Source organism: Eumetopias jubatus, unplaced genomic scaffold (genome assembly GCF_037043125.1).
Source record: "Eumetopias jubatus isolate StellerSeaLion01/CBP00866 unplaced genomic scaffold, mEumJub1_p1.0 scaffold_7, whole genome shotgun sequence".
In the NCBI taxonomy this organism is placed as follows: domain Eukaryota; kingdom Metazoa; phylum Chordata; class Mammalia; order Carnivora; family Otariidae; genus Eumetopias; species Eumetopias jubatus.
In genome coordinates this window covers 113050992-113111939 of record NW_028274813.1, presented here as the reverse complement: position 1 = coordinate 113111939, position 60948 = coordinate 113050992, and the positions used below count along the sequence as shown (strand labels likewise).

Sequence of the window (60948 nt, the reverse complement as noted above, 5' to 3'; positions counted from 1 at the left end):
CGCAGAGGGGTGCTGGCAAGACTGCAGGAGATTACCTGTGCTAAATGAGAAAACACTGAGAAAGCGCATTGAGAAACAGAAAGCACACAGTTACCTTCCAATTGTGTCCGCTGGGGGCAGTATTCATCAGCTCAAGCTGGAGGCCCTTACTCCCGGATTGGACCACGGTTGTGCCTCCCCACCCAGGGTTCAGTGAGCTCAGGTGGAACGCCTGCACATGCTTTTATTTTATTTTAATTTTTAAAAAGATTTTATTTATTTATTTGAGAGACAGAACACGAGCAGGGGGAGGGGCAGAGAGAGAGAGGGAGAAGCCGACTCCCCTGCTGAGCAGGGAGCCCAATGTAGGGCTCAGACTCGGCGCTCGATCCTGAGACTCTGGGATCATGATCTGAGCTGAAGGCAGACGCTTAACTGACTGAGCCACCAAGGCACCTCTGTGGGGTGCTTTTAGAAGAGGATGCTGGGGAGGGAGGCGGGCCACACTTAGGGTGCCATATGAGGGGGTTCTCAGAAGCTCCTACCCCTCCACAGTTTCATGGACTCTGCAGCTGCTAAAGTGACCTATCTGTAGCCTCAAGAGTGACTCTAATTCTGTTCCTTTTGATTCTTAACTCCATTGCTAACCTCCATCACCAAATGTGCCCCTAAATTTTATATAGCCCCAAATCCTAACCTGAGGCTTTACCCCAACTTCTAACCCCACCCCATCCTTACCCCAATTCTAACCTGGGCCCTGACTTTAGCTGTAACCCTCATCCTAATTCCAATGGGAGGTAACCCAGGATTTCCCCAAATTAAGTCACAAATTTTGCTATACCTGTGTGCCTCCTGAGCTTGTGGTTACCTAATATTTGTCCTTAAATTAGACCTTTAAGTAATTCCACTTTAGCATCATTCTGAGCAACTATATTCCAGAAATCACTGTTTTGATATGCTGGTTATATTTTTTTCTAATAGATGTTAAAATAAACACAACACGGTTGACGTTTTTGAACTTCTCCACGCACTATCTACCTGAAGCTACCTCCCATACCACCCGCAGGGTGCCGGGCACTTACGAAAAGACTGAGCGCTTTGGGAGCCTAAGCCCCACGCCCCTCCACTCCCCACCTACTGGAGCTGCGCCTTATCGCAGGGCCAGGCGGGGCTGCAGCGCCCCCTGCTGGCTGAGTCTGAGAGCCGCTCCAGCTCGGCTGAGTCTGAGAGCAGCTCCAGCAACCTCCCCTGTAGGCACAGGGGTTGGGGACACGTGGGCTGTGGGGTGGACACAAGCCTGAGGTCAGAGGATCCAGGAAGAGGGGCTGGACCTGCTGGGAGCTGTAGGGTGCAGGGTAAACTCTGAGAGAGGGAGAATTGCCAGGGTAGGCCCTAGGTGTCCGAGCGAGTCTGAGTAGGAATAAGGATGAAGTGGGGCAGGTGGGGACTGGAGGAGGAGGGATGGGGGAGGGGGCCGGGTTCCTGGGGGTGTGAGCCCTTGGGCCTCAGAAGGAGGCACCAGAGCAGGTAGGGCTGGCCACGGCTGAGCTGTGTCACTGGAAGGCTGTTCCCTGCTTCAGGTACGTGGGGCTGAAATCCCCCATTTGGGTGTGTTGGGGACACAGAGCCACCCACTTCTCAGCCACTCCAAGGTCGACTCCCCTGCTCTCCTCCCTGACTGCCTTGGACCCCCACAATTGTCTGCTCTGCTCTTGTTTTTTCTTTCTTTTTTTTTTTTTAAGATTTTATTTATTTATTTGACAGAGAGACACAGAGAGAGCAGGAACACGAGCAGGGGGAGTGGGAGAGGGAGAAGCAGGCTTCCCGCTGAGCAGGGAGCCCGATGCGGGACTCGATCCCAGGACCCTGGGATCATGACCTGAGCAGAAGGCAGACGCTTAACGACTGAGCCACCCAGGCGCCCCCTCTTGTTTTTTCTTCCCTGAAGCCAAGCTCATGTATATTTTTTGCTAAGAGCTAAGATCTATTAAATTCTTGTAACTCATGAAGCAATGAAACTGTCGTCTTGGTTGTCTGTAAAAGAAGATCTTAATGTTTGTGTGGTTCTTCATATATTAAAAACCTATTTCCACATTCTCTCATTGGTTCATGCAGGAGCCTGTGAGGGAAAAATGATTGATATGATCCCATTTGACAGAGCCAGAGCCTATGCATCAGTGAGCTTGACACACCAGACCAGTCAGAGGCTGTGGTGAGGATTGAAACTCAGTGTCCTGAGGGGCGCCTGGGTGGCTCAGTCGTTAAGCGTCTGCCTTCGGCTCAGGTCATGATCCCAGGGTCCTGGGATCGAGCCCCGCGTCGGGCTCCCTCCTCCGTAGGAAGCCTGCTTCTCCCTCTCCCACTCCCCCTGTTCCCTCTCTCGCTGTGTCTCTCTGTCTCTGTCAAATAAATAAATAAAATCTTTAAAAAAAAAAGAAAAAAGAAACTCAGTGTCCTGACTTCAAGCCCAGCAAGTTCATGGTTAGCTGACATGGGTGACTCTGAGATAGGATTCAAACATGAGGCACAGGGGACCTATTTGGAGTTGCTCTTAGAGACTAAAACTCCAGGACTGGAATTTGGGCATCTGGGGCAGGTAGGTGGGGTTAAGGGTGGTGGCACTGATCCAATGACATCACCGGGCTGCTCACCCAGGCTTGGGGAAGGCCAGTCCCCCCACACTGCCTGTGCTGTGGGAATCCCTGCACGTACTAACGTGGATTCCACTGGTGAAACCCCGGACAGCGGCACGTTAATTACACATTTCTAATGTCCTGGGCTCCCCTCCCCATTGTTGGGGGTTTTGCCACCTGTGACTCTGGGACACACACAGGGGTGCAAGATTACCCAGCAGAGAAAAGAGATGAGGTTCGGACACCCGTCTCTGGCTCCAGACGCCCCCTAGGGGGTAATTCGTGAAACTGGTGCTTCTTTCCCTCCATGTGCCTCTCCTTTGGGGAGATGATCCCTGACAGGCCCACCCTAGGTCTCCCCCTTTGGAATGGGGGAGCTCACATCTGTGAGGCCCTCAGCACTGAACAACAAGGGGCTCTCAGCTTTGCTGAGTCCCCAGAGGATGTGATGAAGGGCAGCTCTTCCATGTCTGGGAACGTAGCCTCTTCCCGAGGTAAGAGGCTGCTCAGTGGCTGCTGAGGCTGGCTGAGCAGTGCTGGATCGGTGCATCAGACTTTGAACATTCACATCTTTATTAGAGGCTGCATAAATGGAGAGAGGGCAGAACAGCCCTTTGTTGTAAAACCTGTGGTCAAGCACTCTGCAGGTAGCAAGCACGGTGGGGCTGGAAGCCAGTGGGCGCCGCCCGGGTCAGGGTGAGGCTGAGGGACGACGCTACGAACGGTGGCCCAGGTACTGCCTTGCAGTTGCCGAGATGGTTATCACAGCTAGGCTGCGGCCCCATCAGCCTGTTCCCACAGGAGCTTCTAAGTCAACACTTGCTTTGAACTTGAATCCCATTTTAAATGCATCAGAGTGCACTGGTCGACCAGCACTCCCACTGTGGTAGCCAGTTCCCATGCAATCCCTCAGTGCATCTGCAGGGCACCTGCTGGATGGAGGCTGAGGTGTGGGCACGCAGACCTCAACCCTGTGAAAGCTCGGGCAATGGAGGCTGGAGGCCTGGGCTGTGTCCCTGTGGCAGGAACCAAGGAAGAAGGAAGGAAGAGGAGCAGGGCGGGGACAGTGGTTCTGCTGGTCAGAGGGAAGGCCCTGACCTGCCTCTGTTCTGCCGCTGACCTCTGGTGTGACCACAAGGCTGGGGGCCTCAGCTTGGGGCTGAGAGCTAGGGTTTAAGTTGCAAACCGCCCTGCCCACTGCCTCGGTGGCTTCGGTCCATGTCTAAAATCCCAGAATGGCAGAGCTGGATGGGAGCCCATTTAGCGGGTGGGGATGCCGGAGTTCAGGAAGGGGTCTTTTCCTAGGTCACCCTCCATGTGCCCAGTAGGGCCCAGGACTTACTCTGCTACTCCACCCTGCTGCGCTTTTGGGGAGCAGTCTATCAGAGTACTGGTTCTGAGTCTTAGCGGGTATCAGATTCATCTGAAGGACGTGCTAAACCAGTTTGCTGGGCCCACCTCAGAGATGCTGATTCCAGAGGTCTGGGGTAGAGGCTCCCGGCGGATGCCAATGCTGCAGGCCCCTGGTGTATGTGGTACGCAGCGCTGGATTAGAGGACATTCCTCAGTGGGGCTGAGGTGAGCAGCGCAGAGAGAGCAAAAGCCATGCTGAGAGGCTGGTGGCCTGAGGGCTGAAGAGCGAAGCCTAAGGGGAGGTGTCCATACAGCCAGAGGAAAGAAGCAAGCTTGGAAGGGTCTGACTTTGGAAGGAGGGACAGACATGAAGCAGTAGCTTCTGTCTCTGCAGATATGAGGCTCTTTGGGGATGAAAATGCATTTTTGTCCCCAGAGCAGTGAAAGAGAGCTGGCTTTCAGACAGGCAGATGGTGGGAGAACCCAAACTCATGACAGCGGCTTGGTTTGAAAGGCACTTTGTGTACCCGTGGGGTGTTGCGGGCAGGGTCTCTGGGGGCTGTCAGCAGGTCCCCTATAGGGGGCAGTGGCTGGAGGTCAGGGAGGGGCTGCAGTGACACTCACGGAAGTGGCAGGTTGGGTGGCTGGGGACCACTCAGCCCAGAGGCTGGGCCTTCTTTACCCCGTGGTTTTGGCTCCTGGAGGAGAGGGGCCCAGGGCTCGAGGGAACCAACCCATGGGTGCTCCCAAGGCCTGAAAGGGGATCTGGTGGCCCCTGGGGAGTTAGGACTTGGACTTGCTTGGACTCGGAACCTTCTCTGTGGGGTTTTTAGAGAACGGGAATTTGGTCCCAGAGAACAGATTCTGGACCAAATGACAACGGGGTGCTGGGGGCCAGGACCTGGGAATGCAGTGATGGGCAGTGGGTTGGGGGGGTGCTGGCTCAGGGACCCCCTCCCTATCCCCAGAGATTCCAAGCCAGTCCGGGCTTCCTCTCAGCTCTGCTGGCACACCCTCTCTGCCAAGCTATGGCCAGCAACAGGGTTGGCGATGCCTTCTGCCCGGGCAGAGACGGGCTCCTCCGACAGGCCTCTGAAGTAGGTGCTCAGAGCCTGCAAGTGGCCAACGCGCTGGGCAGGGGGTGACGAGGTGGGGGGCAGGCTCAGGTAGCGGCTGTACTTCCGCAGCCCCTGCTGCGGGTCGTGGCGGTGTGCGGCCAGCAGCTCAGCGAAGCTCACGTTGTGGAGGGCCAGCAGGCGGGCCTGGGCGCGGGGCAGGACGGCCGCCCGCACCAGTGGCTGCAGGGACGCGAAGCAGTGCAGGCTGCTGAAGGAGTAGACGTGCTGAGCTAGTGGGGGGCCTGGGGAGACCTCGAGGAGCCGGCACAGGTCTCGCATGGCCAGCACGGCGGCCAGGGCGCTGCGTTCGCTCATGTTTCTTGCCAGGTAGGTCTTGGCCAGGCTCTTGAGCTTGAAGCTGCTGGCCCCGGGCACCCGCTCCCGGATGAGGGGCAGCATGGCCAGGAAGCCAGAGATGGCCTCCTGAAACTCCCACAGCCTGTTCATGTCTTCCAGGGCCCGGAAGAAGTTGGGGAGGCCAGGTCCCCACAGCTTATAGCAGGCCAGGATGGGGCGGCGCATGGAGCCCAGAAAACCAAGGAAGTGCTGCAGCCCCACCTCCAGGGAGACGGCCTTGGAGTACATGCTGAAGAAGGCCTCGGGCTGGATGAGCACGCGGAACTCACTCTCCCGGTTCACGGCCGCCAGCTGGCTAATCTTCTGGGCTGGGCAGGAGAGAAGGGCAGGGTGAGGCCCCGGGGGCATGGGGGGGCGGCACAGGGCGGGAGCAGCGGGACCTCTGGGGTTACTGTCCCACCACACAGAGACCCCACCTTGGGGCCTGCCAGCAGGAACCACACATCAGCCTCCGAACGTAGCTCTACCCTGGCTCTCGTGGGGTCAGGGGGCAGAAGGCGAAGGCTGGCTGCTCTCCAAACACCCACCACTCACCTGTTGGGAGTCCAGCTCCACCCCACCCCCCTGACCCTGCCACCTGCCCCAGACTTTGCCAGTTTAGAGCCAGGTCCCTCCTGCCTGCCTTCTGTTAGCCTCACCCACCTGCACTCGGGGGCCCTCTTTGTCTCCCCTGCATCCTCTGCTCCCTTCCCCAGCCTCCAATCCCATCGGTCACTGAGCCAAGACTCTTGGCCGGTCAGAGCCCTGGGACACACAGTCTACCTGCCCAATCTACTCCATTCAGAACGTGGCTCAGAGCTGCCCTGTGAGGTCTGCAAATGACTTCCCTGTCCTAGGCCCACAGCACCACTTCTGCCTGGCTGGGCTGGCCCCGTGCTGGGGCTGTGCCACAGGGCAGGCTGGGCCCTCCGGGTTCAGTGAAGGGCACTGCAGGTAAGCACCATGGTGAGCTGAGGGGCTTCTGGGAGAAGGGGTCATCTTTCTCCATGATCTTGGCTGTCAGCCTCCCTGTGCGGCCCACCTGCGGAATGGGCTCTGTACTCAGAATGCTACAGCCAGGGCTTAAGGCCTTGCTTGCATTGCTGGCCTCATCGTGGTGACTTTCCACATCGTGTTGTTTCTGTTTAGAAGTGTGTCGCCAGGGCTCTCTAAGAGAAGCACTGGTCAGAGATGAGCTCATGGAGGCACCTGCCTCATGCTTTCAGGCGCTGGTCGAGGCAGAAGTCTTTATTCTATCAGCCAAGTGGGACAGCTGGAGTCCCAGGGGGGATGCAGCACTCTGTCTGCTCTCTGGCTGTGGCATTGGCCAGAGCTCTGGGCTCTCCCGGGCCCAGAACATAGCTCTGCCTGCACTTATTTCGGGGACTCAGAGACTAAGCTAGAAAGGGGTGGGGGTGGCCACTGGAGAACCCACTTTCACTGTCAATCTTGAGGTCAAAGAAAACCAGGGGCCTGTCTTCTGCTTGGGGGTCGGCGAGGCTCTCATCCAGGACCCTGAGGGAGCTGGGGCCCTCCAGCTGGAGGTCACTGGACTCGCTGCTGCTGTCATCCAGCTCTCGGGAGGACTGCAACACAGAAAAACCAACAGGTCAGGGGGCCGGAGGGCGAGGGTGCATGGTGGCAATGCGAGCATGTGCCCGTGAGCGTGTGTGTGTGTGTGTGGGTGGGTGTGTGCATGGTGTGAGTGTGGGGACATGAGCAAGCTGGTATGTTTGGGGGCATCTGCATGCACATGAGGGAGAGCAGGGTTTTGGGAAGGGGAAGGTGTGTGTCTGAGTGTGTGCATGAGGATGTGTGCACATGAATTGATGTGTGTGTACGTGAGAGCCACGTGTGAACCACGCGGTAGTGAGGAGTGAGGCTGAGATCATGCAGGCGTGTGTGTGTGTGTGTGTGTGTGTGTGTGAAAGCACAAGTATGGGAATGAATGCAGATGTCAAATGTGTGCATCGGGTGTGAATTTGTGAACCGGTGCTGACAACTGTGTGGGAACATGAGCATATGTGAGTGAGTGTGCACCTGGGTGCATGGTGCTGGGCAGGGAAGCTCAGGGAAGGGGCTGTTGCTGGAGGGGTCTGCTGCTCCCTTCTCTCTCAACAGACTCAGAAGAAACACCCTGGACTTGGGGCAGGAGGAAGGAGGCTCATCCCAAAGCTCAGAAGTTTCTCCGGAAGCGGCCAGGAGCCTGGCTCTTCTTGTCTCCATGGCCAGCTTGGGCCCCACTGTCCTACACAGAGGGGGAGGGGAGGGCCACTCAGCCTCAGGAATGCCACGTCAACGTGGACACACAGAACCCAGAAGCGAGAGCCATGGAAAGAGAAGTCTCAGGGCCCGGAGGCCCTTTGTCATTTAGCATCCAGAAGCCGGCTGCTCAGAGAAGCCTCAGGCCCAGGGATCCTCTAACCTGGGCACCCAAGGCCCCGTTATCTCCAGCACCCAGGCAAAAACAGTTTGAAAGGCCTCAGGGGTGGGGGAAGGGCTGCAACTCTGTGAGGCTCCCAAACGGCTGCAGCTGGAGGGCGGTAGAGCCTCTCCCTAAAGTGAATTGCTCAGCATCCACCAGGTGCCACGCCCAGAAGGTGTCTTTGGTGGCCTGCTTAGAGCTTCCCGGGGATGCCACCTGCGGATGTTAGCCAGAGACCAGGAGGAAAGGACATGGCTAATGCCACAGGGCCACGTGTCACAGGGCTGGGAGTTCTGCTGGGACAGAGTCCACGGCAGACCTGGGGTCCTTCATATTTCCGGACTGCCTCTAGCAGAGTGATGATGCTGGCCTCCCCCGGGGCTATCTGAAGCCTCCAAGAACAAATGCTGGCTTCTGGCTAATGTCCCTGGCTCGGGAGGGAACGAGCACGGGTTTAGGCCCTCTTACTCTCCAGGTGAAACATTTTAACAAAACTTCAGCCAAGAGCGAAGTCATTACTAAGCACAGGTACAATGTGCTGGATTTTCCTAGGAGTGCCTGATTCTTACTCTTCTTGCTTTTTTCATAGCCCTACCCCAGGCTCACCAACTTCCTTCCAGTCACTGATAGAAAAGACATTCACTATGAATCCACCTAGAGCTGGTCTTGCTTACAGAAGCCTGGGAGTGAGGGGATTCTACACATAAGGCCCTAATTAAAGTCTTGGTCAAGCGCCTGGCGTATCCGTATCCTGGACTTGGCCACGCCTCAAAGGTTTATTCTGCATGCCTTGCTCTGAGTCTCTGTCCCGCGGTCCCAGCTCCCTTTCCTCCCTGTAAGGAGCCCTCTACAGGTGTCCTCCTCCAAGTTGTTGGCTGGTGGACCAGAGACGCCACCTCCCTCCCTCGAGGGAAAAAATCCAGGTGTTTTTTTTATCTTCAGCCTTCCAGACCTTGCTCTTGCACTTGGGCTGGTGGAAAGAGCTGGACTCCTCTTGCTGTGTCCTCTCCAGAGCCGAGCTGACCCTTTTCCCGAGTCCTCTGCCACCCGCTGACATGGCACACGGAGCATTCTCTTCTTCCTTCCTTTTTGCTCCCAACGTAATTGCAAAAACCTGTGCAGTGGCCCTGAGTGCCTCCACATGTCTCCTTCCTTCTGGAATGTCTTCTCAGGCCTTAGAGCCCTGGTCACCTCTTCCGATAGCCTCTTCCCAGATTTGAGCTCCCTGGAGAGCAGCAGAGCTGCGTCTTTTGGCTGGCTCCATCTTCATACCAGGGTCATTTATGATGGCCATCAGAATCTCATTTTTAGGGCCTCCCACTGTCCTGGGGTCATTTTCTTTTTTATAAGTGGTGCAATGTCTTTCATCCAGCTCCCTTAAAGAAAGGATCCCCCCTTCCGCCGGGCTGGTCAATGTCGGGAGGGCTGGAACTTCCAGCCCGGACTCTTCTTCCTTTCAGGTTCCTCCTCACCCTTGGGGACTCCTGTCAAGTGCAGCCAGCGCATGGGGATGATCTCGCTAGAACACCTTCCACTGAACTCCAGCCGGCCCATCCACTTAAGCGCCCTCCCTGCCTTAAATCCCAGCAACACGGCCAGGAAATACCAGCGTGCTTACGAAAGATTTTTCTAAAGACCCAGGTTTAACAAAAGGGCAATCTGCGCAAGAGGCTCTGGGGCAGGATGTCCTCCTGCCCCCTCCCCGCTCACGATTGGAGCACCACTGCTGGGCTTCCGTCCGCAGTCAGGGGAACTGAGTGTGTAGGTGGGGAGCGTAGAGGGATAGGCGCAGAGACCCGGACCCAAGCCAGGAAAGGGCCTTTTGTTGGAAAAGGCTTGAGATCTGCTGGGAAGGGAAAAGGAATGGCGGAATGGGAACCGGCGTGGTGAAGATGAGAGTCCGAGTGCACGGCCCGGAAAAGCGAGAAGTGGGAAGTTCCAAGGCACTAGGGAGTGGGCATGATGGGAGCTGAAGAGGACCTGAAGATGTGCTGCTGGGAGTTGGGAGTCAAACCCCCTTTAATATTCTTTGAAATGCAAGTAAATACTAGGCTTTATTTCTTTATTGTACTTGGTTAATGGACTGTTTCTTTGACTGCAGAACTGTGGTCAGACTGAGCCCCGGGGAGCCCACGAGGTTTTCAGGAAACACAAGGAACTAAGAGACACATGTGGCCCGGCTCGTGAGCTACAGTTCACTCGTCTCCAGCACAGATCAACTTAGCAGGGCAACTGCATTGTGAATCCACACAGCAGGCCTCCCAGTAGCACCAAGCACACCCACAGGAAGCAGCCAGGCTGACATTTTAATCACCTTCCACAAGTCTAGGAGGTTTCTCTGGGAAGATCCAGTGTCCCCCTCTCCCCTGCTTGATCCTTTCCCAGCATGTACTGGTCACCTCTGTTGAAGGCTGATACATACACGAATCACAGACAGGCAACTGAACCTCCCAATTCAGTGGTTCTCCCCTTTTTGGCTGTGCAGTAGCGGCCTCAAAAACTCCAGATATTCGGATTGCACCCCAGACCAGTTCAATTACAATCTCTGGGGGTGGGACCCAGGAATCTGTCATTGGAAACAACCCCCCACCTCCCCCCAAAGATTCCAGTGTGCAGCCAGGGTTGAGAACTACTGTGCTACTGATTCACTCCACGCTTGGTCAGCTGCCACTCAGACAGGAGCCAGACTCTTTGATATTTAGCATCTGGTCACCTGAAGTTGTCTACACAGTACCCACAATTCATTCTTATCAAAAATCCCCAAGTTCCTGAGGAACCCTCTCAGCACCCAAGCTTCAACGACAGCTGCGATCAGTTTGGCAAGACACATGCATTGCTTTTTTTTTGCAGACACAAAACCCCAGCTCTGGCAAAGTCTGGAAGCCCCGAAACACCTCCCATGTATCTGTGAACCGGGCCATCCTGTCCGCTAGCCTGCGGCCCCTGCTGCCTTCCGCCCACTGCTCCGGCCCCCTCTGCAGGCTGCTGCCCCTCGGGGACCATGGCTCCCACCCTCTCAGACGAGCACCGGCTTCTTTTCCCGATACCCACACACGAGCGGCACGGCCCCTCCCGTGGATCGGCTGTCCCCCCCCACAGGCCTCCCTTCAACTGCTGGCCACCACCGCCACTTCGGCCATGGACCACCCTCTCCTGCTTCCACGTGGCCCTGCTCCTGCCGGACACTGGGGCCAGCCACCTGTCCAAGGGTAGGTGAGAGCATTCTATTTTTTTCTGCCTCGGACCCTAACATGGGGCTCACAGCAGAGGCACTGCTGACCTGCCTCGTGTTTAGTCGCCCACCGTCAGGCCTGGCCTGACCCCTCCAACCGCCTCTGCCAGCTCACAGATCGCTCTTCCTGAGCAAGCAGCCTCTTCCTGAGCCTCGCCCTCCCGGCCAGGCCTGCACCAGAGCCCACAGGCGTGTCTCGCTAGATTCCAGCAACTGACACAGCTGCAGCCTGGGGATGGGGGTCCCTACGCAACCCGGTACACTTGGGAAATGTGCTCTTTTTGTAGGCCGACTTTCACACGTGTCAGGTGGGATGAAGGCCATGGAGGCGGAATTCAGGGGTATGCAGGAGCCTGTGGCACCTTGCCAAGGATGCCCTGCTCCCCAGCGAATTCGCTGCAGGTACTCTAGGAGCGCCACGGGTCTGGAAGGGGGCACAGGAGGTGGGTGAGAAGTGCACGAAGGGGTCCTCATTGGTTTTCTTTGTAAATATATGTTTTTTAAAGTTTGGGACTCATAATGCTTAATTTAAAAAACGTGCTGTCCAAAGAATTCCAACACAAAAGCAGTGGTCCTCCAGCTCTCCCCCACCCCAGAGCCGGTGGTGTCTGAAGGTGAGTGGCTGCTTCTAATTGTTTTAACTCTTCACCACCTAAAATGAGCTTCTCCCACCTTCCTTGAGTAACCTCAGACATCACCTCGTGCCTCCCTGCTGACGCTGCGGCCAGACTGACACCTGCCCCCCAAGACTGCTGGTTTTGATGCCTGCACCCAACTCTCACCAAGTCTGGCGAGACCAGTGGCGTTGCCATCCTTTCTCAGAGTCTCCTTCCCAGGCTTCTACCTCTGCCCCAGGTCAGTTCTGTTTTAGCAGTGTTCTGGGATGGAAAGAAGTGCCCAGGGTTCAGAGGAATGTAGACTGTGGAAAGGTTAAGACTGAAAACCTGACCGGCGCTGAGGAACGACTGAGAGGGGCCTCTGCTCGCGAAGCCGGGCAGATGGGGTGACATACCGAGCAGACAGCAGAGGAGTCTGAGGGATCTATGGGGCACCTGAGCACGGACTTTGGAGGGCCACAGGCTATCTATCCCGGTCTGGCCGCGGGAGTGAGCACCCGGCATCAGCAGCCTGCGGGCACTAACTGAAGCCACGGGCATGGCTGAGGCCACAGGAAGGACACACTAGGAAGAGAAGAGGGGCTGCAGCTGGAAGAACAACATGGAAAAGAACAGAGGCCTGAGAGGAAGGAGGATGAGGAGTAGCAGCTGGGGCTACAGGAACCGGGGTGGGAAGGGCAGGGTTCTTTGAAGTACCTGAGAGCTTGAGGAGCAGGAAGCTGTGGCCAGAGTCCCTGTGGGCCAGTTCTCGGTATGGTGAGGTGCAGGGTAGGGGGCCATGGGGCTGGGGGCTGCCGTGGAATGGGGTGAAGACCCCGGAGAGGTCAGGGTGCTGGGTGTTGAAATCACCCAGAAAGAAGGCTGGCCCTGGCTCAGGAGAGTCCCCCTGGGAGGCAAGGGCTGGAGCCTTCCCTATGTGGGGGGGAGGCAGGAGGAGGTGTGAAATGATCTGGGGAAAGTGGGGTTCCCCTCAAGACCTGGAACCTCAAGGCACAGGGGACCTTACCAGATGGTGGGACCGACACAGTCCAGGAGGCACAGAAGGCCGTGACCCACCTCCCACAGGGTGTGGGAGAAGAGGGGACGTGGTAACCCCACCAGAGAACCCCGTTTCTGCGCAGGGGGGACACGAAGCCACCTGCAAGAGAAGAGCTAAGTCCAGCAGGGAAGGTGATGGTCATGGAAGAAGGGTTTGCAAGGGCAATCTTTCAACAAATATTTATTGAGCAGCCGTATCTGCCAGGTCCTGGGATCGACACAGTCCCTGCCCTCGTGGGCTTAGGTCCTGGCAGAGGCCTAGTGGAAAGCCTTGGGGTGTTGGGATGGGGCAGTGGGAGGTGTAAAGGGCGACAGATGCTTCCTAGTTTTGAGCAAAGAGGCCCGGGGATGTGAGGAGCGGTGGCCCGAATCTCAGTCATGCCCTTTCCAGGAAGAGGGCTGACGTCCCCCTGCTGAGTCCATGTAGCCATTCCTTCCTGGGTCTGCTCCCTGACCACAATGCACTGAATGCCTACGGTGCGCAGGGCCTTGGGCGCAAGGGCCGGGTCAGGCCCAGCAGCGGGGTGGAGCACGGGCCGAGTGAGTGGCCACACGGTTCCAGGAGGATGGTGGCCAGCAGCTATAGAGGAGGGAGGTGCTCAGGGCTCTGAGGCCTGTCTGAGGGGGGCCGGGCTGGTGGGGGAGACGTTCTGGAGGGCAAAGGAGTGGGAACACAATTGGAGAGACCTCCAGCGAGACCCATGTCAGAATCCCTGGGGGAGATTCTTGCCCTAAGAGTCTGGGGTGCTCTGCCTCCCTCCATCCCCCCTGCTGAGAGAGGTGTCAAGCTGGGCAGCCACAGAGGAGAGAGGAAGGGCAAAAAAGTTGTTGAGCCACTGGGCTACGTTGGGGGAGCCCCGGAGGGAGCAGCCAAGGGAGCGCACTGCTCCCCGACCCCGGCGGTGGTGGCGTTGGCCTATGGCCCTCTGGAGGTGGCAGGGACCCCCCTGGGCATCGGCGGGATGGCCGGGAGGCTCCGTGGTGGCAGGGGTGGTGGCCTGGACCTTGGGGGGAGGATAAGTCCACGTGGGTTTACAATACACTTTGAGGGGCAAGCGGAAGACGCGATGAAGATGGGCGGTTCTTTGTGCTCTCCGTGGCAGGAAGCTGGTCCCGCGGCGGCGGCAGATGGCAGCGTCCTCCTGGTGACTGGCAGACTGGCTGGGAGACTCGGCCTCAGGGACTGCAGCTTGCTCAGTGCGATGGTGGGAAGCCCAAGCCGGGGGGCGGCATGTGCCAGGGGGCAGACGGGAGGCCCGGTAGAGGCGGTAAGCTCCTCGTGCTCTTGGCAGGGGGTAGGCTGGCGAGGAGTGTGGTGCAGCGGTCTCCGTGGGCTCCATGCACTTTCCAATACAGAACCTCAGACTGAGGGCTGGAAGGGACCTCAGGGGCCACCCAGTCCAACCTTTCACTCTGTTCAGATCCCCTTTGCCCCAGCCTCCATTAACCAACCTCCAGGGACGGGAGGGTCGCAACCCACAAAGTTCCATTGGGGGACAGCTTTCATGTTCTTTCTTAGGGAGTGAGAACTTGCCTATTTGGGCCCCGTATGGTGCTGCCCACGCCCTTGCGGCCCTGCACTGACCCTCACTGGCTGCGGGTAACCGGGGTACGGGCTCTTGTCCACCCTCCTCGTTGAGGACTTAGAGTTAGAGAACATGTAAGGAAGCTCCAGACAAAGGCATTAGCTAGTCCAGAAACGAGACAGGGCTCTGGAAGGAAGCACTCTAGCAGCATTTCAGAGCACGTATGGTTACTGAAGGCTCCTGCCCTGGTACGGAGGGAGGGCTGGGGTGGTCCAGGACCGCAGTTGGCATTTGGAGGCTGTCCTCAGGACAGCTCACAACTCACTGCCTCGCTGGAAAATTCCCCAGGCGCAGGGCAAGTCTGAGAGTCACCTGCTGTGGCTGTGTCCCCTGGGACCTGGAATGGGGGGAGGCAGGAGGCCAGGGCCGAAGTTCTGGACCACTCACCGAGTTTTCAGCATCTGAGTCTTCTGAGCTGCTGATCACCACGACGCGTTCCTCTGAAACGGGGCAGAGGGGACAGCATTAGGCCCTGCCGGGTGGCCCAGTGCATAAGGCCCAGGTGTGCTCCGTGGGAATCCCTGTGGGCGAGTGGATGGGGTGGGCCATGTGTGCCCTGCGGGGGGGGGGGGATGGGGACATCCACCGAGTGTGCCGGTGTGATCTATTTATTTATTCAAAAGGGCTTTCTATCACTGCCCACTGCGCCCTGTATGTGAATACTTAACTCAGCTAGCAGCCCTGAATTCGGAATCTGCTCCCTGTACAGGCAGCTTGGCAAACAGCCCCTGGTTTGGAACATTTTGTGATCCTAAAGAAGCACGTTAGTTTGTTCCAATCCTCAGCCTCATGAGCTGAGGTGTTCGAATTAAAAGGTACTTTACTTGGTTAATCAAAATCTTTTGATTACCAATAGCATTGTGAGCAAGGAATGTCGGTCAGGGCTCAGTGTGCAAGCAGGATCAGGGCTCAGTCTGGGACCTAGAATGAAAACAAAGGGGGCCTCTGGGTGAAGCAGATCTTGGAAGAACTGTCTCGTCCATTCCAGAATTCTATTAGTTGACCGCAACTCATGTCCAAGGACTCCCTGTCTGGCGGTGTCCGTAAGAGATATGTAGGACAAATGAGGTACTTGATGCGGGTGACCTCTGCAGACAAACTTGGCAAGTGAGAGGTGTGGACTTCCCCCAAGGTCTCTCTAGGCACATGCTAGCTACCCGCCAACACACACTCCCTGGGGAGACCCACCTTGGGCAGCGGCACAGTGCTGGGTACCCTAAGGGGCAAGGAGCTATGGAACCATGGGCTTTAGCCCCTCATGCTCCTCACACTGGAATCCCAGCAAATCACCTGGTAAACTGTATCCATTCTCACCCCCCAGGCAAACCGTGCGCTTTCCTTGCCCCATTTGGGGGCAGCTGAGAGCTTGAGACACACAGGGGATGCTGTTGGCATTGGGCTCCCTGGGAGGGGTGAGGATGCAGAAGGGTCCCACCCAGCGCCTGGAGGACAGCATGCAGGCTGCAGCCTCTGCTGCCCACCCACCTCCCTACCTGCCTCCCCAGGGTTGCCGGCTGTGTGGTTGCTGTTGGGCAGAAAGACCTCGCCTCCCAAGATGGGGCTTTCAGGGCTGGAGGGCCCATCCAGGTGGGGTGGCGAGACTGCCTTGGAGGTGCTGGGCCTGGGTTGTTCGGGGGAGCTCCGGGCCAACCGTGTCTCCCTCTCCTCCTCAGACTCCATCTTGATGGCCTTCCTGGGGCACTCAGTCTGGCAGGACTTCCTCTTCTGGGGCAGGACTGTGTTGCAGACCTCCTATGCAGTGGAGAGTCACAGGGCCAGGTTAGCAGCCTTCAGCGGTGCTGGGGGGGGTGGGGTGGGCAGAGACGCAGACCCGGGTGGCAGGGGCCTGGGGCCCTCCCCATTTGCTCTCCTGCCATGCAGATCATGTCTCTCTCCACAGAGGACATCCCCTGAGCCACCACGCACACGGGCTGTCTGTTGACCACCGCCTCTGCTGGCTTCTGCCTGCCTGGAGTGGCTCGTGCTTACAGGGGAGCTTCCTGGCAGAGCAGCCAGGAGCGAGGGAGAGAACAGAGTGGGTGCTGATTAAGGCCTGGATTCTCACCCCACCCCTGCTCTGCCTGCCTAGTGGGATCTGGGCCTCCAGGGACGGAGGTGGGGGGTGGGGAGAGCCTTACCTCTCTGCAGGAGGAGTCTTTGATGGAGTAGGCATGAACTGGCACTGGGTGTACCCCGGGCACTGGCTGGACCAAAGTCACAGTATGGGTCTCAGCCAGCCCCGGGGCCTGTGCCTGAGCCCTCTGCGTCTCCTCTGGCTGTGAAGTCCAGAAACAAGAGAGACGGAAATGAGCAGGTGGCAAGCCCAGGGCTAAGAACACAGGCCTGGGGTCGGCCCAATCCCCAGGGCCCACTGGGGACCAGGAGTCCTCCTCACACCCTCCATGGCTTCACCTCCTCCTGACCCTGAGGTGCTGGCAACCAGGGTCACTTCAATTCCTGTGCATCCTAACAGGGCCAGAAGGGAACTTCTGGGATCATACGGACCAACCATGCCTCAAGCCTTGCTCAACAAGAGCTCTAGGAATAGTGCTTGCTCCCGATGCATCCTAGAGGAGCAAAGTTAGAATGGCGAGGAGATCCTTCCAGGGAACTTCCCTGTGACCTGCACTCTGCCCCTGGGCTTTAACTCCACTTGGGTCAGAACGGCAATTACACACCTTGGACCCATCACTGAAAACTCCTCAGGCCTCAGTCCCGCTCTGTAAAATGGGACTACAGGCAACGTCTGTCTCACGGGAATAGGCGGATGAACTCTGCTGCGCTTGGAAGAGCAGTTGACACTTAGCACCACTGATGACGCGGATGGTAAAGACTGTTTTTATGACTCCGCTGTGCCGGGCACAGTGCGAAGTGCTTCCTACACCCATCCCGAAAGGAAGGAGGTAGGGGCAGCTCCTCAAAAAGTTAAACACAGAATTTCCATCTGACCCAACAATGAGACTCCTAGGCAGAGGCCCGAAGGACTGAAAACAGATGTTCAAATGGAAACCTGCACACGAATATTTATGGCAGCCCAAAGGTGGAAACAACCCAGATGTCTATCAACCACTGAGCGGATAAACAAAATGTGGGACAGCCATTCAGCGGAGCATTATTCAGCCATAAAAAGGAACGAAGTTCTGCACGTGCAGCTTGGATGAACCTTGCACGCTACACGAAATGAAAAGAAGCCAGCCACAAAAGAAGACAAGTTGTATGGGTCCGTTTATATGAACTAACTGCAAGAGTTGACTGCACAGGGACAGAAAGCAGACGGGACGCTGGGGTGGGGGTAGGGGAAACGGGGAGCAGCCACAACGTCTCCTTTCGGGATAATGGGAATATTTTGGAACTAGGCGCGTGGGGTGGCTGTACAAGATTGTGAGCGTACTAAATGTCACTGAACTGTACCCTCTAAGATGGTTCAAATGGGGAATTTTCCTATATGAATTTTACCTCAATAAAAAAAAATTATAAAGAAATAGGGACCATCCTGTGATTATTGCCAATCTATAGAGAAGGGTCAGAGGCACGAGAGGTGAAGTGACTGATTTCCCAAGGTCCTGGACCAGGGTTTGAATCTAGTGTTTCTGAAATGTAATTTCCCTTTTCTTTAGTCACTGTCTCCCTCACACCCCTCCACACTACCTTTCTCTACGGTGCTGCATCTGCTGGACAGTTTGCTGAAAATAAGTGACAAGTGACCTGGGAGGTGGCCCTCGGAGAGAGGAGGCCCAGACTCTGGGGCTCGGCTCCAGGGGCCCTGGCCTGCTGTTCCTGCCTCCAACTCTGTGTGTGCCCAGTAGACGACCATGAGCAGGGGCCTGCAGTGGTCTGTGTAGTGAAAGAAAGAGAACCGCACATGGCTGGAGGGGGTGCTTCCCCGAGCAGAGCTGCACTGGTAAAACCAGGCGCTGGGCCATGAGATTAGGAGGCCAGGGATATGCTTCTCTCATAGGGACAAGCTCCTATGTGGTAGAGGAGGGGTCAGGCCCACCCTCACAAGGGAACCGGGGCTGGGGGCAGGCAGGGGAAACCCAGCACGACCACGAGCCCCCACCCCCCACCCTGGTGCTGAGACAGGAACCTCCTGGGGCTGGGCTCTTCTTAGTATCGAGTACTTTGATGTGGGAGGTGGAATTCCACATCATTTGCTATAATGGACTGACTTCCTCTCCCCCCACTTCCCTCCTGGGTTTTTTTTTTCTCAACATCTTTACAGAAAGGAAGGGGAATTGTCTCTCTGGATCAGAGCAGTGTTATCTGGGGAAAGGGGGGAGAAACAGATGATCTCCTGGGCCTCTAGGAAAGTATACAATCTCCGCTGAGTGCTCTAGACCACTGGTTTTCAAACTGTAGTCTGTGACCCATTAGCGGATCATGAAAGCAAATCAGTGGGTCATGACTAGCATTTTTTAATATTAAGCAGAATACTACAGAACAGAAAGCATCAGAGTATGTCCCATTTAACATGTGTAACTTATCCTGTGAAACTTCCATTTCAGCTACAGTTACGCATGTGCATGTGGATATGCTGTAAACTGGATATAAAATAGTATTTCTTTACAGTGGGTAGTGGTCAAAAATTGAAACCACCTCACACCCATTAGGACGGCTATTATTGAAAACGGTGTGGGTGAGAATGTAAAGAAACTGGAGCCTGCTGTTGGGGGGAACGTAGAATGGTGTAGCCAACTATGGGAAATTGCATACTGACTTCTCAAAACGTTAAAAATAGAATTACCATATGATCCAGCAATTCCACTGCTAGGTAAATTTTACGTTATGTGTATTTTATCACCATGAAAATTTTTTTTTAACAAGCTGAAAATGTCCTTTTGTGTCTGGATCTACAAATCACTGGTAGGTGAAAGACCCTCTTTCCACGTGGGCTATGAACTCCCCACAGATGGGCCTGGGTCCCTCTCTCTGCATCTGTCCCCCCCATGACACCCTCACTCCCAGGTTAATGAAGCAGGGGACACACAGGAGGGGTCTCTAAAGACAAAAAACGGTTGTTTTATAACTTTAAAATGTTTTATTTTTTTCATTAAAGTATTTTCACGTCACTACAAAAAGGGCTCAGAAGAAACAAAAAGAAAACGCCTCTAAGCTAGGCAGTTCTAGTCAAGCCTACTGCTATTCCTCTTATCGCCTCTGTGTGGGAACGTGACTGCAATGAAAGTAAACCAACCATTTCAAGAGGGATCAAGTGTTGGTGCTGCGAGCCCAGCTCCTGCCTCCTAAGGCAGGGGCATGGACCCAAGGGTGGTCTTTCTCTGGGCAGAGCTATAGCTGATGGACCTGGCTTTCTCCTGGGACAGCCTAACCATGCCTGCCTCCCAGCCTCGCTGGGGCTGCTCCACTGGTCCCCTGAGCTCACAGTGTGAAACCTATTCCCCTCCCCTAGCTCCACTGGCCCACCTCTCCCCTCCTCCAGCCTACTACCAAAGTGGAAGCAAGAGGCTTTGCAAAAAAGAACATTCTTCTCTGATGCTCCAAGTTCAAACCGCTTCATAGCGGATAGGATGGTGAGAGGTCATGTAAAGACCAAGACCCAGCAAAATGCTGTCAATTAAGCAGTGACTGGCACCTGGAAGACAGCTGAGCTCCAAGCTCCAAGCTCCGTGCATCCCGGAGCACTTTACACAATTATTCAGAGGATTTCTATGAGGACATTATTCATCCTTGCATTGTAATATACCAAAACAACCTAAATATGCATTGGCAGGGAATTGGCTAAATTAAGCATGCTACATCCATTCAACAGGCCACTGTGCAGATGCAAAAAGGCAACAGGAAGCTCCCTACCTACCGATAGTGTAAGAATTCCAGAGGATTCCAGAATACCTCCTTGGGTGAAAAAGCCTGGGCACAATACTCTGAATATATGGTATTATGCTACCTTTGTACAAAAAAAGAATGGAAAAACCAATTACCTGTAATCATATTTGCTTGTAATGACAAAGAAATTCTGGAAGGATGTGTAAGAAATAAATAAAGATAGGTATGTGGGCATAAGAGGTGGAAAGATAGGGAGCAGGTGGGAGTGAGACATTATGTATCTCTTTCTTTCTTTTGTTAAATCCAGATTATTTGTGCGCAGGATCGGGGCAGCAAGGTGCCACATGTAGGGTATTACGTGACAATACAGGCTATGCGCAATTACAGTCTTTTTTACACTGTATAAGAAATCATTGCGATGCTGACTAATGGGAGAGTTTAAATGAGGAATGCGGTAGGGAGAGATGGTAGGTCAGTGTCCTCCCCACCTCAAAACAGTGGTTCTCAACTGAGCTACAAATTATCATCGCCTGGGGATCAGAAAAAAATTTTTTTAGGTACAATTTATATACAGTGAAATGTAGAAACTGTAAGTGTACAAATCAATGACGTTTTAAAAATTGAGAGTATAGTTGACATACTTATCACTTTCTCTCTTTTTACTTCTGACCATGTGATTGTGTTACTAATCCAAAAAACAAAATACTTTTGTTTTACTTTTTACTTTACTATTCCTTTTTTACTTGTCAAGCTATATATATGGGAATGCAGTACCCAAAGCAGTTAGGAGTTGGCTTCTAGTCCTACCCCTAGCTTGCCGTGTCATGTGGCTCTGAGTTAAGTCACCCTCTCTTTGGGCCTTAACTTCAGTCTGTGCAAAAGAGGGGGTTAGACTCCATGCTCTCTCCTAGCTCTAAAACTCTCTGAGCCTAAATCCTGCCTCCTCCAGGAAGCCTGTCCAGATTGCCTCTGTCTACTGCAATCTTTCTCTCCCAAAGGCCACATATGGCAAAGCTAGGCAGGCTCACCGCCTGACCGCTACCACCAGAAGACCTGCTTTCCTTGGAGGGTTGATGGGTCCAGGGCCCACATCCTTGACTGGCAAGCACATGCAAACCTGGATGACCACAACGCCTGGTCCAAGGAGGAACTCAGGAAGCTTAGCCCGAAGCAGAGGAACCATGCATGCAAGTACCCAAGAGGGCAAGCCAAAGCAGGGCCACTGCATTTTCCCCCTGGCCAGCAATCTAAGTCAAAGCAGTCCAGAGCCAGGAGTGGCTGTCTCAAGAATGAGTGAGCTTCCTGTTCGTGGAGGTGTGTGTGTGGACAGCCCCAGGTCAATGGTGCTGCAGAGGGAATGCCATCGTTGGAGGGCGTATGGACACCTCCCAATCCTGAGAAACTATGGTTCTTGCATCTATGCTGGTCCTGAAATCACACCCATGAAACCCAAGCTGCTGGGACTGAGGTCTGACTCCTGGCCCCATTCTCCTCTCCAAGAACTGCGTTTGGGGGAAGAGGAGGGGAAGGCCCCTATGGTGATTCCAGGAAAAGGCTCACATGTCTGGGATGGGGTACGGGGTAAGGGAGAGGTCATCTACCAGGGCCACCCACCGGTGACCACCTTCTTCACCTCCTGTCCACCCCTTCCCGAACCCATCAAGTGCATTTAGGAGCCCAGAACCAGCCAGTTTGCCGGCCCTTCCTTTACTCCCTCCCACGGAAAGCTCCAGTCCAGCCACTTGCTATCCCCCTCAGGCACTCTCCCTCTTCTACTGTCTGCAGACATAGGGACATTGAGACTCAGTTTCCTTCCCGCCACAGGGGAACCTGTCTGACCTGCTGGACCCTACCGCCTCCCCTTCACACCTGAACCCATCTCACCGGGTCAATGTCAAAACAATCCTTAGGAGTGCTGGTAGCCTCTGGGCTGGCTCGCCTGGATACAGCTGCATCTGGAGAACAAAGAAAAGGTCACAGGCAGGTCAGGGACATTGCCGGTGAGAGGCATCTTGGATGGGACAGTGACAGAGGAAATGTCCCTGCCGCTTTTCCTAGACTCAGGCTTCAGGGTCTCTCACAACACCGGGGTAGCTCCATGGAGGAGCTGTCATTTGGAAGGAGAGCACCCTGACTGCAGTGAGCATGAACCCAGCCAGAGAGGAGAGTGCAAACCCCAGGGGCACCCTCTGTCCATCTCCTGGCCACCACCAAGGCAAAGTGCAACCAATCCTAAGGTTGTCATTGCTTGCTGACTTCTCTGCATACAGTGAGAGCTTCATGATACTCCTATGACCCGCAGCCTGATTTCTATTACATCTAACCTAAATCTCTCATGCTTCAGAATAAAAGAGCTCCTTGCCGGGCCACTGCCCAATTACGATACCGAAGACAAGCTGTTTAAACTCTGTGGGGTCATTTCCTGTATACGGAGTAACATTCACTGCCTAGGTGGAGAAGGCACAAATCCATATCCACTCCAGGATTATACTTTTACAAGCCCAAGTCCCTCAGCTCCGAGGGCAGGAGTGAGTGAGGAGCCCCCATCACTGGCCCTTGCCCAGATACCTTCAGATTCTGTTGCCAAAAACCCCTTTCTCAGTAAGGGCAACCTCACACTAGTTTATCTATCTCGAGCTCAGATTTCAGCCTAGAGGTTTTGTCAAAGAGCTTTTATTTTATTTATTTTTAGATTTTTAAAAATTTTTATTTATTTGACAGAGAGAAAAACAGTGAGAGAGGGAACACAAGCAGGGGGAGTGGGAGAGGGAGAAGCAGGCTTCCCGCGGAGCAGGGAGCCCAATGCGGGGCTCGATCCCAGGACCCTGGGATCATGACCTGAGCTGAAGGCAGACGCTTCACAAAGAGCCACTCAGGCGCCCTTGTCAAAGAGCTTTTAAAGCTTCCTCACCCCGGAGGCCCTTTTGGGCAGCCCTCCCCCCAGTGTCTCTTGAAAGCCCCCCCCCGCTGACGTCCCCAGCTCACACAGAGCTGCTACGACTCCTGCATTTGGACTGCAGAGCCGAGTGCTATCTCGTTCCCCAGCTATGTGATGTGCTCCCATCTGTGTCCCGGTCAGACTGGCCAACTCTGGAGGTCAGGAACTAGTCTGCTGTCTCCTTCCCAAGTGCCCAATACCAGGCAGGGCCTACAAAGGTGGGCAGCTGGTCCAGATGACAGGCCATGCTGGAAGCAAAGTATCTCCTCCACTGAGCCAGAGTGTGGTTTTGGGTAACCATCCAAACACCCCAGGGGGTTTCCTCAGCCCCCTTCTGCTCTAACCTCAGGTTCAGTTGACTTCTCTGGTGCTAGACACAGGGCTTAAGCGAACTTCCCGGAGTGGTTACCCTCTGAGGCTAAAATGATACTGGGTCTGGTTCTCCGCTTTGTATTTATTAACTTCTCCAAGGGTCACAAGATCACAGCTAATCCAAAGGGTCTTCTTGCAAATTAGTACAACATGACCCCTCTGGGAGGCTGCAGACCCACGTCAGGGCCTACTCTCCTCCTTACAACCTGCACTCTAGAATCTACAATGTGGGCAAAAAAACCCGTTTCCTTTCCTGTCACATGTAAATGACCTTTTTCTGTCCATCTTGCTTGTGCAACAGCAAAGCACAAGCCCTCAAATGGTAAAGGGGTTGGTCACGAGCGTCGCTCGGGTGCTTACCTGCCCCCTGAGTGATGCAGGAGACCAGTTCCTGCAGGCGCACTTTGAATTCGTCGAAGCTGTCGGTGCGCACGGTGGTGTTTAAGTTCTGGGGCTCCTCCTGGCGCAGGCGGCTGAGCGCCTCACGCAGAAAGCCGTGCAGGTCCAGCACCTCCTGGTCAGAGGCGTAGCGCTTCATCCTCTGTACCAGCGAACCTCCCAGGCGGATGCGCTGCAGCACAGCTTCCAGGCGGCCCAGCTGGCCGGCGATCTCTTCATAGGTGCGCTGGTACTGCGCGTTCACCCCCTCCAGCAGCACTTGCTCCTGGGCCAGCACGTGCGCCACCAGCTGGCGCACGCGCGTGTGGATCAGCTCCTCGGCGTCTGCGCGCATGCTGCCCAGCTGGCTGACGGCTGAGCGCATGCACGCCTGCGCCGCCCCGAAGGCGCGGTCCTGCTCCTGCAGCGCCTGCGCCATGGCGTCCAGCTCTTCCTGCCGCTGCTGGATCTCGGTGCTGATGTCGCACTTGAGCTCGCTGTGGCCGCTATCCAGGAGCGCGCACGAGCAGCACAGTGGTTTGGAGCAGCCTCGGCAGTAGATGCTGCGGATACACAAGGCCGGCCTGGTTTAGCGCTCTCCTGCTCCGCCTCACCACTCCCCCCACCCCCGCTTTAAACTTTGCTAATTAAACTCCTCTTCAAAAATTACAAAACTTTGAATCATGGTATGTTTCTAGGTTCGTGCTCTTCCCAATTCAGTTTGTGGTTTGTGTGTGTTTAAGATTTTATTTATTTATTTGAGAGCGAGCGAGCACAAGCAGGGGGACCGGCAGAGGGAGAGGGAGAAGCAGGCTCCTGGCTGAGCAAGGGAGCCCCATGGGGAGCTCGATCCCAGGACTCTGGGATTATGACCTGAGCTGAAAGCAGACTTAACCGACTGAGCCACCCAGTCGCCCCTCAAGTTTGTGGTTATGGTGCTAGTCTCCAAACTACCAATAAAACATTAGAACATAAAAAAGTCACTAAAGTAACAACAGCTAGCCTTCTCTGTGAAACAATGTACAGATACACAAAAAGTTAATCACCTCTTCACACCACTTCTGAATTTCTTTTCCCTTCCTCCGAGGCAACCGGATGAGCATCTGGGTGCATCCTTCCACAACTCTGTCTGCTCAAACCACTTTACACAAATAGCCAGACTCTGCAGCTGCTTGCAGGATTTTAAGGACTTGATACATTTCATCCCATGTAATGCTCCGTAGAGTTTCCATGGGGAGAATTATTGTTATCCTCATTTCACAGACGAAAAAACCCAGACATTCAATGGTTAAATAATTGGCTCAAGTATCTACAACAATTTTGGTGAGTTGATGTTTTTTTCTTCAAAACAAAACAAAACAAGATCATGCTATGAATGAGATCATGAGTAATGACTCTGTAACTTCCTCCTCTAACTTAACTTTTGTTCAGGACATTCCTGGAGGTCTAATAAGTATAGATCTAATGTATTCTCTTTAATAGCTCCTTTAAATTTCATATGTACCACAACGGATCCAGTCATTCTCCTGTTAATGGACACTCCAGTGATTTCCTATTTATTTTTTTATTTTTAAAGATTTTACTTATTTATTTGAGAGAGAGTAAGCAAGCACAAGCAGGGTGAGAGGCAGAGGGAGCAGCAGACTCCCCACTGAGCAGGGGGGCCGATGTGGGGCTCGATCCCAGGACTCCGGGGAATCATGACCTGAGGCCAAGGCAGACACTTAACCGACTGAGCCACCCAAACACCCCAGTGATTTCCTATTTGTACATTTTCTTTTCTTTTTGCCAATATGGACGATGCTTTATGTGGCTTAACACATGGATGCTTTTGTTTCTATGAAATAGGTTACAAATAATAGGAATGTTAAAGAGTGTGCGTATTTTTATTTATTTAATATATTTTAGCTAGCAGACACTTCCATAGCATTTTCTATGTGTCAGACACTATTATAAGCATTTGAGAAATATCAACCCTTTTAATCCTCCTAACGCTCCAACAGAGTAGGAATTCTTATATCCCCATTTTAAGGATGAGGACACTGAACAAGAGGTACAGTAACTTGTCCAAGGTCACACAATTAGTAAGTGATAGAGTCCAGAGGCAAACTATAGTAGGCAGAATAATGTACTAGTTCCCAGAACCTGAGTATGTTATGTTATATGATGATAAGGACTTAGTACATGTGATTAAGTTAAGGATCTGGGACGGGAAGATTATCCTGGATTATCTGGGTGGGGTCCTTATAAGGAAAGAGGGGGAGGCAGGCAGGTGTGAGCAGGAAGATGTGATCATGGAAGCAGAGGTCCCGTGATGCTATCTTGCTGACTTTGAAGATGGAAGGGGGCCATGAGCCAAGGAGTGCAGGCAGCATCTAGAAGCTGGAAAAGGCAAAACAGATTCTCCTCAAGAGCCTCCAGAAAGAATGTGGCCCTACTGACACCTCGATTTTATCTCTGTGAGACCCATTTCAGACTTCTGACCTCCAGAGGTATGTAATAATACATTTATAAAGGGTTAAGCTCCTACATTTGTGGTAATTCGTTACAGCAGCAATAGGAAACTAATAGAAAACCCCAGACAGTCTGGCTCAAGTCCTTGGTCTGAAACACTGCAATGCCCCCTCTTTAAACGCTCCCAGGAAAAGACTGTTAGTTACTTCCCCAGAAAGTCTGCCGTGATTTATTCTCATTAGCAGCAATAGTCAGCCCACCTGAGGCCAGGAGAAAGGATCTTAGCTGGAGCCCCTTTGGCCTCAGTTACTGAGATCAGCTTGTCCTGGAACAGCCAGTGGAGACCCTGCCAGGCAACCTGACTCCAAAACTGTGGCATCAGGCACCAGTCCTCAGCTTTGCCGGCTCTCAGCCTCCCCAAATCACCCAAGAAGGCAAGGCCTCAGAGCTTGAACCTCTTGATCAAACAAAGGAGACTTATTCCAGGCCAGGAGAGGTTTCCTGGAGAGTCCAGAGTGTGAGGGAAGCATGGAGGCTGCCACTGGGTCAAGAGCATTCAGCTCCTCCAGCCTGGGGAAATGTGATGTAAGTGACAAGAGACCCATCACCACGAGGCAGGGCTGGGGACTGAGGTAAGTGGCAGCTGAAGCAGAGAAAAGAGCCGGGCAAACGTGGATCTGACCTTGGCTCTGTGCCCTTGGCAAGTCACTTAACCTCTTTGCACCTCAGTTTTCTTATCTGTATAACAGGTATAATCCCCAACTCATATGGGAGTGCTATAGAGGATCAAATGAGAGAAGTCCTACATAATATGAAAAGAACCAATAACTCTGCAGAGGGCAGCTTGGCAACATCCGTCAAAATCACAAACGCGTTTATCCTCTGACCCAGCAATCCCTCTTCTGCGGAGCTATTCTGCAGCTCTATCTCTAACTTACAAAATAACATCTGTACAAGGCAACACAGTATATAAGAGCAAAGAAGAGAAACAAGGCTAGGCAATGAGTTTCATAAATTAGGATGTACTCCATACAGTGGAGTGCTATGCAGCTGTAAGAAATCGAGGAAGCTCTTTAAATGGAAAAATCTCCATGGCAAAATGAGGATAATAATAGGAGCAATAAAAATATTAAATGAGTTAATACATATAAAAGGTTAGACTAGTGACTAGCATATAATGAGTGTTCAATATTTGTATTATTATAATGTATACTTTAAATAAAAAAAATTGGGGCACCTGGGTGGCTCATTTGGTTAAGTCTGCCTTTGGCTCAGGTCATGATTTCAGGGTCCTGGGATCAAGGCCCGAATTGGGCTCCCTGCTCAGCGGGAAGCCTGCTTCTCCCTCTCTCTCTCTGCCCCTCCCCCTGTTCATGCTCTCTCTCTCTCTGTCTCTCAAATAAATAAATAATCTTTTAAAAATAAATAAATAAAATCAATAGGATGCCACCTATTGTGTAAGAATGAAGAAAAGTAAAAATATATTCACATTTGGTTGTATTTGAATAAAAACGTCTTAGAAGGACACACAAGTTAATAAAAGTGGTATGGACGGGGCAGGGCAGAGGTGGAGTGAGACATTTCACTGTAAGCCTTTTAAATTGCTTTCATGTTTGGGGTGCCTGGCTGGCTCGGCCAGTTGAGCGTGTGACTCTTGATCTCAGGATTGTGAGTTTGAGCCCATATCGGGGGTAGAGATTACATTAAAATATTTTTTTGTTTTAATGAAATCTTTTGATTGCTTTCATGTTTTGAAGCTTGTGAATGTATTACCTATTTTCTAAATGAAAGAACAGAATACTAATAAATGTGGGGAACTATATGGCATGTACAAATAAAGGGAGAACCAAATAAAACCTCCTGTCACTTTCCCTGCTTTGGACCCTTGGGAGGGGCTGAGTCTGAAGTTAGTCTCCCTTCCTTAGAAAGAGTGTTCCAAGCCTGGGGGTGGGGGTACACTAGGGTAGTCTGGCTGGAGGGAGAGCAAGACCTTTTGGGTTGACCACAGTCTCTGCTGGGCCCTATTCCTAAGCCCTTTCTGCCCTAAATGGGGTCTCCCTAGGGAAAGTGGCCACTGCTCCCCCACTGGCTGGAAGCAGACAATGGGCAGCATCTCTGTGAGGTGGTTGGTCTGCATCAGAGCCCCAGCCTTCTGATAAAACTGAGGTGCAGACCATAAATTGGAGTGACCCATCAAGGGGCTGCCACCCGGGACCAGGACCGAGCTCCCTGGCCTAGGATTCCTTCACTCTCACTCAAGGAACACTCACTGAGAACCAACTGAGGGCTTGGCACTCTGTGGGAGGCAAGGTGAAGTGGGCATGTGCCCACAAGGAGCTCCATGACAAAAACCCGAACTTAACACAGACATAGAGAAGAATAGCTCTAAAGCAAAATGACAGTTATTTGCTCCTGGACTACTCAAAAGAATGAGCTAAACTAGCATAGAATTAATAAGAAGTTGCTCCAGAAGGTGGCTGGAATACACCAGAATTAAGAGTAGAAAATTGCTTAATTCTATCCCAGCAATTCAAAGAAAGAGAAATATGGAAAAAAATTTCCATGCTCTCATTCACAAACAGCAATTTTCAAATGATTAAAAAAAAAAAACAACACCTCTGATATAATTCTAGCAAAAAATATACATATGGAAAAAAGACAAAACTCCAGAGAGAGAAAGTCTAAAAAACAGAAAAATGTACCAAGGTCCCAACTGGAGAGGCTAGAAATTCTGATTATCAATTCTTCTCAAGTTAATATAAAGATTTAAGGCAATTTCAATCAAATTACAGATGAGATTTTGAAACTTCACCAACTGATTCTAAATTTCACAGGATGGAAAAGTTAAGAAATTTGGGGGAAATCAGCGTTAAGAAGGGGCATTCTCTCTGCCAGATAACATAAGATAGAACTACCATTTAAAAAGAGTATGTGTGGGGTGCCTGGGTGGCTCAGTTGGTTAAGCGTCCGACTTCGTTTCGGCTCAGGTCATGATCTCAGGGTTGTGAGATCGAGCCCCATGGCGGGCTCTGCGCTAGGCGTGGAGCCCACTTAAGATTCTTTCTCTCCCTCTGCTCCTCCCCCCAAACCACGAGCTCTTTCTCTCTCTCTCAAATAAATAAGTAAATCTTAAAAAAAAAAAAAAAAGAGTATGTGTGGTGCTAGTCTCAGAGTAAAGAGAAAGATCAGAGAACAGACCTGAGAGATGCCAACAGGCCTTGGCATCTATAAGAATGTGACAGTTTATGGAATAAAGAAAGCATCCCACACTAATGGACATTAAACATTCCATTCAACAACTGGAATGGAGGAAACCGGCTACCAAGGGGCAAAAAGCAAGTTAGAGTTTGCTTCACACATCACAGTACAACACATTTCTGATGGGTCACAAAGTTAAGTATGAACCATGGCACCATAAAGATATGATAGTTGACTATTTACTTATGATGGTAAAGACCTTATAACCACTGAAGAAATGGCAGAAATCATACAATCGACAGACAGGACTACCTAAAATTCAAAACTACATATCTTCTGGAAAGACATTCACAGCTTCCTATCATGAGAAAAGCAAGTTATGGGGCGCCTGGGTGGCTCAGTTGGTTAAGCGACTGCCTTCGGCTCAGGTCATGGTCCTGGAGTCCCAGGATCGAGTCCCACATCGGGCTCCCTGCTCAGCGGGGAGTCTGCTTCTCCCTCTGACCCTCTTTCCTCTCGTGCTCTCTATCTCTCATTCTCTCTCTCTCAAATAAATAAATAAAATCTTTAAAAAAAAAAAGAAAAGCAAGTTATGGAATGCTACGCGCTGTTCATTTTGTTTTAGATGATTATAGAGATCGCAAGAAGAGGAAACAGTCTATATTGATGGGAGTTAGTAACTTCTTTCTCTTTCTCCCTCCCTACTTTTTCATCCATTTAGATCTTCCAAAAATTTCCATAATTACTTCGAAGTGAAGGAGACTGGACTCTAAATAGGAGGTGATGGAGACCTCAGAAAAACATTCCATCTGGGAATTACAAAGCTCTTCCTCTTCTTCCCTGAGATGGATTGTTTCGCTTATCCGTTTATGACTGTTCAGTGAATTGACTATGTTGTTGATATTTTAATAAAAGCATCAACATGTTTCCTGGGTTCTCGGTCTCCCCATCCGAAAGCTGCCTATGTCTAAATTGCTGTGCCAGAGGCCATGTGACAGCAGGAAGGGTATGGGTTCTGGAAGTGGACAGCCTTGGGCCTGAATCTGAGCCCTTCTGTTCCCAGCAACAAGGCCTTGAGTAAATGACTTTCTCTTTGTAGAGTCTGAACTTCCCCATCTATAAAATGGGGATAGATAAGGATGCCTCTCATAGACTGTTGCAAGGACAAAGATGGGCTGGTGTATGTGAGGTCACCTGCACGGTGCCAGGTCCACACTGGACATTCTGGAACCATGAAAGAAGGGGAGGCATTAACTACCCATGTACACATGGCAGGAACAGCCCTTCTATTGGTGCATGAACCTCTCAACCCCAAACAGTGAGGAAACATCACACTGAGGCCCACTGTGGTCAGGCCACCCCAGTGCAGCCACACCTCCCGCCAAGACCAGAGTGGCATGCCACTTCTGTGGTTCTAGGAAACAGGGGAGCTCGGAACTGCAGGAAGCAAAAATCCTGTGAAAATGGGACCTGTGGAGGAGAGCTGGCCCCAGAGCAGGACTCCAGGGCAGGGCCCGGCTTTGCTGAATGGCAACTGAAAAACTCCCTCCTCTACCACCCTCCCTCCACTAGAGTGGCGGGGAGCTTTCACTTTGGTGGAGTAGGAAAAGGAGCAGCCTCCTTTGGAGACTCAAATGATTAGCTAGAGGGCAAGTAAAGAGACCCATCAGTCATTCACACAGGAGTATGAATGCATTTAATCAGGCTGGTTTCCTGCGCTCTGCTGGGGAACAGAGCTGAGGAAAGATTTCTGAAGCCCGGAGAGGAGCTGAGTAATTGCGGAGCCTGGGATACTGAGAGTGAAAGCCTTATTCCTGATGACCTCCCCTCCTCCAACCATTCATGGGATGAGAAGGTGGTGGCAGAGACAGGAGAACCTGAGGGCTCGGAGAGGAAGGTCCTAGAAAAGCAGCAGCAAGAGAAGGTGAGAGGAGAAAGCCTTGTCTGTTTCACACTAGCGTCTTATGCAGATCCCACACCCAAGAATGACGAAGAGGAAGTCTGTGCTTTTCCTTCCCTACTTGTTTCTAGGCAGTCCCTGCTCCCAAGTCAGACGGCTGGCGTAGCCACGGTGGACAGTGTTCTGAGAGGCCACATCACTGCCCTACTTATGGCAGCGAACAGCACTACCATTGAAAGGCCACTCAAGCCAGAGACCAAGGGGACTGCCCCCCCCACTTCAACAGCTCATCATTAATTCTTGTTGATTCCTTTCATTTACTTAAAAAAAAAGATAATTAAACACCAACAATAGGCAGGCATGGCACTAGGATATAAAGGCGCTAGCTGTAAAGGTCGAATCCCGGTTCCTAAATTTGTCCCATCAGTTGCCATTGCTACCACCTTTGTTCTTGCCTCAGTCTCAACTTACCTCCTTTGCGCTGTCCCCTAAGGCCTCCCTGCCTCTGGTCGCTCCAATCAACCCTTCCCAGTGCCACCAACATGGTATTTCTAAAATGTGATGATCATCAAACACTGAGATGACCACAGTGATGCCCCTCACAAGTACAGTCAAAACAGTATCAAGTGCAAGACACTTTTAAAGCATCACATGAGTTATATGTTAATAAAGGAGATTTAATTGTTGGAACACTGTTAAGATAACTTGGGGGAATTCACTGAGTTTTATAACAATGCAGTACAATTATACAGTATTGAATACTAGTGAACATTGATGAAACAGGAATTTATGTGCCAGGAAATGTTGCAAGACAAAGGTTTATCACATAGACAAGTACAGTGATCGTCAAACTATTTAAATCTGATCTAATCTGGGGTGCCTGGGTGGCTTAGTCAGTTGGGCATCCAATGCTTGGTTTCGGCTCAGATCATGGTCTCAAGGTAGTGAGATCTAGCCCTGCCATTGGGCTCAGCCTCTTCCTCTGCCCCCCTCCCCGCATGCACACACTCTCTCACGAGTGCTCACTCTCTCACAAATAAATAAATACATACTTATATCCGATCTAATTTCAGTAAAGGAGATGGAAAGCTACAACAATTGATTAATTAAAGCCATGAGTGAGAGAAACGTTATCTGATGATTACGTTAACAATAACTTAACACTGTATTAGTTAGGTGGCATATGGTATAACAAGGCAGCTCTTCTACTTAGCCATACCAATCCTGAAATACTTTTCCAACTCCAACAGCTTTGGGAGAACAAATCCAAATTGTAAAAGATGCCAAAGCAGGAATTTGTTCAAAGACTAAAGTTAATCATTAAATGTTAATAGAATCTGGTAAAATAGAAAACAGGCAGTAACTCCTTATGTGCAGCAAACAATTTTGATAGTCTCAAGTACTTTTATCACAATGTGTACAAAATGATTTTATGTAACTCTGAACGTATACTTGGGTTCTGATCCTCATTACTCATTCAATGATCATTAAATAAATCAGTTCCCCCCAAATTATAGTAATACTGTTAAGATTATTAATTGGAAAAACCTGGAAATAACAGACTAAAAATTGTAATACTAATGGTGATAGAGGAAAATGAGGAGGAAAAGGAAGAGGCAAAAAGAGTAAGAAAATTTCACTGAAATAAAAACACTTTTATTATTATTATTATTTTGTTTTCTAAGATTTTATTTATTAATTTGAGAGAGAGAGAGAGGGAGAGAGAGAGAGTGATGCACGAGCAGGGAGAGGAGCAGAGGGAAAGGGAAGGGGGAAAGAATCCCAAGCAGACTCCATGCTGATTCGGAGCCTGACGTGGGGCTTGATCTCTCCACCCTGAGATCATGACCTGAACTGAAATGAAGAGTCAGATGCTTAACCGACTGAGCCACCCAGGCCCTCTGAAATAAACAGAATTTTTAGATTGAAGAAGCCTGCCAGGTTCCAGAATAATTTGATACAAAATGCTCAACACCAAGACAGTTTGGTTAAATTAATAAACTTCAAGAATGAAAATGTCTTTAGGTATCAAGACAGAAAAAGCAAATAAATTTGGTCTCAGGCCTCTCCTCATGAACATTTGATGCTGGAAGACAATGCAGCAGTCTAGAAAATTCTACAGGCAACATTGTGACCCAGGTATATTATACCGAGCGAAGGTATCATTCAAGTAGAACAGCAACTGATAGACATTTTCAATACCAAGAGGCTCTAGGAATTTAGACTGCTTAGTGACAACATCCATCCAATTAAGAGCTGAATCAAAACAAAGAATTTGCAAGAAAGAATGCCAAAGTACAAGGGCCAGGGCCATGCATGAGAGCCATCTTAACATAGAACCGACATAGGTAGATGGGAGTGGGCCATCCTGATCTTCTTCAGCAGAGACTCCATTACTACTGTCTAAAATGGAAGGGTTTCATTAAAAACAAATATAATGACTCTAACCTTTTAATGTATTAGCAATAGTTTTTGTTTTGTTTTGTTTTGTTTTTTGTTTTTGCTTACTCTTAGATATTTTAGGAAACATTTTAGGATGAAGAAATATTTCTTTCAAGTTTAGTTAGTCCAATTTTACATCAGTATCTTTTGCTTTTGTTAAAGTCAAGGGAAATTAAATTTATTATTGCTTAAATAGCATGGTTCCTTTCACTAATCCACTTCTGAGGGAAAAAACACTCTTGAGTTCTAAACAAGCAACTTGCAGAATCCTTTTTTGCACTTCAGCCTGGTTGTGAGTTGAGTCCTGCCTGAATGTAGAGGCCACAGCAGTGCCAGGAAATGTACACATAGTTTGCGGTCAGGAACCTGTGCACCCATTTGGGCCTTGGCTCGGACAAGATCCCCTATTTGGGTTAGCTCCCATCAATGCACTGGCCTCTTGCCTCATTTCTCCAGTGGGAACGGTTCTCTGTTCCTCAATAATCTTTCAAGAAGGTATGAGAATTAAGATGACAATCCAGGAAAAACAGCTCAAAAGACAGGAAAGTACTGTTATATTAACAATATTTGTATTAACTCCAACCAGAAGAACCCATTCTCTGTCCACATAGGGAAAGGGAAAGTTTTCTGTTGGAAAGGGACTGCCCAGGTGCCAAGGGGTTGGGGAGCTTCACTTGAGGCTGGCTTCAAACCTGTCCCCTGCACAGACAGGTGGCTGACCCAATCAGAAACACACTCAGACTAGGCTTAGAGTTCGGGAAGAGATTCTTGCTCCTTCCCGCTGGATTTGAGGATGACGGTGCATACAAGGGCCTTTGGAGCTGCTGTAATCATCTGGCAAGCAATAGGGAGAAAGCCTTCTGTGAATGGAGCTGACCTGGAGGAAAGCCACGTCCCAAGAAATACAGAGAAAATAGGGCCTGGTGCCACAGTTTGAATAACTAATCAAGTAGGGTCAGAAGCCAGCCACAACCTTATTCACTTCTTTTTTTTTTTTAATTTTTTTTATTATTATGTTATATTAATCACCATACATTACATCATTAGTTTTTGATGTAGTGTTCCATTCACTTCTTACAGAAGCCAGTCATTCATTTTTGCTTAAGCCACGAGATACAAATCTGTTACTGATTTACACATTTGTTTCAGTTGTAACTCATACAGACGACACTCCTCGACACTCCTCAATGTACAGCTCTCATGGCCCTTTAGCCACGCATTCAACCAAATCTACCTTGGAGCTCCACACCCCACCCCCCCCCACCTGCCACCAGGAAATTAAAAGCAGTTGCTCTTGGCGATGAAAACAAGTCCCCTGGGTGAGTTCATAGCAAAGTAGAAATGGATTATTTGACTGTGCCCTAACTCTGGCAGTAGCCTTCCTCCCGTCCATGTGGTGCTCCTGGGCCAGCTCTCAATCCCAGTAAGATCATCAATCCCCAGGGAGAGGTAATTTACTGGTAACTTCCACAGAGGGCACCGGGAAGGCCCCAGTAAGGCCGGGACGAGGAGGCCAGCCAGACACCTGCAGTGCAAACTTTCAGGAGGCACTTGCTTGGTTCATAAGCTCAGGGGGGCTCCTTAGGGTTGGTACCTGTGGTATGTGGCCTTCCTCCCCTGAGCCCTGACCCTCAGTGGCCCCATCAGGATGTCTTTTCCATTCTCTTCTCAGTTAGCAGCCCTTCCTTGCTACCAGCTCCGCCACTGCATGCTGTCTGCCTCTGCCCTGAACCTCCCCCTGGGCTGTCCAGCCTGCTTCTCCCTGACCTCTTGTGAATCACGCCAACTTCCGGTCTTGGGAACTCTAGCCCCAGGTTATGATCTCATCACACCTTTCAAACTGGATTAATAGGTCTTTTGTTTTTTTCCACTCAACTAATTCAAATGCTTTCTGGCTACAAAGCTTTGATGGCCCTGGACTAATTTCCTTACCCCATCCCAGGCAGAATCCACCTTGAGCACAGAGCTCTATGTAGGGCTCAAGCCCAAAACCCCAAGATCACAACCTGAGCCAAAACCAAGAGTTAGACGCTCAACCAACTGAGCCACCCAGAAGCCCCTCTGTGTATGATTTTTAGGCAATATGGTCAGGTTTTTGAAGCCATCCACATCGCCAAGCTTTGGGATCTGACACCCAGATATGGGTCTCAGCGCCACCTGCTGTCCTAGACCCATAATACTCTTGGGTGGAAGGCACTCCCCAGCACTCCCAAATAGGCTGGCAGCCACCTTGACCTCCAGGTCAGGCAGGCCCTGGGAGTGTGAGATTTGGGCCTTTTCCTCAGCCTTCCATCTCTGTATTCTTGCAGGCCTCACCCCCACCTGGACCATAGCCTCCGTCTCGTAATGGGGCTCCCTTTTCTCTGGTGCAGATTCTTTGCTTCAGTCTCTGCTGGGTACATATACCCAAGAGTATGGTGGTCAATCTCCTCAAATTCTTTGTGGAATGGGGTGAAATGTAAATAAGCATGCAGCCAAACAAACATACTGGCCTCCGGTCTCCCAAATTTACCCACTTCACAGAACCACAGTGCAGAGAGAGAATCTGATCCTCCCACCCTCCGCCTTAACACCCACCAGTGGCTTCCAACAGAGCCCCTCCTTGGGTCCCCGTCAAAGTTATGTTCCATAGGCCATTCACTGGTAAAACAAGGACTGCATGAAAAAGAAGCAAGCTGAGAACGTTTGTTCTCAGAATGATAGGATAGAGTCCTAACTCCAAGCAACCCCCCCCCCCACCGTGTCTTACTCCAGCTCCCCCTTTCGGCCCCTGCCTTCAGCCATCTCTTTACTTGCAATTCCTGAAATGCAGCAGACTAGTGCTTCTGCCTTTGTAGCTGCTGCCTGGCCCACCCCACCCCGCCCCTGATGCCATTTCTCCTTTCTTACACATCAGGCTAAATGTGACACCCTCTTGGAAGCTGCCTTCCCCAGCCAATGCCTTTTCTAAGACGACTCGCTTTTGCACCTGCGCTCCTCCTGCCCTTAACAAGTGACAGAGCACAGACAGCGGGTCAGCCCTGTGCCGAGCGGGGACAGAGGTAGAGGACGGTGTGAAACTACCCAAGCTCAGCGTGAGCAGGTTTCCTGTTGGCACTTTACAGCCTTGACGGTTAGTTGCAGATCTGGTTCTTCTACCAGACAGTGACCTCACAGAGCACCAGGCCTGTATCTGTTCCTAGTTATCCCCTAGTGCCTAGTGGACAGCCTGCCACATAGGAGGAAGTAGGCTGGAAAAACGTACTCCATGGAAGTGGCGATCAATGCCAGTGGCCCCAAGGCAGACACCGCCAGGCTGAGTTCTAAGTCTAAAGCCACCTCTGGTGCTGCTCCCCAGCCGAGTCCTAAATCAGCCCAGCGTCAAAGGATGGAGTGGTTTATTACTGCATCATGACCTGAAGAAAGCTGTGGGTTATTTATGGCACTGAAGTTTTGTGCAGAAAATAGAAGTTGAGGGTGTCCAGTAACCACTGGCAAACTGAAACAATGTGAATTGTGAGTGTCTGTGTATGATTTAAAAAAAAAATGTGTTTTATTTTTTTACTTAGTGAGAGAGAGAGTGTGCAAGCGTGGGTGGGGGGGGGTGGGAGGTGGGGGAGGGGCAGAGGGAAAAGGAGAGCGAGAATGCCAGGTAGAATTCACCTTGAGCACAGAGCCCTATGTGGGCCTCAAGCCCACGATCCCAAGATCATGACCTGAGCCAAAACCAAGAGTCGGATGCTCAACCAACTGAGCCACCCAGAAGCCCCTCTGTGCATGAGTTTTAGGCAATATGGTCAGGTTTTTGAAGCCATTCACAATGCTCAAGGGACTGGAATCCTGCCCTCTTGGCTGGACCAGCCTTGCCCATCGTACCTAGAGAGAAACCCACCCCAACCCCTACATCAAACCACTTGTAAGCTACTAACATCTTGTTTAGAAATAAGAAAGGGGACATCATTATAGGTATAAAGGGGATTTTTAAGAACTCAGGATGAACTGGAAAATTTTCCAGAAAATCTGACTCAAGACCCATAACAGACCAATACCAGGGAGAAAATCTACTCTTCAAAAAAAGTATCAGTTTCAGATAGTTTTTCAAGAAACTTCTATAAACCCGAACTACATGTGTTCTTTAGCTGTTCTAGAGGAGAGCAAAGAAATTATAGGAATAGGAATTTAACGTTGACTCAGTATTTAATATGTACCAGGCACTGTGCTAAGCAATTTGTGTTTGTGTGTGTGTGTGTGTGTGTGTGTGTATATATACCATGTTCAAAAAAGCTTACAAATTCATGGAAAGATATTAGTATAAAATGGGTCAAAAACCTTGAAAGAAATCATATGTATTCATAAAAATCAATCACATTTATAAATATAGACAATAGCCTAGATAAAACCGGGTTGAATGGACTCTAGTTATGAATTAAAATAATAGTATATCAGGACCAAATAGGGTTTTTCCTCCTGGGAATTCAAAAAATGGCTCAACATAAAGAAACACTGCTATATAATTCATCACACTGAAAGGTAAAAGGACACCTTCACAGAATCCCAAAGAACACCCATTCCTGAGTTAAAAATAAAACAAAATAGCAGCCACAAAAAAACTCTTATGCTAGAAGTGGGAGGCAACTTTCTGAATGTGATTTTGTAGTTACCTAAGGAAGCCAATAATAAACAGCAGAGTAAATAAGAAAAACTCTCATGAAAGCTAGGAATAAGATAAAATTGTCTTCTTTTCTTTTCTTTTTTTTAAAGTTGCCTTTTCTAACCACTTTCTCTCACTCTTCAATATTGTTCTGACGGTCCTAGCTAACAAAACAAAGCTACAAGGAGGTAATATGTGTAAATCCTGGAGAGAAAAAAAGTCTTTATTATTTGCAGATGACATGATTTGTTTACCTAGAAAATCCAAAAGAATCAATTGGAAAAACTTACAAGAATAAAAGAGCTCAATCAGATGGCTGATACAATAAATTAGGAGGATTAGAGGATGTTAATGATAACCAGCTAGAAACGGTAATGGAAAAGGTTTTACTCACAGGGTCATTAAATATTATAAATTTAACTATAATTAAAAAGTTCAAGAGGTATGTCCATAAAACTATAAAACTCAAAAGATATAATCAGAGATGAGGTCAACTCTCCCCACATTTTATATATTTTCAATCAAAATTCCAATGAATATGTAAGTTCTGAAATTGCATCAACTCTAAGACCATAAAAGCAAAAGCACTTCTGAAGAAGAATGGGAATTTGCCCTTGGGAATTCGTATGGCAGTAAGGATTAGCGTAGGAATAGTCAGATCATCAGCACAGAACAGATATTTACAAACATACCCGTGATTACTTGGGCATTTAGTACAGGATGAAAAGGGCATTTGAGATGAAGGCTAGAGTGGATTATCCAATAAAAGTTGTTGAGAGAACCAGCTTTCAATTTGGAGAGAAAAGCAAAGTGAGGAATCCTACTTTATACCACAAAGAAAAATAAATTCCATATGAATTAAAGATTCAATTATAAACATAAAACCATGAGATTGTTAAAACAGAATATAAGAAAAATATTTTTAACACTGGCCTGGGGAAAAAAAATCTTTCCTAGCATGATCGAAGCAGGATAGCATACAGGAAGAGACTGATGAACTGGATTCTATAAAACGAAACACTTAAACACAATCCCTCATAGGAAATGCAATGACAAAGGTCAACAGGAGAAAATGTTTGGACTGTTGGCTCTTGAAATTAGAGACTGATTTCTTGAAGAAAAAAAACCAAACAGGCGAAGGACCTAAATAGGCAATTCACAAATGAAGAAAAAAAAAACAATGGCCAATAAACATCTAAAAAGCCACTAAATCCAGGGGCACTTGGGTGGCTCAGTCGTTAAGCATCTGCCTTCGGCTCAGGTCATGACCGAGCCCCGCATCGGGCTCCCTGCTCCTTGGGAGCCTGCTTCTCCCTCTCCCTCTCCCCCTGCTTGTGTTCCCTCTCTCGCTGTGTCTCTCTCTGTCGAATAAATAAAATCTTTAAAAAAAGAAAAAAAAAAGCCACTAAATCTGAATCTTAACAGCAAACAGGAAAATCCAGGGCGCCTGGGTGGCTCAGTCGTTAAGTGTCCGCCTTCAGCTCAGGTCATGATCCTAGGGTCCTGGGATCGAGTCCCACATCAGGCTCCCTGCTCGGCGAGAAGCCTGCTTCTCCCTCTCCCACTCCCCCTGCTTGTGTTCCTGCTCTCGCTATCTCTCTCTCTGTCAAATAAATAAATAAAATCTTAAAAAAATAAACAAACAAGAAAATCCAAATTCTAATGTCTGTCTGTTGAGGAATCTGCCAGAAAGTCATTCTGGTAGAGCAGGTCGTAAAAGTCCCAGCCGGAAGCAAGCCACAGGAAGCAAGCCACACTGAGTTTTAGCAGTAGTACAGTTCTGAGTGTGTCCCCAAGGGGCAAAGAATACGTTAGCTACGCAGATCCCCAAACAGCACTGCTAAGAATCTTACAAGAGTAATCTATTGAGAGCAGGAAGAGTTCATGTACGTATGCTCCCTTTTTGGCTAAAAAGGGGGAAAATTAGAATTTATAAGACTATATACCCCTACCTGTGCATATATTCACAAAGAAACTCTGGAGACATTCAAAACTGGTAACAACGGTGAACTGTGGATGGATGGGGGGAGGGAGAAGTGGTAGGAATTAAGCAGATGGGGACAGAGTGAAATGGAGACTTTGCCCCCTCTCTTTATAAATTGTGTAATTTTTTGAACCATACAATTGTACTATCAAAAATTTTGAATTAAAATCCTGTGCTGTTTAATAAAAATAATTTTAACTGGATTCAATTGTTTTTTTTTTCATATAGGCATTCCAAGATACTACGGTGTTATGGTTTTGACTTTTCAGACAGAAACTACCTGCATCTCATTGAGAATCTAACCATATACCCACATTCCATGGCCAGGACATGGAAAATTCCACTGTAAGACTTTCTAAAGGGCAGTTTGGTAACATGTATCAAAGTGTAAAATTTTCATACCCCTGAATTGCAATGCCATTTCCAAAATTTACCCTGAAGAAATGATTGGATAAGTGCATAAAGATGATTCTGCAGCATTATTTATTACAGGGGGAAACTGTTTAGGATTACTATCCATTTGCAGGAGATAACATAAACCGTGGTCCCGGCCCCAGATGCTGCCGGTCTGCGGACCACACTCTGAATTGCAAGACCCTTGAAGCTCCTTATCCCACGTTCCCAGCTGCATGACTCTTTGGATCTCTGCTCCCTGCACCTTCTACCCGGCTCTCGGATGTGCCACCCCACCCCGGGCCGGCGGGCTCACCTCGTCAGCATAGGGGTGTGGTGGTTGGGGTTGGAGCAGAAGATGTTGTTGGACTTGCGCGTGCCGTCTAGGAATTCCCGCACCGACTGGCTGCGGAGCTCCGCCAGGGGCCGGGCCTCGTGCTTGAGGAACCACTGGTGCGCCTCGAAGCACTTGGCACAGAGGAGCCGCTCGCACTCGAAACACCAGAAGTCCGCAGGTTCTTTGCAGCGGGCGCAAATGGCCTGCGCGTCCACGATCTGCCTGTACACTGACAGGCGCCGCTGTAGACTCTCGAAGAAGATGTTATCCACGGCCAGCGAGTCAGTGCCTAGGGGCCCGGGTGCCTGGCAGATCGGGCACCGCATGCCCGGCACCTCCAGGCATCCTGAGCATAGCGTGTGCAGACAAGGCAGCAGCTTGGGGCACTTGGCTTCTACCTGGCAGCCCTGGCAGCGCAGGAACTGGAACTCCTCCTCCATGGCTTGCTGGGGGACCAGAGAGGTGGGGGTGAGGCCTGAAATCCAGGAGCTCCCACCCATCAGACCCGCTCCTGTGGCTGGAGGCTGGAGTGGGACTCCAGTATTCCATTCCGCGCAGTCCTTGGATGATACAAAACCCAGGCTTACCAGGACCACACTCCCCCACTTACTCAGGCCTTCCTGCTCTCACTCCACAATGTAGCATCAACTTCCCATAAGACAGAGTATTAGGCCCTAAGATCCATGGATGGATAAGATAAATCCCCGCCTTCATGGGACTCAGTTTAGAAAGGAGATCCATTAAGTGTATCTCATATAATATCATATAAAGTGCTTAATGTGGTTTGGTGGCTCCTCAAAAAGTTAAACACAGGACTACCATATAACCCAGCAATTTCATTCCTAGATATATATTTCCCAAAATAATGGAAAACAAGTACCCAAACAGATACTTGTACACCCATGTTCATAGCACTGTTATGCACAATAGCCAAAAGTAGAAATAACCCAAGTGTCCATCAGTAGATGAATGGATAAACAAAAGTGGTCTACACGTGCAATGGAATATCATTCAGCTTTAAAAAGGAAGGAAGGGGGCCTGATTGGCTCAGCTGGTGGAGCATGTGATTCTTGATCTCGGGCTTGTGAGTTCAACCCCCACGTTGGGTATAGGTTACTTAAAAATAAAGTCTTTACCAATAAATAAATAAATGAATAAATGAATGAATGAATGAATAAATAAAATGAAAAGGAAGGGCATTCTCATACATGCTATGAGAACCTTGAAGACATTTATGCTAAGCAAAATAAGCCAAACACAAAAGGATAAATATTGCATGGTCCGCTTATATGAAATCTCGACTAGGCAAATCCACAGAAAGTAGTTTGGAGGTTACCAGGAGCTGGGACAAGGCGGTAATAAGGAGCTACCGCCTAGGAGTACAGTTTCTGTTGGGGGTGATAAAAAAAATTCCGGAAATAGATGGTGGTGACGGTTACCCAACCTTGTGAATACAGTTAATGCCACTGACATGTACACTTAAAAATGGTTAAGTTTTTGGGGGCCTGGCAGGCTCAGTGAGTGGAGCATGCAACTCTTGATCTCAGGAAGTTCGAGCCCCACATTGGGAGTAGAGATTACTTACAAAAAATAAAATCTTTAAAAACATGGTAAGGGTAAGTTTTATGTTATGGATATTTTATAGCAAAAAAAAAAGTGCTTAATACAGTACCTGGAAGGAGTGTTCATAATTAGTTCTAATTATGAACTTAATAAATCCTAGTTCTAATAATGCAAATAATAAAAGTTACTGCAAGATGGTGCTTTCGTGAAGGGAAGCCAAAGGGCCTGGGAAAACATCGAGCAAGTGATGTAAGTAATTCCTTTGCGGGAGGAGGGCAGCTGGGGAGTTTTCCGGGAGCTGACTGAGGCAAGCTTCCAGGAGGAGGACCTAGTAAGCCCTTGTGGTCAAAGCGGGGAGGGGTGGGGGGCTGGGCACGCAGGGTGTTCCAAGAGAAGGATCCTGGAGGTATCCTAGTGGAGAAACCACCACAGGAGCTCTGAGGCCTTAGCCAAGGCACTTCTCTCATCTGGGCCAGTTTCCCACCTTCTGATCTGGGAACTTGGGTTTTGGTTTTCCACACCTGGGACATCCCCCTGGCTCCAGGCCTGCGCAATAGGGCTACTCCCGCCATTCTCCCTAATCTGTGCACCTTCATCTGAGGCAAGGGTTTAGGGGACGAGTCGCCAGGACGGACAGTAGAGTCCAGTCCCAAGTGTCACGGACCCTCAGCGTCCTGCCCCTTGTTCGTGGAGAATCCCAGCTGGGAGAGGCTCCCCTAACCCATCCTGTTGCCCTTTTCTACTCTCACGTACCCCTCTCTACCCCAGCCAAGAGGGTCAGGACCCAATGTCTGGTTTTCTCTCTGTGTCACTCTTTAAGGTACTTGGTCAAGTTACCCTCTCCCTTCCCACCTCTCCCCGCACCGTAGCAAATCAACAAAGCCTAAATCCCATCTCCCCAAACCCAGTAGTACCTCCGCAGGGCTGTGGCTGGGGCTGGGCTGATGGCCTTCGGAGACGGACTCCGGGGGAGGCATGGTGGGCGTGTGGGGCAGTGCGGGGTCTTGCTGGGGACCCGGAGATCGGGCGGGCTCAGGCTCCTGCTGCATGGATCACAGCACAGTTTCGATTCTTGGTTTTGAGCTTGAGAGGCGGGAGGGGAAGCGGAACGAGAGATGGGCGCCAGACGCCAGAGTCGGCCCAGCCCGTGCGAAAGGGGCGGTGCCCGCTCAGGGCCCGCCTCCCGAGAGGAAGTGAGACAGAGCGGAGGGGCGGTTCTAGGGGCGGAGAGGACGGCGGTGGGCTTTGAAGACACGCCCAGAGCCGGAGGGAGGATTGGGAGGAGACAGGACGCTCAGCTGACCTGGGGGTAAAGGGACCGTGGCGGAGCAGAGCGGGAGGGAGGCAGCGGCCGCCCTCGGCTTTGAGCCCGGCCACAGAGATGAGCCACAGGTGGCCCTGCTTTGGAAGAACTCCAGGTCTAATGGAAGAGCAGTTACCCAGAGGTTTTCACACAGTAGAGGGATTGGCTGGAAAGGAGATCCTCAGCCTGGACTTGAAGGAACTTGGGGTGGGGCGGGGCGGGGCGCGTTTGGACCAGCGTGTGCAAAGGCCTGGAGGTTTGAAACAGGAGAGTCTGTTTAGGAACTAGTTTTCGTTATTTTCAGATCTAAGAGGGGACCCATGAGCGGGATCAGGGCTAAGGAGATGGAACAGTTCTGTGGGTGACAGAGAATGAGTTTAGAACCCAGAAACATGACCCAACATGCATGCTGGGACGGTCACTCTGACAACCTAGGACAGGTAGCCTGGTCCAGGACAATGGCTGTGGGATGCAGAGGAGGGATCTGAGTCAGAGACACTGGGAGGACACTGAGTGGAGATGAGGAGCAAGACGATGCCTTGGGTGACAGTTGGAGAGGCTGGTGAGTCGGAGGCAGAGGGGTTAGGGAGGGAAGGGGGAGAGCTGGTGAGCAGGTATGAAGACAGTGAGGAGAGAGCAAGTTAGCTCTTGGCCAAAGGAGAAGCATGTCAGCTCCCAGCTGGTGAGGGGAGAAAGCACAACTCCAGGCAGCTTCACCGGGCCAAAGGCCCTGGCTTCAAACAGCAAACCATCCCGACCACTGTGCTAACTCCCGGGTACAATTCTGAGCTCAGTTCTGGCTTGGAGCAGACTAGGGATGGTGATGGGACCTTGCTCTTATAAAGCTTATCGTCTGGGTTGTGTGGGGGAAGGGAATGGCAGGGAGAGCCAACTTGCCAGGACTGTGTGAGGCCTGAGGAGCCTTACCCTATCCTCCAGCCTGATCAGTACCCTTAGGGCTTTAGAATCAGGCCATCAAACTAGGAAAAGCCAAAGATGCTGAGCAGCCCCTGCAGAAGGGACCTGGAAGAGTCACACCTGGGGGTGTTATGGGTCTGAGGAGGCAGGGCTGGCATGTGGCTGAGACAAGGAAAGCTTTATTAATTTCTTTGCTCACTTTGAAAGACACCCTGCCCCAACTCCATGTTGAAAATCAATGCTTCTCAGAGTAAATTTACCATTTGCATTTAGATTTTCTCAAGCCATGGAGAGGCAAGTTACCTCTAGGTCAAGTTACCTCTGGATCAAGGGGTGTGCTGTTTCTGGACCTTTGTGATACTCTGGAGGGCCTGCTCAGGGATGCTCTGTGCTATTGCCTCCTTCCTCACTCTGCTGTGCTCCCTGAGGTCTGCACATGAAAATTAATCTTTTTGTGCCAAAGTTCAGGCCCTCCCGCCCCACCTTGACCACAGTGAGGCTGACTGCGGGTTCATTCAACAAATAAGTATTGAGATCCATTCTGTGGGGCTGTGGGGACACAAGGAGGAATAATTTGCGGACAGTGCCCTGGGGAAACCCTAATTCTAGATAAGACATCCCGACACTCCCACCCCAGTGTGTGAGTTTGCAGCGGGAGTGCTGAGAAGGCTGGTAGCATTTCCTTGATTGTGGAGGAAATTCGATTCCTGAAAACCCACTCACAAAGCTCACTTTGCCATCCAGCTCTTTTTCCAAGGCCCCGCAGAGCAGGGAGGCACGACTCCTGCGGGCTCGGTCCTCCCCGCGCAGGGGGCGCTGTGGGATGGCGGGAGCCGGCCCGGCTAGCCGCCGCCTCCTGCGCCCGTGGCCAGTGAGACCGGAAGCGGCGGCCGGCGGGGGCGCGTCGGGTAGCGGCCGGCCTCTGTGTCCCGGCCTCGCCGCGCCCCTGTCAAGAGCCATGCTCGGCAGGTCCGGGTACCGGGCGCTGCCCCTGGGGGACTTTGACCGTTTCCAGCAGTCGAGCTTCGGCTTCCTGGGCTCGCAGAAGGGCTGCTTGTCCCCGGAGCAGGGCGGCGTGGGGCCGGGGGCCGGTGAGTGGCCGCCCAGCACAGCGGACCCGGGGCGGGGACCGGCTGGTACCCTCAGGAGTCAGCTGGTCTGGCGCCCTCGCATTCTAAGAGGAGGCACCGAGAGTGGCTACGATGTAGAGAAGGGCCTGGACCCGGCGTTGGGATGCTAGCGCTCATCTGCCCTCCCTAGGGCTACTGGGCTCCTGGCCCGGAGCTCTCTCGTCTTCTAACAGGCCTCATCCCCTCATTTCTCCTCTCGGCTCGTATCAGCCCTTTAAGCCTGGGAACGGATTTCAAATTCCCATTTTAAAGGTTTATTTATTTGAGAGAGAGGGAGGGAGGGTGGGTGGAGGGACAGAGGGAGAGAATCTCAAGCAGATGGGGCCAGATTTCAGGGAGTGAGATCACAACCTGAGCAGAAACCTACAGTCGGCAGATTCACCGATTGGGCCATGCAGGAGACCCCTCAAATTCTCATTTTGACCAGAAAGAACCCAGAGTCTAGGCATGGGAGGTCACCACCTCTCTAAGGGCGCTTGGCCACAGAGAAATGGCAGAATCTTCATCCTAGGAGTACTTCTAGGTGCCTGAAGCTTAAGCATCTGCCTGTTTCCTGGTGGATATGGCCAGGCCCTCAGCTGCCTGTTTTGTCAGCTTTGGTCGTCTCTTGCTTCAGAGCCTTGAGGAATTCCCTTGGTCCCCGTGCCAGATCCCACATGCCTCAGTCTGACAAGCAACCTCTGGAGGATTTGGTCTCTCCTGACCTTCCTGTAATGACAGCTGACCCTCTCCAAGGCTTCCTTTCCTGCAGGGGCCACAGGGGTCAGAGCCAGACAGGAAATGTCCTGAGGCTTGGAGAGCCCAGAGGGCATGGAGTTCCTGGGAGGACCGAGCAAAAACTCCTGTCTACTTCCTCCCCAGGCTTGGGAGGGGAAAGAGAGCAGAGGATGATAACCATGCTAGATTCTGGGGCTTTCTAAGCTCCACTTTCATCCTGGGCTCTTGGTTCTCCAGGGGCCAGGACCTCTGTCTCAGATGAGCCTCATCTTCCTAGTTCCCATCTCCTACCCCAAGCCACTTCAAGTTTTACTTGAATTTGATAGTCCTTAGGGCATTTAAAGGGGGGGTGAGTTGTGAGCTAGGGAAGAACATCTTCGCCCTCACTGGTTCCTAGTGAGCCATTAATGCTTTATCACTTTAGGCTAAGGCATTATCTCCAAAAGGATGCCCTGAAAGCACACTTCTGGGGGTGATGGTAGAGGAGGAATGTGTTCTGCCACCAGCATTCAGTTCAACCCAGCACAGTGTTTACCGATGCCCGGGTGCTCCTGGCTCTCATACCTGGGAGGCACTATATATCAGACAAGAGACTTGATCCAGATACCCGGCAAGGAGAGCATCACATGGATTGGCTTCTCAAATCTAATGGCTGTTGCCTAGCAGAGACTTGGCCCTGTGGAGGTGGGACTTGAGGCAGGTTAGTTTTGATGTGCGGGAGGAGGGAACATGCTTAACTAGCATCTGGCTAAAGACAGGAATTAGGTAAGGAGGCAACAGAGAGCCCTCAGAGGACGAGCCGCCGAAGGGGGAGGTGGGCAAAAGGTGCACTTGACCAACTTCACTCAGCTTGCTGCTGTCCTGCCAGAACCAGTTGGCGTTCCTTGACTGCCTCTGCTCTCTTGTCCCCAGATGCACCTCAGAGCTGGCCCTCCTACTTCTGCCACAGCCTCATCAGTTTCCTGGGGTTCTTGCTGCTGCTGATCACCTTTCCCATTTCTGGCTGGTTCGCCTTGAAGGTAAGGCTGGCTGGGTCAGACTCTAGGGGGATTGGGCCCCACTCTCCATCCTCTGTCCCCTTCCCCTAAATATCACATTATCACACCCAATGAAATGGGCCGGTCGAGGATTGTTCATTCATATCTTTTAGATGAGGAAACAGGCTCAGTTTTCCCCAAAGTCATACTGGGAGCCAGTGAGTGGTAAACAAGCCTTCCCAAACTCCCAAGTCCTGGGGTCTGGACACTGGCTTTAAGGTGCACACAGATATCTTTGCCACACCTTCCTTTCTTTGGGTTAGGCTAAAATTTGAACTGAAAACTACTCCACTTGGCCCAGCAGGTAATGAATAATAGGAATTCAGGCCTGGTTTTTAGCAAGGGCTGGTGCAGAGGGGAAAGCCTTGAGCTATACTTAAGGATCATATCTGAGAGCTGCAGTGAAGGTGAAAGCCCAGGCAGGCCTTGCCCTTTGTGTTGCCCTCGGCAACAGTCAACTTTCTAGAAAGCCTTTGGGTTTGGTGTGGTCTAGAAGGAAGTCTTTAGAACGTACTAAATCCTAGTCCTAAAAGTGCCACTGAAACAAATACTGTGTGACCTTGGGCAAGTCACCCTCTCTGGGCCTTCATTTCTCAATTTGGACCTATTTACTTCTAAAGTTGGCAAAGTCCTTTGCTTGGGGTTGGAACTGCATTCAGAACTGCATTCAATTCTTGCCTGTTTCACTCGGGCTGTGTGATTTTTGAGCACATCATTTAACCTCTCAGAGCCTTGGTTTTCTCTTCTAAAAAGGTCTAAGGATAGCTGACACTGACCAAGGCAAAGGAGAGAGAGGGGTGGGGGGTACCTGAGCAGATGCCATTGTCAGCCTAGGCCCAGTACTTTATCCCTTTCCCTTACCCTCATGAACAGATTGTGCCCACCTATGAGCGGATGATCGTGTTTCGACTGGGCCGGATCCGCACCCCTCAAGGGCCTGGCATGGTTCTACTCTTGCCCTTCATTGACTCCTTTCAGCGGGTGGATTTGAGGACACGAGCTTTCAGTGTCCCTCCCTGCAAGGTGAGGAACTTTTCAGCTCCCCAGACAGAGGGAGTGGGGGCTTGTGCAGAGTGATTGTGGGAGCCAGTACCTTGGTGTATGAGTAGCCCTCAGGGGTAGGGTGGCAGAAGAAACCAGAAAGTTGAGGATGGAGGCTGGTAGGACATCCTTGCTCAGTGTACCTAATGACATGCACTTGGGGACATGATTTTCCCCTTGAGGAGCTAGGTACCAGGAGGGTGGGTCAAGCTAGGTGGTCTTGGTGGGCCTGACCTCCCTACAGCACCAGCCCCTTGAGTGTCTCCTCTTTCACGACCTTCCCCAACAGTTGGCCTCTAAGGATGGGGCTGTGCTGTCCGTGGGGGCCGATGTCCAGTTCCGCATCTGGGATCCGGTACTGTCTGTGATGACTGTGAAGGACCTGAACATGGCCACGCGCATGACGGCCCAGAACGCCATGACCAAGGCCCTGCTCAAGAGGCCTCTGCGGGAGATCCAGATGGAGAAGCTCAAGATCAGCGACCAGCTCCTGGTAGGCAGCTCCTCACGTGGTAGAGGTCAGTGGTGGGTCCTGGGCTTGGCTCTGCCTGCCAGGGCACTTTGAGCAAAGCACCAGATTGCTCTGGGCCTCAGTTTACCATATGTTCCAACCTTGGAGGAGGCTGCGGTCTGGGTGGGACTGAGGAACAGAAGATGGGTGCAGCCCATAGTGGTCTTGGGCAAGCCTGTCTTGGAGAGGCACAGGGGCCCTGAGAGAGGAGTGGCCTGACCTAGATTCTGGGGCCCTGCCTAACTGCTGGGGTTTCACCCTTCACTGCTCTGCAGGCGTTGCCATGACAACGCTGGGCCTCACAGGCAGGCGGGTGGGTGAAAGGAGCAGGGGCCCTCCTGGCACAGTCACCTTCTGGGGAATTCCGTGCTCCACAGGGCAGCATGTGCATCTTGGGGGCTTTGTGTTCCTTGTTTAGAACAGAACAAAGTGACACAAGGGCATTTAGACCTTTTTCCTGCCTCTCCATGTGTGAGTAATTACACCAGAATTCCCCTTGCATCCCTTCTGTGACAGGATAGGGTGGAAATGTGGCATGTGTCACCTGAGGCAGCCTGTCCCCTGCTCCCCATGCTCCCCTTGGGCTTTCTCCCGTGTCCTGGTGGACCTGAGTGAGGTTTCCCCTTAGTCCCCTTGGCTCTGTTTTCCCCTGGGGACCTGGGGTTCGAGGACGGGCGGGGTGGGGTAATGCCAGTGCCGGAGGTCCCAGTCCCCTCCGGAAGTGAACCAACCCCGTGGGGGAAACTGCTGAGGAGAGGGTAGTGTGCTCGTGACGCTCGCTCTCACGTGCTGAGCGTTTTAGAGTTTACAAGTCCTTTCACTGCCCACGTGTATCCACTTTACATTTTGCTGCGAGAGGGCCGATATTGTTTTATTTTGGAGGGAGGAAACTGAGGGCTCAGAAGTTATTTGTCACCCCCCAAGAACCATGGTCAAGGGCAGAGCTGGCCCAGAGGCAGATCACCTGCCCTCCCACCCCCCCCACCCCTCAATCCAGCACTCCATCTTCTACAATTGATAACAAATTGGTAACTGCTTTTATTTATGAAACTACATTCCATTTTAGTGTACTTTTCAGAGGAGAAAGCTGATCTCAGCCTTATTACTGTAAGGGGCTGGTCAGGGAAGAAACCAGAACACCAGGCATGTTGTGCAACAGAACTGAGAGAGACAGTTTGGGGGAAGTCGGTCCCACACCAGGATGTTAGTCACTTAGGGCCTGTTGCCCAGATGGAATTGGCTCCTGGTAGAGTGGGGTCAGTGCCTATGGTTACAACGAAGTCTCGGGAATGCCAGCCCGCCTCCCAGGAGCCAGGGGCAGGCGTACATTTCTCATTCTCACTCCCTTTTCTGCCTTCGCTTCCCTGGAGGGACACACACTCCGCACTCTCCCTTGCTGGACCCTCCTTAGCTGCTTACTCTTCCCCCAGGCCTATTGCTTCCGTTCACTGCTCACCCCACACCACGTCCCCCTGCTGCAGCCTGGCCTCTTCCTCCGGGGGGGGGGGGGGGCAAACACTCCAGGACAGGAACCGTTTCAGCTCCTCCAGCGTCACCCCTTCAACCTCCTTGCCATCTGCGCTCTTTCCCCCGCCTCACTGCAGGCGGTGCTTCCTCTGAGGCTCCTCCCTGCGCTCCCTGCGTGGGCAGTGCTCTGGGTTTGGGGCTCAGCTCTTGCTCTGTTAGTCCTCCTTCCGCTCCTTCCTGTGTGGGCGTGGGCGCAGGCTCTCTCTGCACCCCCAGCCCCTGACAGCTCTCCCCCACCTCTCCCCGCCTCTCCCTGGCCCTGCCCACCCCTGTCCTCAGTCTAGGCTTCCTCCAGACTCCTAAGACAGCAGCATGACCTCCCTCCTGCTAGCTCCCCGCTCTTCTCAATCCTATGCTTGCTTCACCTAGTGGGAGCCTCTGACTCTGTGCACCCCCCTCCCCCTCCCTCTCTCGGATCCTCTGCTTCCCTTGGCTTCCGTTATTCCGCTCCGGCTTTTCCTCCTCCCAGATCACTCCTGGTTACTCCTTGCTCTCCTGCCCTTCAGTTTCCAAGTTTCCATCAATGGCCTCTTTTTGCCTGGGACCGCCCGGGAGGGCTCATCCGGCCAGGCTTCGTGCTGCCTCTGGACACTGATTGTTTACAACCCTCTGCTCCAGCCCCACTCCTGTGACCTCGACCCCATTTATCCAACCGCCTGGTGGACAGTTGCTGTTGCATAGACACCTCGAGCTGATTATGTTAAAAAAAAAGTCCTCTTCCTTCCTCTAGCCACCCCCAAGTGTGTGTGTCCCTTTGTGCTCACGATCCGTGCAGGAGCCCACACCAGAAAGCCAGCCCCTCTCCGCCGTCCGTCACTGCACAGCCAGGCGGCCACCACACTTACTGCTTGTTTCCCTGGTGTCTTGCTGTAGCTTAATAGAGTTGACAGAGTTGTGCTCTGTCCTCTGCTTATCTTGGCCTCACAGCCACCTCTCTTTCTGACACCAGACCTGCCTCATTTCTGCTTGCACTTTGAAACAATGGCCCACGCGGTCTCCATGTCTCCACCCTCAGCCCCCTTCAATCCAGTGTCCACAGAGCAGCCAGGAGGATCTTCCTAACAATCAAGTCTGCTGTCACCCCCCTGTTAAACTCCTCTCCGAGGCTCCTCATGTGCCAATAAATCCGAGTGAGCCAGAGCCACCCACATCTGAGCCCTCAGCTGTCTCCAGTCTCCCAGCCCACACTTGAGGGTCTAGCTAAATGGAACCGTGGTTACTCACACTTCCCCAGACATTCCAGGTTCTGTCTGGGCTTTTGTACATGCTGTTTCCATTGACTGAAAAAGTCCTTGTGGGGTTCCCAGACCCAATTCCAGTGTGTGAAAGGGGGGTTTCCACACACACAACACCACGCAATTTTTGGACACCAGTAGGGTATCCCGAGAATTCAAGTCAATTCTGACACTGTCTACCCAGAGACAGCATCAGATCCCATGGGTTAAGGTCTCAGTCCCACAAGACTGCTCCCCATTCCTTACTAAAGATGTCAGTCACAAGCCCCAGGCTGTTACCTATGCTTCTGACCAACCAGCTCCAGATTGGGGGTTCCAGCAACTTCCCTGGGTTTTTTTTGCTAGAGCAGCTCACAGAACTCTGGGAAACACTTATGCTTACCAGTTTACTAAAGGATATGATAAAAGGTAAGAATCAACAGCCAGACAAAGAGACACACAGGGTGAGGTCGGGGGAAGGGGCACAGAGCTTCCATGCACTCCCCAGGCACCCCTCTCTCTGGCATTCACCGGTCTGGAAGCTCTGGAACCCAGTCCTTCTAGGAATTTTATGGAGGCTTCTTTGCATACTGAGGATCAAGTCATTGGTCATTGTTTGGGGTGGGACTGAAAGTTCCAATTCTCCAGTCACATAGTTGGTCCTTCTGGCACCCAGCCCCCACCCTTGAGTGGGGTCCAAAAATCACCTTTCTTACCATCACAAAAGACCCCTTTATCATTCTCCTCACAAGCAATTCCAAGGGTCGGAGGAGCTATGAGTCAGGAACAAAGACAAATATATAGAAGTATATTTTATCAGTTAAATGATCAAATGCATATTTCTTTTTTTTTATAAAGATTTTATTTATTTATTTGACAAAGAGCGAGAGAGGGAATATAAGCAGGGGGAGTGCGAGAGGGAGAAGCAGGCTTCCCGCCGAGCAGGGAGCCCGATGTGGGGCTCGATGTGGGGCTCAATGCGGGCTCGATCCCAGGATCCTGGGATCATGACCTGAGCCGAAGGCAGACGCTTAACGACTGAGCCACCCAGGTGCCCCCAAATGCCTAGTTCTTATAAATCACAGCACTGCAGTCTTCCTTCTTGCTCTACTCTTTGGCTGGGATGACTCCACTCCTCCTGGTGTCATTGCCCACTCCCTGGACCTCCAGGGGTCAGGCCTGGTCGTAGTTGCTCACGCCAGCTGCTAGGTTGTATATTGTCCTCTGCACTCCCCAGGAGGGAGCCTGGCCCAGGAGGGGGGCTGTGGCACCTCCAGCCCGAAGAAGGTGCTCCCAGAATGGCTTTTTGATTTAATTCCGTTTCTCGGCACGTTGTTTGCCAGCTGGAAATCAATGATGTGACCAGGGCGTGGGGGCTGGAGGTGGACCGAGTGGAGCTGGCAGTGGAGGCCGTGCTCCAGCCCCCCCACGACAGCCCAACGGGGCCCAGCTTGGACAGCACCCTCCAGCAGCTGGCCCTCCGCTTCCTGGGAGGAGGCCTGTCCTCCGTGGCGGGAGGTGCTTCAGCCCCAGGGTCAGGTGAGGAGCCCTGGGAAGAAGGGGAGGTGCTCCCGGGGTGCTTGGCTCCATGTCCTGCGCATGCTCAGCTTTGCTCCCCGTTCCCTTAGCTGAGCGCCTTTGAGCAGTGCACACCTGCCCAGCTGCTCAGGCCTCCCCCACTGCTAGAGCCGACGGGAGCTGAGGCAGTGAAAAGAGCCCAGCTGTCTGAATGCGTAGAGGCCTTTGGGAGCCTCCGTGGGAGGAAGAGACAGCACCCAGAGTGTGAAAGCTGAAGGGCTGCTGCTTAGCCGAGGAGGAAGTCGAACTCAGGCCTGAAGGGCGTATAAGAGGGAGCTGCCATGAGACGTGCAGAGGTCACAGTGAGCCTGACCTTGGCAGCACACTGACTTTCTTCTCTCTGCTTCCTTCCCCAACTCTGTTGGCCACCCCCAGCAGACACCTTGGAGATGGTGAGCGAAGCTGAACAGCCTGCCCCTCACGTTGGTGCTGGGCCCAGCCCAAAGCAGCCCGTGGCCGAGGGCCTGCTGACTGCCCTGCAGCCCTTCCTGTCGGAGGCCCTGGTCAGCCAGGTCGGGGCCTGCTACCAGTTCAATGTCATCCTGCCCAGTGGTACCCAGAGCATCTACTTCCTCGACCTCACCACAGGTGCCCCTGCCTTCCCTGCCCCCGCCTTCCCAGCCAGGTCGCTTGTAGCCAACCCCACCACCCCTGTGGTCCTTTTTAAAACTGCTCTCTGCTCCTGCAACAGTTTAGAGGGAACCCGTAGCAGTCAGGGGCTCCGACAGCATGTGCAGACAATGACAATCCGGGCCTTTGTCTCCCTGCCCTGTCCCCTTGAGCAGGACGACTCCGACGGCTGAGCCCCCTACAGCCAGAGTCCCGCACACAGGGCAGGCCTGCTGCATCCAGGCTCTGTGCTGAGCACATGCAGTGCTCACCTGCTTCTCGCTGCGAGTCTCTGATTCAGGGATGATCGTCCTCCCCATTTCACCAGTTTGGAAACTGAGGCCTGGAGTGGTCACGCAGCCAATAAGACTTGAACTCAGGGAAATAGAACCTGAACACTTAACTATTACTTTCCACTCCTCCCAGTGGGACGTGCTAACCGGATCTTCCCCCTGCTGCATAGCCATCCCCCCTACTAATGCTCAATTTTTCTTTCCCTCCACAGGGCACGGGAGGGTAGGACACGGGGTGCCTGACGGCATCCCGGATGTGGTGGTGGAGATGGCGGAAGCGGACCTGCGGGCCTTTCTGTGCAGGGAGCTGCGGCCCCTGGGGGCCTACATGAGTGGGCGGCTAAAGGTGAAGGGTGACCTGGCCATGGCCATGAAGCTGGAGGCTGTCCTCAGGGCCCTGAAGTAGCAGCTTTGGCTGACTGTCCATAGCCCAGCCCCAAGTCTGGCATCAAGCCAGGGGGGCATCTTGGAGGAGGAGGCACTGGTGCCACACCTTGGATTGTTGAGGCCCTGAGAAGTTCGAGGCTCAGCCAGGAGCCAATGAATAGAGACTGGGCAGACACCAGAGGCTGGGAGACATGGACAAGCCTTTGCCCATCCTGGTCCCTGGCTGACTGCCCCGCCCTGAGCCGGGTACACACAGTGATGACAAGAGGGCCAGGCCTGCTCCACTCTGCTGGCTAACTGACTGGAGAGGCAGGGCCCGCAGAAACAGCCTGACTGCAGCGGGTTTGGTCCCAGCGTGAGGGAGCCAAGCATGTGGCTCAGGTCCCAGCTCAAGTGGGGATCAGAGAGGGTGAGTGGGGGAGAAGGAAGGCAGCCACCAAGGAGAGTCACTGCAGGGCAGGGATTCGGGGATCGAGTTGGGCCTGCCTTCCTGGTTGTCGTCTAGGCCCAAGTCAGTGTGCAGGGGGGATGGAAGAGTGTGGGGCCTTCTCCACCTCTGGCCCTGCTCCTGAAGATGTCTTGACTCATCTACCAGCTCCGTCTTGCATGCCTGACGGGCTGGGGCCCAGGGCAGCATGTAGGAGAGCCCTGTTCCTGTGCTTTTTACCAGAGGTTTGCAAACCACCAATAAATGTGCTGTTTACAATGTATTGAAGAGAAGTGGGGGCACGGGGGTGGGTTGGGGGGTTCCCGAGGCCATGCCCTTACTGCCACCGGGCAAGGATGAGGGCTGGGAGGCTGACACACCCTTAATATATGCATGTGAATCACCCACAGTTCCCCTTCCTGCCAAGGGTTTCAGAGACCCTGGGGCAGGTGTGGGCTCTTCTGTTCCTCTTTGGGGTAAAAGTTCGCCAGGAAAGAGAGGGTGTGGGTGTGTCCGGGCTGGTCCTGCAGACACCCTCCCAAGGGGCAGGGTGGGGGGTCTGATCACGTTCAGCAGAGGAATCAGGGCTGCTGTCAGCTCCCTGTCTTCCCCCTGGGGTCCCTGTTTCTCCCCCAGCAGAGGGGAAGGAAACAGAAGGAACTGGGCCTGGAGGCCCGGCCAGGGGGGCTTCAGCCCTGGGAGCCCGGCCCAGCTTTCTGCTCCAGTGCTCTAGCCCAAACCCCAGGGACCCCAGGGAAGGGGCCTTTTACTTCTTCAGCCCTAAGAAATGAATCTCACTTCCTGGAAAGGCTTGTGAAAAAAGAAACCCACAGAAATCGGGACCACCCCTTTGCTAAAGAGCCTTGTCCTCTGGCACCAGGCTGTTCCCCTTGGGGCTTCTCCAGGCCCCCTGGCACCAGGCCCCATCTAGTTTTCCCCTTTGCTCTTGCCAGTGCTTGCCTTTTCCCTCCTCTGGTAAGTCCTCTTAGTGTGGACTGTGTGGCCTTGGGGTTCAGGTTTCAGCTCCAGGGCCCCCACCTTGGAGGGTCAGAGCCCCGGCCAGCTGCCCCCACCAGCTCTGCCCTCAGCCAGAGGCTCCCTTCCCTGCAGTCCCTCCCGCCCCCACCAGCCACTCTCCCCCACCACCCTCAAGGCCTAGTAGGGCACGGTCCTCCGCTCTCCACTGAGCCCCCTTCTACGTTGGGGCTGTCGCCATTCCCCACTGCCTGTGTCACCGTTCCTTGCATCAGTGCCTGTCTTCCCTGCCAGACTGTGAGCTTCGTATATGAGCTGTTCCTTCCTCCACGGCGGCACGCAGTGTATCAGGAGTTTATGGGAAAGCCCCACATCTTCCTCATGAAAGCTTAGAAGAAATCGAAACTCAGATTATTTTTGTGGGCGTGGGAAGATCGACAAAACGTTTACAGGAAACTGAATCTTCTGAATGTCTATATAGGTGGGGAGTAAGGCCTACCACTAATTCCCGGTGTTGAGGGCCACTCATTCCTTGGTGAGGCCAGCACTCCAGGAAAGGGAGCCCACAGGTTCAAGGGCCCCTGGGCTTTGAGGACTGAGAAGGCCTCGGAGTCTGCTGGGGAAGGCAAGGGGCACTTAACAGCGGTAGGGAGGGAGGGAGAGGGTGTCAATCGTAGGAGGCTTCCCTGAGGAGGTGATGCCCTTATGCCCTTGCAGCCACAGGGCAGGGTGATGAGAGAAGAAAAGAGACGGGGCAAAGCATGCCACAGAGGGGACAGCCCCTCTGTCCCCTCTGCGAGGGGGGGGAACAGCTGGAAGAGGCAGCTGAGCACCTCTGATTTCAGGAACTGGAACCTGAAGTATGGGGGTGTGCACGTGGATTTGGGGGAGAGGGGATAGTGTAACGCTGGACCATGTGCGTGCCTGCACTGAACTAGGCTTGCTGTATATTGTTTTTTCCCTTGAGACAACCTTATGAATAATAAGTAAAATGCTCACATTGACATGTGTAATGTATTATTTTGATGTTATTTAAAAAATAAGTAAATTTTGAATAGCTAGTACAGTCACGTCCTTCAAATTTTTTTTAAAGATTAAAAAGGGATACTATTAAAATTGTCCCTCATACTCCTGACTCATCCACGTATTTCCCACACCTTCCTCCAAACAAGTATCCACTGATACTAGTTTGTTGGTTATTCCAGAAGTTTTTTTTTTATGCATATACAAGAAAATCCAAATATATATCCTCTGGACTTTTTAAAATACAAATGGAAACAGCAAATATAATTTTGCTTTATTCACATTACACCTTGAGGATCTTTTCCCACTGCGTTTTGTAGTTACATAGGCTTCTGTTGTTCAGATGTATCATTATTTATTTATTTATTTTTAAAAGATTTTATTTACTTATTTGAGAGAGAGAGAATGAGAGATAGCATGAGAGGGAAGAGGGTCAGAGGGAGAAGCAGACTTCCTGCTGAGCGGGGAGCCCGATGCGGGACTTGATCCCGGGACTCCAGGATCATGACCTGAGCCGAAGGCAGTCGCTTAACCACCTGAGCCACCCAGGTGCCCCAGATGTATCATAATTTATTTAACCTGTCTGCATTGATGGACATTTAGATTATTTGGCGGTTTTTGCTATTTCAAACAATGCTATAGTAATAACTTTAACATACACTACTTTGCCTGTGGTTGAGCTTACCTGTAGGTTAAAATTCCAGAAGAGAAATGGCTAGGTTAAAGCATTTGTAATTTAACAAATACTGCCCAAATTCCCTCTTTAAGGGGTTATTCCAATTTACACTCCCATCATTAGTGATTAAGAGTGTGCTTTTCCTCACAGCCATGCCAACACAGGGTGTTATTAAACTTGCATTTTTTGACAGTCTGGTAAGTGAAAAATTGCATCTCAGTGTAGGGTTTTTACCGTTATTGTCCAATTGTTTATTGCTCTTTAACTTGGATTTTCAAAGCACAGGGTTTTTGCTGTCTTCCTCCAGCATTTACTTTTTTTTTTACTTTTTACTTTTTTTCTCATATGACAATGAAATGCACTCATTTTAAATGTAGTGCTTGATGTGTTTTGACAAATGTGAACACCGTGTAACCATCAGCCAACACAATCAAGATACAGAACATTTCCATCAACTCACAAAGTTCCCCCATGTCCCTTCCCTGGCCCCAGGCCACCACTGATCTGCTCTTCCATTGCTATGGATTAAATTTCACTTTTCTAGAACTTCATAACAAATGAAACCACACAGTATGTATCCTCCTGTGTCTAGCTTCTTCCTCTCCTTCCAGTGTTTCTGAGAGCCATCCATGTTATCATGTCCGTCTGTAGTTTGTGCGTTTTTACTGCCTGTGAATCCTAGTGTATGGATGGCTGCACAATTTACTTATTCATTTGTACTTTCCAATTTCTGATTATCAAATAAAGCTCCTTTGAACATCTATATACAAGCCTTTGTGGGGACATAGTTTCATTTGGGTAAACACTTAGGAGTAGAATTTCTGGGTCAAGAAACTGCCAAACCAGTTCCAGAGTGATTATGCCAGCACTTGGTGTTGGCAGTCTTTTTAAGGTGAGCCATTCTGGTGGGTATGACTGATGATGTTGAGCCTCTTTTTATATGCTGACTGGGCATGTGTCTTCTCTTGGTATCTTTATTGGCATCCCATTATTGTGTGAAGAAACACATAAAAAATCACAATCGTGATATTGAGTCTACGGATCCATGACCATGGCCTGTTTTTAAGTCTATTTTTGTGTTTCAGAAGTTTTATAATGTTCTTCATATTGGTTTTGAACTTTCTTAAGTTTATTCCAAAGTACGTTATCTTTTCTGACACTGCTATAAATAAGGTCTTTCCTTCCATTATAATATCTGATGAGGATGCAATTTACAGCTCTGTGGGAATTTTGTACCTCACTAACTTACTGTATTTTTCTTTAGAGTACTTCACCTTCAGTACACAGTCATTTGCAATTGTGAAACTTCATCTCCTCCTATCAAGGTTTTAAGATGCTTTCTCTTGTCTAATTGCATTGGCTGGCATGGAGGTGGGCACTTTGAAGAAGGAAGTGAGAGTTAAGAACCATTAGGAAGGGAGAAAGAGGTAGGGGTGGGGAGGGAGAGAGGGAATGGGACCTGAGCCTGATGGAGGGATTAGCTGTGGACAAATGGAGTGGCCCCTTACCCCAGAGAAAGAAGGAGGAAATAAGGATGGGGTAGATATCTGGGCGAAGGTAAAAAATCTGTAGTCCACCCCCCCGCCCGGGGCCCTATCCAACACATGGGTAAGAGTGGTTGGTGGGAAGATCTCAGTCATTGGGTCACTCACTCAAGGCCCTGGTTTAGCCCTGGTGGGGCCCCCAAAACCTTGCAATGAGAGTGATGAGGAGGTGGCCTTGGGGAGATTTGTGTACGGGAGGGATGGGAGCTGAGAGGAGAACACTTCTGGCTCTTCCTGGTGAGTGGTTTTTGGAAGGGAAGAGAGGGCAAGGGAGGGAAGGGGGAAGGGAGGGGAGAGGGGAGGAGGCAGAGGATAAAAGGGGCTCACCGACCACGGGCCTCCTCTATTGGGAGCCTCTTCCCCACACTGGGACTCTGACTTGCCTTCACTGACTTTTCACTGACTTTCCTAGAGCCTGGCAAAGCGTCTGCCATATAATAGTCACCAGCAACTGTTTTTTTTTTTTTAATTTTATTTATTTGAGAGAGAGAGAACAAGGTGGGGGAGGGGCAGAGGCAGAGGGAAAAACAGGCTTCCTGCCCAGCAGGGAGCCCGACATGGGGCTGGACCCCAGGACCCTGGGATCAGGACCTGAGCAGAAGGCAGACGCCTAAAGACTGAGCCACCCAGGCGCCCCTGTAGCAACTGGTTTTTAAAACTAACTTGTTGAATGAGGTGGAGGGGCATTAGATTTGCTAGGAAGATGGAGGTAGATGACAGAAAGACAGAGAGAGATGGGGGAGGAGAGGGAGAGAGACAGAAGGACATAGGGAGAGGGGACGAGAGCAGGGAGAGACAACACAGCTGGGAGACTGCGAAGGTGAGGGAGCAGGAGTGAAACTGCTGTGCCTGCCACAGTGGTGGAAACAAAGTCATGAGGCTCACCCCGGAGGGGCCAGAGTCACCCGGAGAAGAGAAGCAGCCTGGGGAGGGCACCCAGGGGCCTCCTAGCTCGGTCTCCTCCAGGTATGAGCGTGTGGCACCACCTGGTGGCGATTTGGGGGATTGCTGCTTTCCTCGTTCAGAAGCCATCCAGGTATCTTCGGAGACAATGGAACAACCTGAGTGGTGAGCAAGTGAAGAGGGGACCAGAGCCTAGGAACCGTATACCTTGCCTGACCATTCTCTCTCTCGCTCTCGCTCTCTCTCTCACACACACACCCTGTATGTACCCAGCCCAGGGTGGGCTTGTCGGTGATGGGAGGGAGGGGGTGGGAAGAGGAAGGCGGGAGGACTTGGCCAGGAGAAACTGGGGAGGTTGACTAGTATGATCAGGAAACTGCAGAGCATAGAGTTAAATCTGTAAAACAGGGCTAATTGTATCAAAGGTCACTTTAAGAGCTTCCTA

General features: G+C 51.4%; 2 protein-coding genes across 12 annotated transcripts; one reads left to right on the top strand and one right to left on the bottom strand.

The window, feature by feature from the left end:
• Positions 1–3167: 3167 nt before the first annotated feature.
• On the bottom strand, positions 3168–43826 carry PML (PML nuclear body scaffold). Of its 6 annotated transcripts, XM_028100335.2 has the most exons (10): positions 43605–43824; positions 41107–41573; positions 23772–24352; positions 21986–22056; positions 16456–16593; positions 15811–16069; positions 14705–14757; positions 12700–12831; positions 6855–7005; positions 3168–5748 (listed from the first exon to the last, which is right to left on the bottom strand). In XM_028100335.2, the coding sequence occupies exons 1-10, from the start codon at positions 43737–43739 to the stop codon at positions 4961–4963; spliced, it is 2775 nt and encodes a 924-aa protein (XP_027956136.2). In that variant the 5' UTR covers positions 43740–43824; the 3' UTR covers positions 3168–4960. The 6 variants fall into 6 exon arrangements, with proteins under 6 accessions (XP_027956136.2, XP_087881012.1, XP_027956138.2 ...); XM_088024886.1 differs by lacking the exon at positions 16456–16593 and having other exon boundaries at positions 43605–43826; XM_028100337.2 differs by lacking the exon at positions 12700–12831 and having other exon boundaries at positions 43605–43823.
• Positions 43827–44048: 222 nt separating this feature from the next.
• On the top strand, positions 44049–57361 carry STOML1 (stomatin like 1). 6 transcript variants are annotated; one of them, XM_028100178.2, is made up of 7 exons: positions 44049–44108; positions 47671–47777; positions 48669–48818; positions 49126–49329; positions 53432–53627; positions 54042–54254; positions 54781–57361. In XM_028100178.2, exons 1-7 carry the CDS (start codon positions 44072–44074, stop codon positions 54972–54974), a joined length of 1101 nt encoding a protein of 366 aa, XP_027955979.1. In that variant the 5' UTR covers positions 44049–44071; the 3' UTR covers positions 54975–57361. The 6 variants fall into 6 exon arrangements, with proteins under 6 accessions (XP_027955979.1, XP_027955978.1, XP_027955977.1 ...); XM_028100177.2 differs by lacking the exon at positions 44049–44108 and adding an exon at positions 44287–44555; XM_028100176.2 differs by lacking the exon at positions 44049–44108 and adding an exon at positions 45811–46002 and having other exon boundaries at positions 54045–54254.
• Positions 57362–60948: the final 3587 nt, after the last annotated feature.

What these genes read in the sequence shown, in the direction of transcription:
- PML (XM_028100335.2), bottom strand. Translation starts at nt 43,739, where the DNA reads ATGCAGCAGGAGCCTGAGCCCGCCCGATCTCCGGGTCCCCAGCAAGAC. An exon ending in CACACCCCTATGCTGACGAG is followed by an intron (nt 24,353 to 41,106) that starts GTGAGCCCGCCG and finishes GTGTATCCGCAG; the next exon opens with CATCTACTGCCGAGGCTGCT. An exon ending in CTGCATCACTCAGGGGGCAG is followed by an intron (nt 22,057 to 23,771) that starts GTAAGCACCCGA and finishes TTTGTTCTCCAG; the next exon opens with ATGCAGCTGTATCCAGGCGA.
- STOML1 (XM_028100175.2), top strand. Translation starts at nt 45,870, where the DNA reads ATGCTCGGCAGGTCCGGGTACCGGGCGCTGCCCCTGGGGGACTTTGAC. An exon ending in CGGCGTGGGGCCGGGGGCCG is followed by an intron (nt 46,003 to 47,670) that starts GTGAGTGGCCGC and finishes TCTTGTCCCCAG; the next exon opens with ATGCACCTCAGAGCTGGCCC. An exon ending in TCAGTGTCCCTCCCTGCAAG is followed by an intron (nt 48,819 to 49,125) that starts GTGAGGAACTTT and finishes CTTCCCCAACAG; the next exon opens with TTGGCCTCTAAGGATGGGGC.